This window comes from Schistosoma haematobium, chromosome ZW (genome assembly GCF_000699445.3).
Source record: "Schistosoma haematobium chromosome ZW, whole genome shotgun sequence".
NCBI classification, from domain to species: Eukaryota; Metazoa; Platyhelminthes; class Trematoda; order Strigeidida; family Schistosomatidae; genus Schistosoma; species Schistosoma haematobium.
In genome coordinates, this window is record NC_067195.1 from 49,983,592 (window position 1) to 50,034,060 (window position 50,469).

At 32.5% G+C, this 50,469-nt stretch overlaps 1 protein-coding gene across 1 annotated transcript; it reads right to left on the reverse strand.

The window, feature by feature from the left end:
• Nucleotides 1-860: 860 nt before the first annotated feature.
• MS3_00010414 (uncharacterized protein) lies at nt 861-50,142 on the reverse strand (the record flags this gene model as incomplete). Its single annotated transcript, XM_012938735.2, has 9 exons — nt 50,042-50,142; nt 33,948-34,150; nt 31,741-31,956; nt 19,620-19,778; nt 17,126-17,336; nt 7,243-7,471; nt 5,307-5,472; nt 2,307-2,465; nt 861-908 (listed from the first exon to the last, which is right to left on the reverse strand). Exons 1-9 carry the CDS (start codon nt 50,130-50,132, stop codon nt 861-863), a joined length of 1,482 nt encoding a protein of 493 aa, XP_012794189.2. The 5' UTR covers nt 50,133-50,142.
• Nucleotides 50,143-50,469: the final 327 nt, after the last annotated feature.

A 50,469-nucleotide genomic window follows, 5' to 3' on the forward strand; every position in this document is an offset into this window, starting at 1 on the left:
AGCTAGACCACCATGGAAAACGTGGGAGCACTGAACGAACGTTTCGTCCTAGTATGGCACTCCTCAGCAGTGCGCATCCACGATTCCGCATCTCGCGAGATTAGAATCCAGGACCTATGATTCTCGCACCAGGCGCTTAACCAACTAGACCACTGAGCCGGCATCCAACGGATGTCACAAAAGACCTGGTTGAACTCCACTGGTCACTGCTTCTCACTAGAACTCCAGGAGTATAAACAATTTCTAACGTTTATCATCTATTTATTCTCGTTCATATAAAACAATAAAGATTTTATCTGATAAAAATTTCTAAACTTATTACGTCATCATAGAAAATCAAAAAGAGTAAAGTTTTCTTTTCGATATTATTTCTTAAAATTATATAATTACATTTATGCTTATTTCACATAGAATAGTATATATTAAATCACTAATTTATTATTACGTCATTAACAAGTTTAACAAAATTTAGTTAAACATTTCAAATGTCGAATAATAATCACACATAGATTAACTAAATATTAATACAATACGAATTAAATGAAAATCACACCAAAAAAATGAAAAATATTGTTGTTGCCTAGGTGATTATATGTAAAAATGATTTTTTTAAAAAAAGGGTTACACTAAATTATACTCTTAAAATAATCTTGTTTATAGAAATAAAAACTAGTATGTATTCTGAAGATATAAAGGGTATGAAATGATAAGAATTCATTTCCTTTCATAATGTTTTGTTGTTGTTCTTTTTACTGCATCAACAAAACTAAATAACAATCAGTGTTAGAATGTCATTTATTAAGGATAATTCACATGTATTGTATAGATAATAATCTGATTTCGGAACTAATTAAACCTCTTCAACATGTAACATGATCAAACATTATTTTTTCCTCCTCTTTAAATAGCTAATTAAAACAAACATGAAATAAAATTTTCTTCCCCTAAAGATGTTATCAGTTTTTTTTTATAATTGAAAACTGAAACAACAAACTTATGATTAATAGCAGTATACTTATTAGGTATTTTGTTAATTAATAGGTGATATGAATGTTTTTACGTTATGAATGTTATGATGTTTGTGTTTTGATGAATAACTCCGATAAATTTTATACTTCTTTTTTTTCTTAACAATACATAATTATAAATGATAAGGAAGAATGAAATCGTTGAATAAGTTGAATATCACCATGCTGATGGACAGAATGGTCTATAACTATGTGAAAATATGAACCTTAGGAATATTCTATATTCGATAACGTTAGTTACTAATGTTATTGGCGGCCTGCTTGAATATCTAGGCTACCTGTTCCTACCACCTGGATATTTCAACAAGTTATCTCTTTTCTTGTTTGTTTTAACATATCATTATGCTTTTTGGTCGCACAACCTATTCAGGTGTGTTTGTGAAAAGTTCATGACATTTCACTGTACAAATTACAAAAGAGCTCAATCAGAGATACCGTAGTTGCTGGCAATATGCATAGAAAAGAATATACATTATTCAGATGTCGATTCCTGAACTGGTAACATGTAACTGGTAACCACTCGTAAGGGTCGACCAAGAACTAAGGAAACGTGTTGGAATACTTTGTGCTGACAATTATATATTGTACCGAAAATATAATAACAATATTTATTGTTATTTTACATTGACAATAGAAATAAATGATAATTACTTTCATTAGAATGAGGATTCGTGAAGATTGTGGTGATCATTAACAAAGCAAAAATTAGTATGTCGATCATATTCATTGGAAACCGAATTACTATAACCACATCGGTCACTGCTTCTCACTAAAACTCTAGTAAATTCATTTTGAAGCTAGTTTAATCCGTGTCATGTGGTGACAGTTATCCACTTCAGTTAATTGACGAAGGGTCGCATAAGACCGTGGATCGACTGAAGCTAGACATTGATACCACTGAATGCCGATTCAACGGTCTAGATGTTGAGTATTCGCTAGCGATACCGAATATCCTTAGTTCCAGTTTGGTGTGCGCGATCGCGGATGCGCACTGTTGAGAAGTCCCATACTTGGACGAAACTTCAGTCGACTGCTTCCGTTTTCCGTGGTAGTCCAACTTAGATCGACTCATTAGTTCAACTACTAAGATGATCGATTTGTTAATCAACAACTAAGGATTTTTTTCAAAAATTTAATTGAGTGACGGGTATAAAATTTACGTCAAGATCAAAAACATATGGAAAATATGAACAAAAGAAAAGAACATATAATAAGAGTCCCAACAAATCATAGTACAGTAATATTGCATGAGAGATTAATGGCATTTTAAATGATTACCTTTATGTTGTCTTCTAAATCAACTGCATTTTCAATAATGTCTACCATTTCTTTGATTATTTGAGATTTCATACATGATGGATGATTTTCACAAAAACGCTTTATACTTGAACTGACATAATAAACTGTATGATTGTATAAATCATCTGTTAACAAGCTCTAAGAACAAAAGATATATGAAATGAATTCAATAGTCATCCTGAATAATATTAATGTATAAAAGTATTATCGAAATAAATATTTAATTGTTAATTATTTATAGAAGTACAATAAGGTTAGATGAATGGAGGTTACATGTAATCAACAAATATACATAGTTACATATAGAAAGACTAGGGTTTACTTCCATCGGAATCAAATAATATTAATTACAAGTTGAAATCGTATTGTATGGTTATAATTACCGTTGACACACGTTTACTCTGTATAACAAATCAATCTGTGTTTTAATAAAATTACTGGCTCAAGAAGTTGGGTAGTTCAATAAACACAGAAATTATTTGAGTTATATAAATAAGCTTTGAGAATAGATCCAAGAAACTAATTGTTTCGGATTAAGAAAATGATAAATGTGTGCATATGCGCTGTAGCTAACGGTTTTTACTGAATATGAATGACATTGTACTTGGTGTTTTGGTACTGAATACGTGCTTACTATTTGAAAGTAACGGCTAAATATCGTCGAATTTTTAAATATTTTCCAGTTTTTTATAGTGTGTTTGACTCTTCATTGATATACCCAACGTTACCTTATTAATGCGTAGTATTAATTTCAGCACACCGCCTTAGGTTACATCAGTTATTGCAAAAATAGATAAATCCTAATCTAGGAAACTTTGACAATGTTCCATATTTGTATCACCAACATATTAAAATATTTAAAACCATCTTTCTTTAATAGTTTTCCACGCATTTTATAGTCATACAGTAGTCAAATTGGCTATTGACAATTCTGATGGCATGTACTCGATGATAATATCAAAATGTCCACTCCACAATTATGTAACACGCCTATTCATTACAAAACCTCGAATAGTTCTGTTTAATAACATCAATACCAGTATTGCTTAGAGTATTTACGCATTATTATACAAATGAATTGACTTCTAACTACCTTTTAGTAGAAGGTGACTTGTCAAAATCCTACTTTCTAAATCAACAAAATATATATTTTACAGCTGACACACGAAACGCCCACCTCAATCTTCATGTAGCTAAACCCAGTATTTGGACAAAATGCAAGGAACAAAGTGTCACACGGTTGTACCCAAACTTTTTATAAGTTGAATTCGCAAAATATAACTTCTTATCACTTTTCCGATGGACATGATGGACTACTAGGTTACGTACCATTAACTCAACATCAACAGGCAGGTAACGTTCTTAACCATCCACTAACTCAATTTCAGCAAATATGTTCACGTTACCTAAAAAAAAAATAAAAATTAAAAATCTCTCGTCCCTTTTTTAAAAAAGTTTTTTTAAAAAAAAAAAAAAAAAAAAAAAAAAAAAAAAAAAAAAAAATTTAGTCACCTCTAAAATACATAACATCGATAACAAAGTTCTCGTTGTGTACACTCCATATTTCCTTTTTAAACTAATTGCTTATCAATTACCGTTCACTCATAAATAAGATTTCAGCCTTATGAACCTTAGCTTTACTATCCAAACCTTTTTTCATACTTTTCACTGAAACGTGGTGCTCTCCCTCAATGTTTGATTCGGAATTAAATATCCAGAACTACCAGTTCTATCTCTGTAATAGAGAAATTAAACTTTTGGGTGGCTGTCTTATATATGCCTTGGATTCCCCGACAACTAGTAAGGTTGATAATGGTGTCTTGGAAAGTTTATTTGAATCGGTCTAAATATCAGTCAACACTCCGAATCACAATCTTCTCCTGGGATGTACATACAGAGTCACGGATACTTTGGACAATGTGAATGATCTTAATGTTGATGCCTTTATACATGCAGCTGATCTAAACTTCAATGCTGAGGTTAATAAAGAAGATTTCAGTTACATTGAAATACCAGTAGTTGTCAGTCATGTAATGATGAGTTCTTACCAACAATTAACATGCACTCCTGGTCACAGTAAGTTCGCAACCCGACAATGCATGATAACACAAGTGATTTAATATTTTTTAGAGTTATCATGCCACTATCTATACATGAATGTAATGAAATTGAAGGCTTTGTCCATAAACTAGCAATTGGTGCCCTCTGTATCTGTCCCTCTTATAACCATCCCATTCAATAAACCAGTCAACATAGAGACTATAAGCATGCTACCTAGAACCTCCTAAACTGCCTGGTGAAAGTTTCAGAGTGGGATTCCTCATCCCCAAGTAATAGTCTAGTGAATGCCATCCATACATTCTATCTGATCACTAACTCCTGTTTAGATTCCTGTACAACTCCGAAAACTTACAGGTTAAGAAAGCCTAATGAAATATTTGTACCAGTTAAATATCGTAATAAATTAAATGTGCTTGAACTTGTAAGTATATTCTATTCCACAAGTGAGATTAAACGAACTTCAAAGGTCCGATAGTTTTTATTGATGAATCCGCTAAGTGAACCTCTCTGCCTTCTGTTACATTACACTTACACCGTCCCTAGCAACCTTAACTAATTTGAGATAGTAACTTATTTATGACAATGGTGGATGTGTCGCTCAATTTCGTAAATTAGTTGAAGTTAGATATTAACACCGTTTGTTGCGTGGCTCAGTGGTCTAGTTGGTTAAGCACCTAGCGCGAGATTGATAGGTCCTGGGTTCGAATTCAGTAGCCAGTACTTATTCAGTTCCTATAATTAAGCATAGTTAGTGCATAATAATTTGAGAATGGATTATCAGTCCATCATTTTTAACCATAACGCACAGAGATCTTCCAGTATGATTATGATAACTGAAATGTGTTTGATGTTTAAAAGTATTTGTACAGACTATTTTAATATAGTTTAATTTAGAATTAACAAACAAGTAAAATTTACCTTGATCTCTTTCATAAACTCAATGGTTGGTTTCTTTACTATACTAAGATAGTTAATCCATTTAAGTTGTTTATATTCATTTTTTGCGTTAACAATAAAATGATTTATGATAAAGATTATCGATGATTCAGTTTGAACCTCCAACATAACATTTTCAAGAAAATTTCTGTAAAATAAACCAGAATTCACATAAATAAAAATATATTGACACTGTATTCTGTACCCATGTAGAACATAAAGTATTTTCTTCTAACAAGTTTTGTATTTGAACAGTCTCATGAATTACGGTTCAAAGAGAAGTAAAATACAAAAAATTATTGATAAACAAGAATGGTTTGGACATATTATTATTACGAAATTAATAGTCGTTTACCTTGATTAATTTATCACTGAAACACTATTATCTAGTGAATAAAATAGATTAATCCATCGGTTTATCGATATATTTAGAAAATGATCAGTCTAAACGATATATGTTTCCATGGTTTAATACTAATACTAATACTAACACTAATACTACTACTAATAATAATACAATATTAAAATTTCACTAACAACATATACTTTGTAGTTACTAAATATATCAGATGAAATAAAATTATTGTCTCAAAATAAATTTCAGAGATTATAATAGATTAGAAATCTCGACATTCTTCAGTTAGTCATATACAACTTCATTCTGACTATCACGTTTATAAACAAACTATAAGCTTCAATACTTATAACAATCACTGATGTATCTTACAGTTGAACTAAACTAGAAATATTTAAATTTAATTGTCTTAAAAGTGAATTTTTATTTTCTAAAGTTTCATTTAGTTGATGCTCTTGTTACAACGATTTTAAATTTCTGAAGAAAAGTTTGACAGTTAAAGTTCTTGTAGTATATGTGTAATATATATTGATCATTGTATGTAATAGAAAATGTGTGCCATGATTCTTGTAACTATGTTGTTAATGTAAATTGTAAAACCTATTTTGTTAATGACCATACATAATTTATCCATTCCTATGCTTTTTTTGTGGTCGTTAAACTGGTGTTCATTAGTGAATAGTACTGTCTTTAGTGGATTTTTCATTTACTAATATACTTCATAACATTAACGTCACCTTATAACTTAGTTTTATTCTAATTAGGTAACATGATATGTGTTATCCTTGTTTGTAATCCACGTGTTAGTTAATATTTTGTGACAAGACAACCAAGCGCTACAGTGTATGTTTTCTTAACGATTTTATTATCATCATAATAGTAGCACGTAACCAGGTCAATTGTCGAGACCTAAGAAATATAATGTGTATTGAAAGAACCATAACATATGAACAGGCACAAATAAATGTGACAATCTGTTAACTAAAGTAATCGGCAAGTACTAAATTAAGATACATATTTGTCACGAAACGAATAAACAAGGACAAAATTTATATTATAATAATATTCATACAAAGCTATAATAAAAAAAATTGAAAACAAATATTTCTTGAAAAGGTCGAAGTAAGAAATTAACATAGTTGGATGCGGCGCAGAGGTCACCACTGATGACAATAGTGAATGTGTCGCTCAGTTTCATGAATTAGTTGAAGTTAGACATTGACACCGTTGGATGCGGGCCGGCTCAGTGGTCTAGAGGTTAAGCGTTCGCTCGCGATAACGACAGGTCCTGTGTTGGAATCTGTCGGGGCGGGTTCGTGAATGCGCACTGCTGAGGAATCTCATACTAGGACGACATGGTCGTCCAGTGCTTCCAGGTTTCCCATGTTGTGTATCTTTAATTGATTCATGATCTCAACTCTTGAGATTGCTATAATATCCACAATAACCTTCTTTTGATATTAAATATTTCTTCGTTTTTTTTGTTTGTTTTATCGAATGTCTGAATAAGAACTTTTACATTTAAATATTCATTTATTTGTATTAACAAAGAAATGTACTCACCTAATTTCTCTCGTTTGAATACTTTCTTCCCATGAATTGTATACTATTTTCCATTGTTCATATGTTAAACACTTTAATTGTTCAATAAAATAACTGAATTTCTCAGGTGTGTTCATTATCATATTAATATAATTATGATTTGTGATATTATTTTCTATAAGTAAATTATTAACCAATAATGTGTGATTTTTATCGGGTACTTCAAAATCCGTTTCAGATATTCCATCAACTAAAAAATTAAGGTATAAACCGATGACCAAATAAAGTCTCATTTGTTTAGAAGTGATCAATTGTTCGAAATTAGGATCTTAAGATCTTTGATCTGAGTTTTTTAAAGAATTTTTTAAATACAAATGTACTGGTAGTCTCTATGTTTTTATTGCTTCGGATATCATTTTAGTCGTATTCAGTAATAATCCTTCATCTAAAGTGTCAAATGTTCACCTTAATTTTGTTGTTGTTTGAATCTTCCTGTTAATAATTAAAACTAAATGATCAGTCTCCTTTCGGAATATAAACAATATTAGCATGTTTCCTCGATATTGACAGATGCAGTCACACTGCGTCTAAAATTACTTGGGAGGGATTAGCAATACCATCGCAATCCTTACATGATGTACATATGTCAAAAGAGACTGATTAACTGCTGTTTATAATATTATCGACAAGGTTCAAATAACGATTTAAAATAAATTAGAATTCACTACGTTGTATAAGCCAGTGGATGTTTGGATATGTCCCGTATTACTTTGAAAAGAAAGATATTGATATCAAGTTTCAATATGAACATCGATACTGAGACTCGAGTACATTCAGCTGACAATCTTAAAACAAGGAGCAAAAGCTGTTTTGGATTCCCCTGTTACCCATTATTTAAGTTTACCACATTTACTTTATAACTCCATCCTTATAATTTAGGTATAACACTGATTAGGATTTTATGAAACTATTTGAATAAACGAATCTATTATAAATAATAAAAAGATTCACATAGAAAAAGTTGATTTCGTCAAAATATAATTACATTATCAATTATTTTAATAAGTTGTGGGAAAAGTATTTCACAAACAATACTCTTATAATTTACTTTATTTATAATCTACTGAAACACTAGATTAATTAAGCCTACCTTTAAACGATTCCTCACTTTTAAAAACTGATGTGTTCTACAACAAGAGTGATTGAAAAAATATGTATTTCATTTTCGCTGTTACTAGTGCTTTTAGTCTTTTTTCTTAATGTACTTACACCTGTGATCCCTAGTGGAGCATAGGCTACCGACCAGTATTCTCCAACCTACTCTGTCCTGGGCCTTCTTTTCTAGTTCCATCCAATTCTTGTTCATTTCTCTCATGTCTATCTCCATTTTCCGGCTTAATGTGTTGTTTGGTCTTCTTCCTCCCCTTTGGACTTGAGGATTCCATGTGAGGGCTTGTCTTGTGACGCAGTTCGGTGCTTCCCTCAGTGTGTGTCCTATCCACTTCCAGCGCTTCTTCCTGATTTCTTCCTCCGCTGGGATCTGGTTTGTTCTCTCGCACAGTAGGTTGTTGCTAATAGTGTCTGGCTAACGGATCCGAAGTATTTTGCGTACACAACTGTTGATAAACACTTGTATCCTCTGGATGATTGCTTTCGTAGTTCGCCAAATTTCTGTCCGATACAATAGAACTGTCAAGACATTGATGTTGGTTGACAGTTATTTTGTATACTTCTCTATTGATCCATTTAAGTTGTTTGTATTTCTACTTTCATGAGAAGTGAATGTTTTAAATTATGTTTATTAGTAATATAGTAATTTGAAGTTTGTTCTGATCTTTTGATAATCTATTACTTTGATATATAATAAAGATGAACAATAACAGAATCTGGCTTTCAATCTAATGGAATTCTATGATATAAAACTTCGTCCATGAGAATTAGTTTGATACGTCCTAACAATAGCTGAATATATTATTAATATATTTACTTTTTTCAATATTAAAATTTACTCTTGTTTTTTCATCGTTAGAAATAATGGATACAACCTTTTGTTTCGATATTAATCATTAATGTATGAATAGACTTTTTAACTTCTCCTACGTTTATTCAGCTCACGTTTTTACATCAATGTAGCAAAAAGAATACAGTCGAAAACAGTAACACCATGTTTTAATTGATATTATTTTCTATAATTGATGTTTTAAGTATTAGTTATTGGGAAAATAAAATATTTGCAAGTGATGTCTATCAGTAATTGAACTCTGTTAGTTTTGCAAAAACAAAAGATCTTGGACAATTATTTCGTCGTAGCATTGAATTCCATAGATGTTGACTATCAAGATATTTCTGCGAAACGTTTTCGATTTGAATTATTTCAAGTTTGAAAATCATGTGTTACTTTATTGAACAAGAACACGAGGGGTGACCACCAAATATATTTCAGCATAAAATTACAGAACATCTCATTAAAATCTCAGAACCATATAGTAAATAGTTAATTTGCAAAATGTCAATCAATCGTCTCAAACTTCACTGTTCCTTTGCAAATATCAGTCCATTGTCTCAGATTTCATTGTTCATGCATTTTCATACAAATCGCGTCCCGTTTTTGTTCTTTCCTTATCGATCTTCTGCTGAAATACATTCTATGCCTGACAACCGTTATATACTACTTATATGGATATATGTATCCCACACCACATTACTACTTAAAACCACTGAAAAACAAAAAATTGTTTACTGATTCGAAATTTCTCAACAGTAATTTCAATTAATTTACAAAGTCATAAAACTTCGTTTTTTTTAGTGATCCATTATCTGACTACACTTTGATCGTTTCTGACTGCTATCGAAATGCATATGTCGCCAATCCTCGTATATATTATTATCGACTTATTCCGCTTTAGTGTATGACGGAATTAAATAAGCCAAACACAAGAATGAAGTTTTGAGTACGTATATTTTGTACACTCATTGATCTGGACAGACAATTAGAGGAACGAAGCGAATGAACCAAAGAGAAAAGAGCAAAGTGAAATGACGTGCGGTGGAGATGGCATGTGAGCCAACTCAACCGAGTGTTAATATTTATAGTCACACAAAAATAAGCTACAGACATATGATGAGTAGGATAAAATGTACACACACATATGCGCACATATAAAAACAGTCAGGGTTGATAAATGAATAATTACCAAGGTTGAAACGTGAATCAAGAAGAATAAATAGATTGGCGTGTCCAGAAGCTAGAATAAGTTACATGGGCTTAACATAGTAACCGACACTACAATTTTGCTTTCAAAGTAAACTTTTGAATTGCATGTCTAATTTCATTTTTACGATTTAAGTAAGTAAAGTGAAATTTACTACAAATATTTAACAATAATATGTTAAAGTGTGAAATAATCAAGTATTAATGGGTTTATATTTCGTTTAAATTGTCGAAATATAGTACAATGAAAAACAATTCAAAAGATACATAAGTTGTGCGACACGTTTTTTAGAAAGATTATTAAACATTTGGAATAAATTCACTTATGTAGAAAAAGATTAGTTCAATATTCAACTGATAGACCAATTAAAAAATAAGGTAGCTGTTCATGAGTTTCTCCTAGAACAAACAAACACTGATGGATAGGTTACGTTTTACCAAACTTTAAGTAACATCTACAAATACATAGTTACAAAATTACCTGAAATTCATAAACATGCAAACACTCGAGAATAAGAGACATGTATTTCAAATTATCCTAGAAGCTTCAAATATTTCAAATCAATAACCAAATTTTGTAAAATAACCCACATTATGAAAATTGAAGCGTGCAACAACATCTTGACTTTATTCAAAACATCAGCATGTATTCTCTTAATATCTTTAGCATCACTTAAAGTTCACTTATATATTCCCAAGTATAATTAGTCGTGCGATTAAGTATTTTTTTTGAACAGTTACAATGTATTTTTACACTCTAACCAAAACTCTTACATTAAACCTTAACTCCCAACCCTAAGTCATCATTCAAAATTCTAACATTAATCATTTATTTCTATAACCTATATTCTGACCAGGTAAAAATTGATTTCACCTTTCAAAGTCTTCTAACGAGTACACGATAGTCTTCAGCAAAGTATATCTTTACTGCTCACTTAGTGAATTATATATAAATATAAATATATATATATAAATATATATATATATATATATATGTATATATAAGCGTATTTGTATTTGATATATTACATGAAATATACTCATGTAAATTTAGTTTCTTAGGGATATTGAAAAGATCTAAGCTTGTTAGATACATTTTTATTGCATACAACGATTGTTTGTCTTTTTTTGAGAAATTTCTAAAACAAAATTGGTACTCTGACGTATATAATGCAAGAAAAATGCTAATAAATAAACTGAATGAGATGGTGGTTTTTTTTCTTTGTCTTTAATTGAATGCATGAGTTAAGCAACAACAACAACAAAAACCAACAAGAAGAAGAAAGAAATGAACTAGACATTTTGTTAACGTCTACTTATAATTTTATTGTCTATTGTTGATTGAAAAACAAAGAACTTATTATATGAATAAATTGATATCCGACTAAATATCAGTATGAAATTCAACTACATACAATGTTATCATAACTGCGTAAATATGTTCTATTTCTAGAAGTCTATAATATTATGTAACTTTGATTAAATGAATGGGACATTGTTAGTGTGGACCATAAAGTTTCATCATTATACAATTACTAATAATATATTTTTTGCTTGTTTCAAAACCAAGATAAAACAAATGCATAAGAACCCTACTCGCGGGATCGTGGATGTGCATTGCTAGGGAAGTACCACAATAGGACGAAATGGTTGTCCAGTGATTTCAGGTGGTTCAACATCAGTCGGTTCATGATCTCAATCAAAAACATAAGAATATTAATATTAAAACAACAATCTATTGTGAATAATTAGTTTTTGTGATGTTACTATCAGACAAACAATCAATGCCAATGCATTTAGTCAATTTTCTATATAATGAACTACTTATGAACAAATTAAATATGATGTGATGGTTAGGATTTTTTCCATACAATTATTGGGTAATACTATTTTTGTAAATACATCTAGATAATTAACTAAAGTAAACTAAATAGTCACTTGTATAACATCATGTTTTGAAGGTGGATTTTTTTCAAAAACCAATGTCCACCAAAGAAGAAATGTAAATTAATAAATAGTGTAAAGTTTATACTTTTATAAAGACAGTTAGTTTCGTGGATTGGTTGAAGTTAGACATTAACACAGTTGGATGCCAGATCAGTGGTCTAATTGTTAAGCGCTCGCGAGCGAGACTGATAAGTCCTGTATTCAGATCTGACGAGGCGGGATCGTGGATGGGCACTGCTAAGGAGTCGCACAATAGGACGAAACGGCCGTTCAGTGCTTCCAGGTTTTCCATGGTGGTCTAGCTTCAATTGACTCATGATTTCAAACAATAGATAATAGCCGATAGATTTAAGATTGATAATTATAGTGAATAAGGTATTTCATAAAGATAAAAAAACTCTTGGAAATTCAAAGCAATTAAGTCCGATTGATAAATTTCGATAGTGTAATAAGATAACGAAGATTATCAGAATTATGTGTTAGGTTGGCACAATACATTTCGAACAATCTGATCACACGTAATATACTTGTTAAGAACATTTATATATAAAAATAAAAGGTCAACTAGACTAGAAATGGGTGTGGGGTAAGAGGAGATAAGGATAATAAAGAACATGATGTGAAAAGAATGTGAAACTCCATCACCATGGATAATAAGTTAATATTACGAGGGTAGGTCCTGATAATATTTTTCTTCTTATTACACTATCGAAAGTCTCGAAAATATTTGAAAAAATTATTTCAGGCTATGACATAAATAAAAATTACTATGGATTACAGTGAGTTTCCTTAAATCCGAAAATGTATGCAACATTTTGCCGCTTTATTCTAAAGGTCACTGAGCCAAATAAAATCAATAAAGCAACTATTATCAAACGTTGCTAAAACAAATATGTTGGAGTCAACAACTTAATGACTTCTAGTTTCAGGGTAATTATGTTTTAGATAACTGAAATCGATTCACAGGGAGTCTTTATTGTTATATATCATCTAATCTAATCTGTATTTAAAAGAGCAATAATGTTTCCTGAAAGTGAATAACATTGTCTAAGAAAGTAATACTGACACTTGTTAACAAGACGTACCACAATATAACGCGTTAATCAAACAAATGACAAAATAATAAGTATGGCAGACATAATTTGATCTATAATAACAATATGGTAACTTCATGTTGTTTACTTATTAGTAACCGAATAATTCAAGCAACTATTTTTAGATTTTTAAAAATGTGCTGTCAAACTATTCGTTCAAATATTGACAAATATTCGTATATATAATGTATATTTGTAATTATTACGCTGTCTAATCAATATCTGACATAATTATCTAAACTGACAAAAAATCTGAAAGTTTTCATAATTGAAATATTGAAGGAAATAAAATAAATTCTGATATCTACTTATAACATCTTCTTTTTGATAAATGCTCACAATGCAATCTACAACTCGGTTAACAAGAGTTAACTAAATAACATTATTTCGATAGTGTAGTAAGAAAACGAAGATTAACAGAACTATATGATATGATCGTGCAGTACATTTCGAAAAATCTGATGACACGTAATATACTTGTTAAGAACATTTATATATAAAAATAAAAAGTCAATATAGGGAGAAGTAATCGTGATCTCGAAATTAGGGTATGTAAACATGTACCTAAATGGTTTCAGAAACAAATTAAATTAAATGACCCAATAAGAGCACAGGATAAACAGCCATCATCTGTTGCTAAACATACAATCGAAACAGGCCATAAAATTGATCTTAACTCGACTTTTGTGATGTACAAAAGTGTAAAAGGGGGTATACTAAAGTTTATTAAAGCCTTTTCCATACGGAAATTCAAACCCACTTTGTGTATTCAAAAATAGTTTATTCTTACCTTAAAACTTCCCTGACCGTTTCGTTCTAGTATGGAACTACTCAGCATTACGCATCCACGATCCCGCCCGCCAGATTCAAACCTTACGATCTCACGCACGAACGCTTAACATCTAGACCTTGTGTCCTCTTAATTCCCATCCATTTCTAGTCTAGTTTACCTTTTATTCTTATATATAAATGTTCTTAACAAGTATATTACGTGTGATCAGATTGTTAGAAATATATTGCGCTAATCTAACACATAATTCTGATAATCTTCGTTATCTTATTACACTATCGAAATTTATCAATGGGAATTAATTACTTTAGATAACAATATCATAATTTTCATTTTCAACAAGTACTGATAAATATAATACCGCATGAATATGTCAATTCTGGTGATGTTTTGTTCTCCAGCTCAGAGAACAAAACGCCACCAAAATCATCCACCTGAGCTACAAATCTTCTCCACCATCTCAAAATCATATGTCAATTCTACAAAAACATTTTATTTATGTTAACTTTTTGAAAAAATGTTTTCTCTGTTCATTTCATGTTCATTTTCATTAAAAATATTTTTATCAATATCTACATTCTTATTACTTCAAATAGAATTAAAAATGTTTAACCGATTTTTTTTGTTGAAAAATAACTAGTCATAGGAACAACAAAAAAAGCATGTCAATGAAACAAATTCTAAAAAATTCACATGAAATAAATTATTTGTAAAACATTTTTTGTCGGAAAAGGTTTTGTGGAGATTTCGAATCTGGCGATACGGGATCGTGGATGCATACTGCTGAGGAGTCTCGCAATATGACGAAACGGCCGTCCCGTGTTTCCAGGTTTTCCATGGTGGTCTAGATTCAATTGATTCATGATCTAAACTATTGAAATAATTTTTATTTTATTTTATTTCTGGTTATTAAAGGAAATTTTTATGAATCCCTTAATAAACATGTTATATTGATTAGGATCTCTATACATAAAATGCATTAAATTGATAGATTCAACCAACACTGAGAACTTATCAAGACGACACTGGTTACAACATATTAACCGATTGATATCTATCATATGAATACAATAGAGTCTCTGATAAAACAAATAAAGTCTCACTTCAGACATCCTGTCACTGCAAGCAATCACCTAAAAATGTTTTTCACCGTTGTTTATTCACTTGAAATATATAGTTTTAAGAAAATTGGCGAGACTATAATTTATGGATGAACTAATCAGGTATAAGATAACACGTCTCGGATTTTGGGGTGAAATTCACTCATCCATTTGGCTAAATAGAGTTTTAGAATTATAACCGATGTCAGTTCATGATGAAAATCCTAAATGTAATTCCTAACCTTAACCATCAACCGTATATCATAATTCCAATTCCTCACATTGGTTTACAACCTTCATTTAGTCCAAGTTATTAGGTGGACACTCTCAAAGTCACTTTGGCTTCACTCAAAGGTCATCCATAAATTATAGTCTCACCAGAAAATCTTTTGTTTATTTAGACAATACGAAATACTAATGTGTCCTTGATACAACTGAAATGCAAAAGAATAACAAAATAATGAGTATATCTATACTTTAGATTCTTTTAAGAAAATTTATTACAGATTTTGTCACAGAATCCATATATATTCCGATTTCTTTCTAATTAATTCAGTATCATTGAATACAAGGAATTAAATGGTAAATGTTTCAACTAACCTACACTTATCACTACAGAGTCCGTCTTCGTTTATTTTTAGAGAAATAGTTTTTTTCCACTCTCTTCCTATAAATAGTTATGCTTTAGGAAAAGAACATTCATGATAAAATATTTTACTGAGCTAAAACAAAAAAAGTACTTTCAATTATCAATTTCACCAAGCAACAAACCTTTCGATTAAAATCTTCATTTACAATTTCTGTAGAAATGAAAATAAACTACCTTTAAGATATTAAAAAGGAAGAATATATTTGTAAAATCTTAGCGAATGAATTCGAAGTAAATTTAACGTTGTACCTCGAAATTCTTTCTTTCCCCTTCATGTTTCATATCAACTTGACGCCCAAATATTGTGAAACTATTCCATCAAATTTAGACACATTTTCTTATTAATTAAATTTCCTGTTTTTCATAAATATCATGAACCGATTGATGTTAGACCAACGTTGGAAACCTGGAAGCACTGAACGAGTGTTTCGTTCTACTGTGTGACTCCTCAGTAATGCGCATCCATGATCTCGCTCGCGGGATTCGAACCAAGGACCTTCAGTCTCGCGCGCGAACGCCTAACCAACTGGATCACTGAACCGACATCCAGTGGTGTTAGTATCTAACATCAACCAATCAATGAAATCGCGCTACTATCTTTCTCCACCCGACACAGATTAGCTCCACTGGTCACGGCTTCTCACTAGAACTCCGAGAATTCCCTCACAAATATAGTCACTGGTGAGCACATGTTAATTATCAGTATGGGTTAATGTTAGACACTAACATCATTGGATGCCGGCCCAGTGGTCCAGTAGTTTAAGTGTTCGCGCGTGAGGCTGAAGGTCCCGGGTTCGAATCCCACGAACGGGGTCGTGGATGAGCACTGCTGAGTGAATAATTCATATGAAATTAAAGTTATACATTGGAAATCTTAAAAAATCACTCATTCAATTATCTTCTTGAAAATGTTTATTTAAATCAATAAGAGTATCATTTATGTTTGTGTGATACCACTATTAATCAATTTTATCGTCATATCATCTCAACGAATCTAAATGAAGGCCGGGAAAAAATGTCCAGTTGTGAGTGATAAAAATCAGATTTAAATATTAGTCATAAAAGAGTATAGGAAGTATATAATATTTAATAATAAACAAAGGTTCAACTTACATTTTATAAATTCACCATTATATTCAGTTTCTTCAGTAAAATTTATTTGCATATTTACATTAAGAGTTAAGGTGTTTATAGAAAATAATGGAAACCATTGTTGTTGAGTAATTGAAGTTTCTTGACAGTTGACATTTATTATTGGTCCATTTAGTTTATGTGTCAATTCACATATTAAATCACTTTGTAAATATAAAGGTCGATTATTTATCTACAAGAAATAATTAATAAGATATGGATTACCTTTTTTGTTGTAAAAATTATTGTAAACCTCCTTAATAGAACATAATTATTAGAAATAGACACCTTGGTAACTTTCCAAAGAAAACAAACATTGAAAAACTGTGAAATCACTTGATAGGAATTATCTGTCATCAAAGTTTGTACTAAACTTCCTACCTAAGAGATTTGAAAATGAAGATTCGAATTTTAATTGTTTACTCATATTTGTTAGTGTTTCAACACCCCTTCAGGAGACCAGGAATAATGTTCTGCGTACTCTAATCGTTTGCCCTAGTGATGCGAGGTGATAAAGGGACGTGAGAAGGATTATTCGTGAAGATAAGAGATTTATTTGGAGGTGTTCGAGGGATTTGAATGTGACTAACTTTGCCTCGTGTGCTGTTACGGGTGTGAGGGCTGATATCACTTCACGGCTGCCCACACCGTGGAAAGGTATTTCTTGAGGAACCTGAAAAGGAAGTCGGATGAGTGTTGGCCTTAACGACCTGGGAGCGTGACCGCAGAGTCCAGTGGACAATTACTTGAGGCCGGTCGCGCACGGTTTTTTTGTGGGAGGTTTATAATGTGTTAGCTCCGTTCTTCAAAGGGCCTTACCTCTGGAGACGGAAATCCGTGAGGTAAGGTGAGGTGTGACATTTCCAGGGTGCATCCACTCTTTGTGTTCTCCCAAATTCTAATCTTCTGAATTCTTCATATCCCTTTCTTTTTTCTCTTCCCAAATTTATTTCACTGGATTGTACTCTTTGAATAACATCTTCAAACCCTAATGTTTCCGATTACTGCTAATACTCATACTACCTCTACCGCTACAGGATTTGAGTCGACAATTGTAACTGTGTGCTAATGCGGTATAGCAACTCGAACTGATGAACAAAGTTCTACGTTGTTATTGACTGATTGACTGACTGACAACACCCCTTCAACACATCATTCTTGAAAATGGATGCAACAATAATGACATAGAAAGTTATTTTCTCTGAAATATCTCATTTGATTACTTTTAATAAAAAAACAACCATTAAAATTTCATAGCGGCTGTTATTCTTCACATGTTATCAACAACAAATTAGTCAAACATTATTGATATATCTAATAAATAAACAAATTTGTCTTAAATGAAAGCAAAATAAAAACTATTTTCATAGCTTATTTGAAAGGTAGAATTTAGTGTATTTTCGTTTATATCATGTGTACAGTCATCGATAAATTCAGCATTGTAAATTAGTATTGTGGAAATCCTCAATGAACAATAAAGACAAATTGTAATTTTTCATTGAATACCGCATTGTTTATTTTACAGACTGTTCTTGTGAAATGTTTTTCTTCAACATGAATTATATTTTTATATCTGCTTAAAACGATATTTACTCCATATACCAATCTCATTTTGCATTGTGAAGTATACGATAGAAATCTCACAATAATAAACACATTTTAACTAGTAACTTATTTTGTTTTAGTTATAAACTTGATAAGCTATAAACAATTTATGAGGATTACAATAAAGAATAAACAAATAATGCATAAATATCCTAAGCAATACAAACATTTCCCATTTTTATTTTTATTTTTTGGTGGAACATTTTACTTGTTCCCTTTAAAAGCTAAAAATAAATAATCATTCATTGTAAGATTTCGTTTATCATGAATTCATTACATTTTTCAGACATTATAACATTTTGATGGAGTTTCGTTTTCTGAGCTCGGTGGTTTAGTCATAGAGCTTTCATCGTTTTTTTTCAACGACATCATCAGAACGAACTTTAGGTAGAAGTCTTTATCTCCCATTGAGAGATACAACCAAAACAAAGAAGTAGACAATGACAGGTTTAAAATCAACAGGAACCAATCAACATTGAGGTCTACAAGACAAGCTGTGAACCACATGTTGAGAAATTCGAATACTCCACTTCTATCTGATGTCTGTGCTGATGATGTTGTTCAGAAGAACGATGAAAGCTCCACGACTAAACTATCCAGCTCGGAGAACAAAACTCCATCAAAATCATCCATCTGAGCTACAAATCTTCTCCACTATTCCATTTTTTCATCACTAACTAAAAGATATCTATGTTTAATTTTTCGATATAACTATGTGGGTTTCAAATTTATGTTATGTTTTGTAGCTACTTTCTTATTTGTCAAATCTATTCGGTATTAAAATGTGATGTTAAATAAATAAACACTAGTGTTATAATTAATCATTTTTAGTAAATATTCCTATTATTTGTTTTACAAATTACAAACTTACTATGAAATGTTGATCATTTAGTTTTGAATTATCTGTTATAAAGAATGGTTGATATCCATCATCACAAAACATTGAATTTCGTTTCTTGATCATAGTCACTGAATGCGAATTGATAGTTTTAGGAATATATTCTGTTTGACATGAGCCCAAGTGATCTATCTAATAAAAACAATTGATTATATAAAATTATATATTTCTATGAGAGCTGTAATTTTAAAAAAATGATTCAAATATGTTTTGAATATTATTCTTCTAGTAAATGATTTCAAGCAACCATAAGTTGAATAGAGGATCTTTAGTTTTGACTTTATTTTTCTAAAGAAAACATACAAACTACTAGGATACTGGTTTATTACTATAAATGTCATTTTTTAGTCATTTGCTATACAAACTACATGGCAGTTGGAAGTAAAGGAATCTAGCTCATGATGCGACATGCTAATCTATATATACATGTAAACATCAAGATTGAATTCTACTAATCAACTTTGAAGTAGATCAGAACCGAAGCTTACGTAGAGATAACAGTGACTACTAACTACTCAGTGATTGTTCAATACCGAAATTTCTTGTAATAATTGTTATATGCTTGTGGTCTGTTAATTATCATGTGATACGGCCGCCAATTGGAACATCGACTTATTGACCAGACCGGTGATGCATAAACCTGTGCAAGCGCCCTAGAGTAAACTCTCAATTCTTATTGGTCCATCGAGAGAGCAGCTTCTCACCTAACCCAGCTGGCTTAGTCCAGATTACCAGTATCAGCCTTCACGATATTAATCCGGTATTTCAGATATAATTGTTTTATACCATAAAGTAGAAAATAACAATTATACAAGATCAAACTAAAAGTGGCTGGGAGTATAGGAGACCGTGAATAATAGATTGGGAATAAATTAAGAATGGTAGAACGTATAACACCAGTCAGTAGGTCAAATGGAAGTTTATAATAAAATGAATTTGAATGTACATATAATATAATTGTTTAATGGTTATACAGTAAGAATATATATAATAACAGTCCATAAATAGAACCTAGCAGTTACTATTCACTTATTCTTCGTCCAGATATAACATAATTGGAGAAAGATTACTTTTTTCGAAAACCTTTAGCGAATGGTGAGAATATATATTTTTATTATTTGTTGAAATAAAGTGAAGAAATAATTTACCGACAAAGTCCCCTAAGACTCCTGGAATTCCAAGTAATATTCCAAACGCAATGATGATTGGATTAAAATTTATTAAAAGTCTAATAGAAACTACTGATATTTAGTTACTAAGACATTTGAAATTGATAAAAATGGAGAAGCGAAAGAATGAGGAGTAGGATTTCTTAAATTTTAAAAGCATCCCGAAGGTTCTTGATATTTAAAACCAAAAAACTATTGTAAGCAAAGATGAATTAAGGCAATATCCAGGTAATACGTACAGTATGCACATATACTGATCAATTGAAGTCCTAAACATCAATGAAAAGTTCCAAACAAACAGTACCCAGTGAATTCAAACAACTACGAGCCCGATTATTCACCTATATTGCTACTAATGATTTATATACTGCAGTTTTAATCAGAAAATTATCATGTAAATTTGGATTCAGCGATATACAGACCGTAAAAGTACAAATTTGTGTTAGATAATTTTCTTTAAAAACACATGGTAATTTTAAAACAATTCAATAATTCCAATAATACCAAACATAAGCACTTGTTCACATGATTAATTTTTTTAAATGGTCTTTTATACTTTAACTTTCTACCTTTAGTTTTCTTGGAAACAATTGCATATGCATTCTTCAACTGACTGACCTTTAACCGGTTGAACTGGACTACATATTCGTGTATGGTTTGTGTAAATAAACAATACGGTTTGAAGTATATGATTTTTAGTGGCCCGAAATCTGACTCCCATAATATCGTATGATTGATCGCTGTCGAAATGTATATATCATCAATCTTCATATAAAATTATCGACTTAATCCGCTTTAGTGAATAACGGAATTAAATAAGCCAAATACGAGAATGGATTTTGAATATGTGTATTTCGTACAATTGTTGATCGAGATAAACGATCGAAGAAATGAAGCGAAATGACGCTCAGTGGAGAAGACATGTGAGCCGGTTCCATTTAATCATGCGCTAATCGATACTTATAGTCACACAAAAACAAGCTACAGATGTGTGGTGAGTAGGATAAGATGTACACTCATATAAAAACAAACAGGTTTGATAGGTGAAAAATTAACGACGTCAAAATATGACACAAGAAGAATGAATAAACTGGCCTGTCCAGAAGCTACAATACGCTGTGTGAACAGAACATATCAACGGACACTACAGATTTGTATCACTGAAGTATTTCTATTTATGTTAATGACGAAGTACGTTTCGGTTTCAGTTAAATGTCATCATTTTTGAAATTTTTTGAACTGAACAAACATTGTCTACACACATTCAAAGTTCTGTACATCTGTCCACGGTCGTATGAAAAAGTAATTTGTACTTGTAATTCCAAATTTTATTAGAATGACAATGAATGAGAATAAGAATTGGAATAACTAATATTCAGGAAACATAACTATGCGGAAAGCAAATAGAAACTCAATAATTAATCTAAAAGTTTACATAAAGGTCAATATAGTTAGGGTCTCAATAACTTATTCCAGTTAGACAAGTACTGAAAACCAAAATAAACTGGACATTTATTTCTTCCCAGCATAACAGTGCTCCTTAGTACACATTCACAATTCTTCTGCTACGGATCGAATCCAAACCCTAAACATTTAGAACACTGAATCGGTATTCATCAGCTTACATATCCAACATCAGCCGATTCATGATATGATGCAATCAACTTCTCTGATAGAATTGTCTTGTGTATATTGCTCAAAAATATCATACTAAGAAATAAAAGTTGTCTAATATTTCATGATTTCCATTGATATTCCTAAGAATGTAAATGGTATAAATCAATAATCACTCCTAAAGAACGAAAACACACCTACCATTAAACATAAAATGATGTAACATACATAGCTATTGAACTTTCGTACTACATAAATATAAATGTAAATATATTTTATACTTATTGATCAATTCAATTTAGAGAGTGATAAATGCAAATAGACGCAGTTTCGTGAGACGTTTTTAATAAAAGGGATATATATTGGCATCAAAAATCAAATGTTTATCTATTTTTTGTATTTAGGATTAAGAAGGCATATATCGAATATAATTTCTTTTTTAATGCTAGAAAATTCTGTTCAAATTTATCTGCGTCGGTTACAATCATTATTGAAATATTCATAGAACCGAATAAACTTTTAAGATTATATAAATGAGTACACGAAATCTAACAGTAACTCTATAAAGTATATTATTAATTAAGACAGTCATTTAAGTATATTCGTATATATGTTTAAAATGTTTTCACAATATATTGAGAATATCAGAAAGGGTGTTTGTGGAAATTATTAGTAATTTCAATGTTTGAGATCAAGAGTCAATTGAATATAGACCATCATAGAAAACATGTAAGCATTGGACGGTCATTTCGTCCTATTTTGGGACTCCTCAGCAGTGCGCACCTACGATCCCGCCTCACGGGATGCGAACCAGGGACCTGTCAGTTTCGTGCGTGAACGTTTAACCACTAGACCAATCAAAAAGACAGTTACCTAATTTTGTCTAGTTTTTAACTGAATCTTCGCTTGGCATTAGTTGCTAGTGAAACGTTTTCTCAACAGTTAATCTCCTGTTTACGATACACCAGCTACTATAGGAAAATCACACTACTTCCTTATTTTTATTAAAATGTTCATTTATGCTTTGTCGAAGATTCAATCAAATTTAACCTTTAAATTGTAACTGTGAAACTGAAAAATCAGCCATCGTCTAAGTGTCCAAGATTCTTACACTCACATCACATCTGGTGATATCCTTGGTCAGTAACTGTTTTTTTTGGGAAAGGATGTTTCAAATGAATGGAAAGTCCGCTACCTAGATAGCTATATGATATCATACAAAAGAATTTCTTGTTTTTTATTTATATTTTTCATCTAAAAATTTGTTTGTATCATTTGTGGGAGACCAATGTTACAATAAAATCAGTCATATTTTTGGAGATCAAGTACAATGTAGAAACTTTGTATCCAAATTTTTTAATCAATGAATCCCAATTTATTTACCTCGTAAAAAGAAACATATTCTACTATAAATAGATAGTCGTATCTGCTACCCGGTTACTCAACATGTAGCAAACAAATTTAATAAAAACTGGTGTGAAATTATAATAGGTCTTTCAAGATGAACCGTTTTAGTCTGTGATGTATGATATTATGCCTCACAAAATGACAACACAAAGTAGCCCATAAATTAGTGTAAATAATTGTCATATCGAACGACGTTATTTTATTATAGCAAGATGTATGATGGTTTTTGTATACGTTTATGTCTGAAGACAAGACATATGGATCGCTGTACTGGGATACTGCACATTTGTATCAGAAGGGATTTTGTGGAGATCTTAGTAATTTCAGTTGTTGAGATCATGAGTCAATTGAAGCTAGACCAGTAGGTTCTGGGTTCGAATCCCGTGAGGCGGGGTCGTGGATTAGCACTGCTGAGGAGTCCCACAATAGGACGAAACGACCATTCAGCCCTTTCATGATGGCCTAGCTTCAACTGACTCATGATCTCAACTATTGAAACAACTAAAATCTCCACAAAACCCCTCCTGATGCTTATCAATATATGCTCAATAGTGACTGGTTTCAAGATGTATATCCTGGAGTTCTAGTTAGAAGCAGTGATCAGTGCAGTTCAACTAGGTCAGTTGTGAGATAGTAACTCATTGATGACAATGGTGGATGTGTCGCTCAGTTTCGTGGATTAATTGAAGTTAGATATTAACACCGCTTGGTGCAGGCTGGCTCAGTGGTCTAGCTGGTTAAGGGCCTGGCGCCAGACTGATAGGCGCAGGGTTCGAATCACGCGAGGCGGAGTTGTGGATGCGAACTTCTGAGGGGTCCCATAATAGGACAAAACGACAGTCCAGTACTTCCAGGTTATCCATGGTAGTTCACATTTGTCTGTAAAGTCAGTCTACGATTTCAAAAAAATTGGTTTACGCAATGAAAAATTTAAATCTTTACGAAACATTGTCACACTCAGATACGATTCCATCGATATTATCGAATCATAATTCACCTTTTGCAAAGACAAATTACACATTTCAATCAGTCACTGAATAATTATTTGTGTTAAAGACTTGAGAAACATAAAGCTGAATAACATTCAATAATTAGGAATATTTTGTTTATGCTAATACAGTATACTTCTGTGTTTGCAGTTCAAATAATGAATAATAAACAAATAAAGTGTATAACATAAACAAAAACAAATGATAGTTCTGTAACAAACTTGCGTCAACTGGATTCATTAGGAATAAATTGTGATTATTTTAGACTTATTTAATGCTTCATCTGCTTTGAAAATTTGTCAATAAAAGAATATGTAATACTTTTGATGCCTTCGTTAAAGTTTTCCTGAATGGTCCATTTGATTATTTTGATGTTCATTTTTATTTTGAAAAAAATTTTCATGACAAAATGATGCAGATAAAAAACAACCGGACACTTTTCGATTTTGTGTGGAACTATTCAACGGTTTGAATGCATGGTCTCATATTGGAACAAATCAAAACGGATGAAGTCTATAAATAAATAATTCTAAATCCATCAAAGTCCTTTTTACCTTCAAAGATTTTGTTAATTACTTGTTACGTCTCTTAACCCTCGTGAGTGAACATAGACCGCCCACCGCCATTGTCCTTCAAAATCTGTTCTCGGACAATCTTTTCAAGACTTATCCATTCGCTAACCATTTTTATGATGTCTATTTCAAATTCTCGACGCAATGTGTTCCTTAGTCTTCTTCTTTTCCGTTTCCCTTCAAGATTTCAAGTTAGCGCTTGCCTCGTGATGTAGTTTGATGATTTTTGTAATGTATGTCCTATTCACCTGCAATGTCGTCTCTTAATTTCCTCTTCAACTAGAAGTTGGTTTGTTCTTCCTAACAGTGGGCTATTGTTGATGGTAGCTGGCCAACGGACATTGAGTATCTTGTGTAGACCATTGTTTAGAGATATTTGTACATTTTTGATAATGGTTGTTATAGTTCTCCAAGCTTCTATTTTGACGTTGGCATTAACTATTCTGACTTTGATGTCGGTTGACATTTATTTTGCCTTTCATATATTCTTCAACTGTAAGAATGTTGTCCTTGCTCCACCAATCCTTGCCTTTAAGCCTGCACTGAATCCTCCTTGTTCATCGATGGTGCTCTCCAGGTACGCGAAACTCTCCACCTCTTCGACAAATCCAACAAGTGGGATTGGGTTGGTGTTCTCTATGATGATGATCTTACTATTCCCCGTGTATATGTTGAGACTTACTGCTTTAGAGTCTGTTGCTACACTGGTTGTCTTCATTCACACTTATTTGTGTGTATGGAATAGAAGAGCTTGATCATCTGCGAAGTTCAGGACATCCAACTTTATGCAAGCTGTCCATTGTATTGCGAACTTCCCCTCAAATATCGAGGTCTTCATAATTCAGTTGACCACTAGAAGAAAGAGGTCTACCTTGAACTGACTCATGATCTCAACTACGGAAATTACCAAAATCTCCACAAAACTCCTTTTGATATTGTTATTTAGTTGGATTATTGTAATTCTTGTTGAAGTTTTCTCAACAATCAATCATACTCTTAACGAATGATAAAATTGATTATCTTTTGTTTCTATGGGTAAATCATTGTTTAACTTAAACTATTTTTTAAATTAAACTATTGGAGTATATTTAGTTGATAACAAAATATATTTTATAATAATTTTTTTTAAAACCATATCATTCATCAGAAAGATGATTTCCCTATGGATTAAATTGACATTGTTTTTGAATAAATACACTCTACCATGAATAAGTTCATTATTGATAAAAATACAAATCTTATTCAAAGTAATGAAAAATTTAATTGAACTATAACTTATAAATAGAATCAATGGATTATTTAATGGTAAATAATTTTACTACAAATCGATAGATTTATTAAGTTTAGGGGTAGTGGAGATTGGTAAGTTTTTGATTGAGATCATAAACCGATTGATGTTAGATCACCATTGAAAACCTGGAGGCACTGGACGGCCGTTTCGTCCTATTTTGGGACTCCTCAGCAGTGCGCATCCACGATCCCGCTCGCGGGATTCAAACCCAGGATCTTCTGTTTCGTGCGCAAACGCTTAAACTACTGGACCACTGAGCCGGCATCCAATGGTGTTATTGTCTAACCTCAACTAATACACGAAGAAATAAATGTTTGTTTGTTAGTTTTATTTTTAAGTTGTTAGGGTATAAGCCAATGTCAACGATGAAATATACCGCTGTGTCGGATAAAATAAAACTTAATAATTCATCAATTACTATTAGAATAAAGCTGTAGACAGAATTCGCATATCCAATATGACTTCATTAGAATATGTTGAAACTAAATAGATTATAGATTCAACTGTATTGTTTACATGAATCTTCCTATTGATGTTTAGGACTGTAATTAATCAATCTCTTTTTGGCATACGTGCATACTATGCATATTTCTTCGATATTGTCTTAATTCACAAGCATTATATACAAAGATGGATAGTAAACAATACCAAATGAATTTACACTTCACCCTGATTGCACAATCAAGTGGATATCAGGACTCAGTAGTTAAGTGAATAACGTGATGGTGTTTGAATTGAACGGCATTGTGTTCGAGTTCTAGAGTGAACATGAACTCTGAGATGTAGGTACATTTAGTTGACGTGTCCCAGATATGACGAAACGCGCTTCTTGGATTCCACTGTTAGCCACTATTCATGCTAGGTTATAAATAGGCTATAGTTTAAATAGAAACCCATAATCACAATTAATTGATCACTAGGTGGTGATCAGTGTCATGTGTGCCAAGTCCTTCTTAGTGCAAACCGAATGCTATCGACCATGTTGCAATGTGGCCATCAGTCTAGGTGACTCGACACTGAGTGCACCATGTTGAGATTAGATGGTGGTTGGAGGTAGTCGTCAGGAAACCCTTCACCCGTGTTTCATGCTACTTGGCATTCGTCAGCAAGGTCTACCTGTAATCTTGAGGGAACTGGTGCTCTCTGACGGATTCGATCCCGTGTCACCCAGCTTCACAGTCAGAGACATTATCACTGAGCTATCCGGGCCGCGACCGACCTCCTGTAGGACTGAGATGTAATCACAATTGATTGATCACTGGTTGGTGATCAATGTCATGTGTGTCAAGTCCTTCTTAGTGCAGATCGACCCATAAACCTGTTGTTAGGTTTTCTGTCTTAAAATTGAATAAATTTTTACGAATACATATTTGTTCTAACTGTAAATCTTAATGTAGGATGATTTTTTTTTAAATTTCAAGTTTTGAAAATAAACATTTCTCGTAAACTTCTATAAATGCAGAACATGGAACAATTTCAAATTAATCAATCTTATCATTGTATTCTACTTTTAATATTAAATGATTATCTCTATTAACATCATAGTAACATTCTAAACAAATAATAATATTTATATATATTCAATTAAAATGAGAATATTTGATCAAATATAATACAATTTTTAGTTCAAATAATAAATTCAATTGACAATGTATACAACAATTTACTTAACATTTGTCGTTTATTTAATTACCGGAAGAAATGAACTAAAATTTTATTATATAAATAAATGTCATAAAATTTATTCACAATCGTTAATGATCAATGAAAATAAGTTGGAATATGAAAAAAGAAGTGACAAATGTTACGAGTAATTAATATTAGTGATAAATTATAACAATCTTTGTAATTTTAAATGTTACTGGGGTTACAATAAAAATGAATTCAAATTTAAGAATTAAATTTCTCTTATATGTATATAATGAATATCAATAGGGGTTTTGTGGAGATTGTAGTAATTTTATTAGTTGAAATTATGAATCCATTGAAGGTAGACATTCATGAAAAATCTGGAAGCACTGGATGGCCATTTCGCCCTATTGTAGGACTCCTCAGGAGTTCGTATCCATAACCACACCTCGCGGGATTAGAACCAAGGACCTTTCAGTTTTGTGCGCGAGTGCCTAACTACCAGAACACTGACCCGGCATCCAAAGGTGTGAATGTCTAACTTCAATCAATCCACGAAATTGGGCGATATATCCACATTGTCATCCGTGAGTTACTATCTCACAACTGACCTGGCGGGGTCGTGGATGATCACTGCTGAGAAGACTCACAATAAGACGAAACGGCCGTCCAGTGCTCCTAAGTTTTCCATAGTGGTCTAGCTTCAATTGACTCATGAATTTAACTATTAAATTACCATAATATCCACAAAAACCCTTCTGATATTATTCATCATATGCTTACTATAGACTGACTTCAAGAGCTATTTCCTGGATTTCTAGTAAGAAGCAGTGACCAGTGGAGTTCAACTGGGTCCATTGTGAGATAGTAACTCACTGAAGAAAATGGTGGACGGTGACTCAATTTCATGTATTGGTTTAAGTCAGACATTAACACCGTTAGATGAAGGCCAGCTCACTTGTCTAGAGGTGGAGCGTTTGTACACGAAACCAATAGGTCCTGTGTTCGAATCTGGCTGAGTGGGATCGTGGATGTGCACTGTTGAGGAGTCCCACACTGGGACGAAACAGACATCTAGTGATTGCAGATTTTTCATGACCGTTTAATTTCAACTGAATCATGAATTCAACCATAAAATTACTAAAATCTAATTGTATTCATATCAGAAAACTATGCTCTATTACTAAAATGACATAAAATTATCGAACTACTTATAATTTATTAAATTTCATTGCTGTTAATAAAATCTTGGAAAATATGTTTTAATTTATTCGCACTTAATAATAAATAAATTAAATTTTAATCAATTTTTTAAGACAAAATATGTCAAAATATGGTAATGAATTCTGTTGATAAACAATTTTTTTAATAATTGAACATTGACATGTTTGAATTTTAAAAACACTTCGTAATTTTAAATTGTTAAAAATAGTGTTTTGATTTCTTTTTTCTTTATTCAAAGAAGAAAGAATAAATTGTTGTATTCTGAGCAAAGATGGATAGTGGCTAGAAGTGAGATTCATGACGAGAGTTTCATCCTATTTAGGACATGTCAGCGAAATGTACCTACATCTTAGAGTTCATGTTCACTCTAGAACTCGAACACAATGCCGTTCAATTCAAACACCATCACGTTATTCACTTAACTACTGAGTCCTGATATCCACTTGATTGTGCAATCAGGTTGAAGTTTAAATTCACTTGGTATTGTTTACTTGAATCTTCTCATTGATATTTAGAACTGTATTTGATCATTCTTTTATTGGCAACAAGGACTCAGTAGCTAAGTAAATAATACGATGGCATTTAAAGTGAACGGTACTGGGTTCCAGTCCTGGAGTTAACACCAACTATGAGATGCCAGTACATTTAACTGACGAGTCCTGAATAGGACGAAACTTGCTTCACAGTGGATTGCACTGCTAGCCACCATCAATCTTTGTATGCAATGCTTGTGAATTAAGGCTATATCGAGGCAATACGCATAGTATGCACGTATGCCAATAAGAGATTGATCAATTGCAGTCTTAAACAACAATAGGAAGATTCAAGTAAATAACATCATATAAATTTATCGTTTTGTTTTGAACCTGCTCTTCTTGTACTAAATATTTATATTTATAGATATGCATATCAATAGTATTAGACAAATAAAACACTGTGTTTTGATGAGTACCAAATCATGATGTGGGCAATATAATCAAATATAAATAAAGAAGAGCTTAATATTATCAATAAAGGATATGAAGTTCAAAAAGCTAAACAATTTATATCCACTTATCATGTTTACCAGATATATTTTAAAAACGTTTGATCTTGTTTCTCGGTTGGCAAACATGATAACGGATTTAAGCCAACAACTCTAATTGTTGTATTCTTTAATCAGTTATCCTATCATTATCTTATATCTAAATTAAGGGATTTTGTAATTGTTTTACAAATCCATACATGTTAGTCTTTACTGTTAAAAAACTTCATAATTATCTTTGAATGTTTGAATTGTGTTTTCATGTGACCACATGATATTTATTGCTTTCATAAATGCTATTGCTGTAGTAAACGAGAACACAAATGGGGACAACGAAATGCATTTTAATACAACATTTCAGAATATCTTGGTATAATCTGAAAACCATACAGTAAATACGTCATTCGCAAAATATCCATCCGTTGTTTCAGACGTTGTTGTTCCTTCGTTTCCTTACCAACCACTCTTTGTGTTTGTTCTTTTCTCTTCGATTTTCTCAATCTTCCACCGTCAGGCATTCTACCTGCGATTGGTGATACATACTACCTATATTTGTCGATATTAATAGCACTCACCACACGACCACTGCCTATACTACTGTCATTTCTAATACAATTATCATCATTCCATCAAACTTAACTTCGCTTTTATTAGTATTCCCTACACAACTCACACTAGTATTACTATTACATCACGAAATATATTGATAACATTGCGGTTGTTTTCATGTATATTTACAAATTAAGAAGCAAACTACAGTCAAATGTAATGAGTATTTAATGAATATATATATATATATATTATATGTACATTCATAATGAAAATCTTTTTCTCCCTTTAAACCGACAAATGTTACTAACTAGTCAACATATTCATTTGCATAGTTTAGTTTTATTGGAATTCAAATATTATTCTAACTTTATTTTACTATAATTCCTTAAAATATATCAGTATTTGTAAGATTTTTGATGTACATATATATTAACTTAAGTTCATTCATTATATTCAGTTCGAACAATCAAAGTTACATTTTGACAACTCTAAATGAATTGTCAACTTAAACTATTTGCAATTTCTGATCTAAATTTTTCTATATTGACCACTGTAACCAAATGAAGTAAATGCAATGTGATGTTTAACAATTCTTTTATGTCTATTACATAGACTGTACTTACTTCAACAGTATAAAATTGTTGTCCATATGTTTGTGAAGACATTTGCAATTGAAGTAATAAGGCTTTTTTTATTCTAACAGAAGATATTTCATCTTCCCATAAATATTCAAATGATAAAAGTTTGCCATTATTGAGACAAAATTTTATTGGATATTTTTCATGATAAGTTAAATCTCCAGTTGTTTGAACTTCTCCAATTTCTTCTACTTGTTGAAGCTGAACAAACCGATTTATAATTATGTATATAAATAAAAAGATTATTATCATCAATAGAATAAAATGAATAAGCACAGATTAAACAACGTCAAAAAATTAAATAACTGTCCATTTCCAAACTTATCATTTGGCTAGAAGGTCTGTGCTGAAAAACTGTGTATATTATTATAAGTAAAGTTGGATAATGGCTAGAAGTTGAATTTAGGAAGCGTGTTTCGTCATATCTGGGACACGTCAACTAAATGTACCTACATCTCAGAGTTCATGTTCACTCTAGAACTCGAACACAATGCCGTTCAATTCAAACACCATCACGTTATTCACTTAACTACTGAGTCCTGATATCCACTTGATTGTGCAATCAGGGTGAAGTGTAAATTCATTTGGTATTGTTTACTATCCATCTTTGTATATAATGCTTGTGAATTAAGACAATATCGAAGAAATATGCATAGTATGCACGTATGCCAAAAAGAGATTGATCAATTGCAGTCTTAAACAATAATCGGAAGATTCAAGTAAACAATACTAAGTGAATTTGTGTATATCATTTTTTCAGTAAAATTCTATCTTCCGTTAAATATCAATATATAGATTTGAAAAGGGATGTTTATTGATAGTTTTTATTAAATATACTTTAGGTGTACGAATATATTTTTTTAACATATATATATGTAGACGACTTGAACAACTGCCTAAAATAATGGTCACTTTTGCAGTAAAACGCCATTGCTTTAAGAAGTTATCATAACTTCCAATATTTTGAAATAAAACTTTTTCGTAATGTCAATGTAGGAAGCCATCAATTGAAACATAAACATAGTATGAAACAAAAACAAAATGTCTTTAAAAAAGGTGATATAAAAGAAATTAAATGACATAGGGTTAAACAAATGAATCAATAAGAAGAGACTCATTAATTTGAAAATGCTTTATCTCAATAGTATTTTATAGAGGTCTAAACTTAGATAGAAATAAATTTTTTTGACATTTATTCAAGTAGTGTTTGCAGTGGATCAAAATTGCTTTTTATTCCAAATGTAATGATAATCTTAGTCATTGCCATGGTAACCAAGTAGTTGATACATCTAATTTCAACTTTTAGAGAAATATTATAAACAATCCATGTCATTCCATCAACCAGTAACCTTATGTCATCAACTCAAATCGGAAGAAATCGCAATAAGATTGAATGGTGTAAATCACATACTTTGGTTTAAATAATCATAACAAAAGAAACTTTGAAAACAACTAAAAATTTCTTAGAGATTATTTATGTCATTTAAATTATTATCATTTTTTTCTCAAGTATAAGTATCATTATTACTACTTATTAGAGCTAATTATTTCTACTGATCAGATTCATTTAATTGTGTCGATAAACTAATCTATTCATTAAAGCGTTGAAAATTCGAAACAATTTATAGCAGCTCATGTGCAATTGGGTTTATACACATTTAATGCGGTTAATCCCTTTTTTTAATTTATTTAACGGATAGAGTTATTCGTACACTAACAACTTATTTACATCATTGTACATTTATTATTGTTGTACATGTATGAATATGTATGCTTGAGCATTGCTTACTTACTGTCTACGCATATATTCAGCCTGCTAGCTTTACTATTCATCGCTTAATTGGTTCAATAATTAATTCATTTCATTATGTATATATATGTACATTTTAATCCTGTTCACTAACTTGTTCATTCGACTCGCACGCTCACTCGCTTACCTGATTACTTTTCGGCACTACTCTTTCATGCTTGCTTAGCGTACTTGTAATTATGATAATCTGTGTTTGGTGCAATAATAAACCCAATCAACACTTGATATTCACCTTCTGATGAATACACCGTTGGAGTGTTATCTAGTGACGGTTATCAGGAAGAAGTGTATACAAAGTTTATAGAATATATTGAATACTGACCATCACAATTTACAAAATGCAAATGATGCATTTAAACAAAAAATGTATACAATCACTTACAGATAATCGCATATCACAATTTGGTCCAGTGATAATCTTTGCTAATCCTTCTATAACATAACTTTGATTATTTATTTTATTATTTCTAATAGTTTCATTAATGAGTTTATAGGAATTATCCATTTGATGAATAATTCTCCATTTATACATATATTGATAGCCAATTTTAAACTGACTTACAATGATTCCATTTATGTATAAATCTTAACAAAAAATAAAACATACAGGGTATGTATAAATTAATTTTATTAATTAAAAATAATGATATTTATCAACTACTCAATAGCAAAGAATCTTGTATTGTACATTATAATAAAAGAATAAGAAATCCTTATAAGGACAAGTTATGTAAAGTGTTATTTCAAAATTGTTCTGAAATCTTGAACGGAAAAGGAAAAGTGGGAGGCTGATGAACACATTACGTCGGAAAATAGAAGCAGATACGAAGAAGATGAATAACAAGTGGAAAGAGCTGGAAAGGATTGTCCAGGACAGGGTTGGATGGAGAGTGCTGGTAGGCAACCTATACTCCTCCAAGAGGAGTAACAGGCGTAAGTAAGTCTTGATTCAACTGAAGCTAGATCACCATGGAAAATCTGGAAGTACTGTACGGCCGTTTCGTTTTGATGTGAGACTCTTCAGCACTGCCCAGCTGCGATCCCACCCTATGAACTTCGAACACAGGACCTATCAGTCTCGCGCGCGTGAGCTTAACCATTTCTGGAATTCACATTATTCCACCCTATTCAGTATAAAAATGAATGTTTTAAATGAAATTTCTTTACGTAAATCCGCTCCTCTTTTCCATTCTCATAAACCTAATTTATAACTACTAAAAGATAAAATTAAAAAACACTAATTCATTTTTAAACAATCACATAATGAAACTATCCGTAATTGCACTATTTATATCACTAAAACCTTTATACGTTATAAATGGACCTATTGTTTGAAGTTAATCCAATGACTAATGAAAACGAAATATTTACAATTCAGCTAATTAAATCTATCAGACATTTTTAAATATATAGAAATGTATCATTATAAATAAAAAAATTAAATTGCTTTATGGAATTTCATAACATACAATTTATTCTACAATATGAATTATCATTAGACACTTCAAGCAATATACACTATAAAGTAATGGTTACTATGAACAATAACATAGATGATTTTTAAAGCGATGTTATTAATTAATGAATAGACAGAAATCATGTGACAAAAGTAAAGCCATTGAAATTAATTATATAATAACTATCATTCATTTAATAATAAAACATTTCCCGGACTTTTGAGAAAAAACTTTGCTGTATTGCAGAGAGTGCTGAAGGCAGTTAACCAGGTGTGTGGTGAATCTTTCGAGGTCATAATTAATATGGTTGTGGATAGACATCTAAAGTCATGCAAACTTCTGGCAGGTGTTATCTTATCAGATACTAACCATCCACTTCATTCAAATCTTTCTCCTTGTATATCTTCTGGTAGAATGAGACGTAATTACATTAAAATCCACGCACGTAAGCAAAAGTATAAAAGTTCTATAATACCTTACCTAGCAAATATACTCTGGGAAGAACAAGTTGTTTGAGTTAACCTAGTTATTAACCTGAATTCCTAACATGTCTTTAAATTGGAAAGTTGTACAGTTTTTCACATTCTTTCTTTCAACAGTTTTTTCCTTTGTTTTTTGTCCTTGTTCTTTTTTAGTAAAAGAGACTTGTCGAAATACCTTGTGCTGAGAATTCTATATTGTACCAAAAATATAATATTGAATAAAGCTATTAACAGTAATAATAATAATAGTAATAAACTTCATAATGGTCTCATATCATTTTATTCTAATTATTAAATATAATTTATGATAGATTAAAATAAAGTCAAAGTAATAATCGTTACATAAAGCTAATTGTAAGTAGTTCTATATAGTTATATGTCTCATTTGAAATGTTATTATTTCTGATGTATAAAAACTTTAAATGACCGCTGTTCATGTGTAATCTTTTTTTCAAAAGAATGTTAATCTTGAATATTTACAAGAAGTTACCATCTGAACATTTAGACGTCTCAGTAGTTAAACAGAGTTATTCAAAAATTTATTAGGAATTATTATTTTATTTGAGAAATCGGCAAGAGATAATATTCTATTTGTCTAATATTGATTACTTCTATTGTAAACGAGAACACATATGGAGATAATAAATTGTAACTATATACAATATTACAGAATCTCTTAGCAAAAGATGAGAATCATATATATTGAATACTTCCTATGTAAAATTTCATTATTTGTTCTTCAAATTCTACTTGATTCTTTGAAGTCACAATTAATTTCTATTTTCGTTCCTGTTTTTTTTTCAAGTCAATCTTTATACCCTTCTGCCGCATCGGTTTTCCAATTCCGACTGGTATTACATACTACTTATGTCTGTTGATATATGTAGCATACATCACACATATAATATTTATTATGATCACTAGTGTAAGTGATAATATATCATGTTCACTGTTTTGATGATATAAAGATGGAAATAAATCCTAGAAAATTATATTCTTAGGTTTAAGACTGCTTGATGTTTAGCAACAAAGCCCATGTTAAATTTCGAAGGACTCAGTTTAAACGCTTTAGTTGTAATTTTTCTCTAACTGTAAGATTGTTGTTCATAGCAGTGAGAGACAATAGGGTTGTGTAATTTGGTGTCGCATTTTTCACAGTTTATTGTCATGTGTCTAAATCACTTTCGGTTTTGTTGATTTTATTTATTATTATTTAATTACATTATGAAGAGTTTGTTGAAGTACTAGCAAATACATATCAAATTTCGAACCTACTAAAAATCTCAAACAATCAATTAAATTATCAACTCTTGAAGCAAACTGATACAGTAGACTCAAAAATGCCAAACAATTGCACATTATTTTTAGTTTAGACATAGTGAACTGAAACGTAACCTAATTGTAATATCCTAATTTCGTTGGTTAGTCAGATAACTACACCTTATCTTCTTACAAACAATTATGTTTTAAACAATTTTTATTTATCAAAAGAGGGTTTTGTGGAGATTTTAGTAATTTAATAGTTAAATTCATGAGTCAATTGAAGCTAGACGTTTCAGGGGAGGCATTCTGGATGCACACTGTTGAAGAGTCCCGTACTAGAACGAAACGGCCATCTAGAATTTCCAGGTTTCTCATGGTGATCTAGCTTCAACTGACTCATGAATTCTACTATTAAATTTTTAATTACGCAGTTGATTATGTTGAGTATTTCGTATACATGCGTACCCTATTTACTAAAGAAAATACAGCTTTTAGCTGTATAGTTTTTCTATTTTCTAAAATCAGTTCATTTGAGTTTATGACATTCATGATTATCATTTGGTCATTAGTCACATAAGCTAAAGAAAAAAAAAGGATTATGTCACCACAAATATATACAATATTTTGTTCATTTAATAGATTTCACTTCAGTATTAGATTCTATTTTCAAATGAGCTAAAACAACAATATGTGAATACTTCCTTCTTCTTTTTTTCTAAACTGGGTTAATCCTTCTACGGTTATGTGTACATGCTACAGAATTTATTTATAAAAAAAACACAAGTTATATTGACATTAGTGGGTAACCGAGAAGTTTAGCTAATATTAAGCTTAGTTACTAGTTGTCTTCTAAATGCACTGACATATAATGTTGACCGTTTGTTTAATTATTAGATATTTGTTAAACTATTCAATTACCACATTATGTTTAATATATTTGTAAAAAATTTCATAAACCATAACATTATTATATTTGACAACTATTGTGTTTTGTGGGAATTATTAAAACAAAACAGAATTTTCTATGTAAAGACGGCTAGCAGTAAAATCCAGGACGAGTGTTTCATTTTATTTATGACTCGTCAGCTGGATGTACCTGCATCTCAGAGTTAATGTTCACTCTTGGACTCGAACTCAATACCGCTCGCTTTAAACGCTGTCGCGTTATTCACTTAGCTACTGAGTCCCAAATAGGATGAAACGGACGTCCTGGATTCCACATCTAGCCATTGAATGAAACAACTACTTAGTTACACTTAGAATTTACAGTCTTCTAGGTAAAGTCAGTCCATGATTTAAATGAACAAAGGCACTTACATTAATCCCCATAGTAAAAGTCACACTGGTCGGTCTTTAATTATATTCCACATGAAAGCCCAAGACAGAACGATGGTATAGTTTAATTACGATTTTGTAAATAGTTAACTTAAATTATCTGTTATCAAACTTTAAGGGAATGCTTATGATCTTGTTTAACATTAAGACTATTGCAATCTGTTAGTAAAGCCATTCTAAATAAAGTGAGGACAATACTCATAAATCAATTAGTAAAAATTAAGTGTTTCATTATCTTAACTTCAGTCAGTGTGTAAACTTTGTACTCTACCACTATTTGATTCCTAACTACTCTTCATTTGATAGTTTTCATTAAAAGATGGTATCTTCAAATATTGGTTTAACCATGGACTAAGATGGCTTGTTAAATCAGTGTAATTCATAGCTGTCATAATATAGTACTAAGAGTTCCTATAGTACCGATAAAATAATAATTAATTATTTAATAAACAGTAATTATTTAGTTTTTATTGCTCAATTTTATTATTCGCCTACAAAAAACAAACATTTTTATTACTCCTTTACATGCATTCTAAAAAATGAATGAAAATATTCAAAGTAATTGTACATTAATGATATTTTTGACTTGTGGAACGTCTGATAACCTTCACCTTCTATTGATAAATCTTCATAAAAGTGATGTTGATATGATTTATCACACGAATATAAACAACATTAGTAAACAATGATCAATAAATTTCTCAGCATTGTGCATCCACGATCATTAGTGAGCAGATGGTAATTATCAGTATAGGGTTGTGGAGATCGCCGATGAGTCCCATAATAGGACTAAACGGACATCCAGTGCTTCCAGGTTTTCGATGGTGGTCCAATATCAATCGCTTCATGATCTCAATCATAAACTTAATAATGTCCATAACCCTATACTGACAATAAATTTCTACAAACTACATGTGATGAAGCGTTCTATGATAACTAGCCAATTTATCAGAGAAATTTTCCTATTCAAAGAATTCAATGAAATTAATATTTGACAATAATTTTTCGAATTTATTAAAAAATAATTTCATCATTATTTAACATCAGCCTAATGATATTTTACCTTACTATCTAGTAAAAATGTATTACCTGTGAAGTAGATTGACTGAAACTGAGTTAGTTAATTAAGTTGAAAATTATATAAGAAACAAACGAAATCGTAGATTGATTGAATTTGAATACATAGATTAAATGTTTATGCAAATTTTAGTGCTTGCTACGATGTCTCAGATTTACTGTGGTGTGGATTTGAACAACCATATTTTAAAGTTAGCGAACTGAGATGAAACATTTGTTTAACGCTCATTTGTTTAGGATTGTTTCTATTTCTATTCAAAATATACAGTAGTTTTCACATACTTCTTAACAGCATACTTATACTTAATAATATTGAAGTAAACGAGAACACCAGTGGGGATAATCAAATGTACATGAACACAAAATTACAGAAAATCTTAGTAAAATCTGAGAACCGTACAGAGTATTGTCAAGATACGTAAATTACTAGTTAAGGAAAATTTGACTTATTATGAAATAAAAGAAATGTTGTCTAAAAATGTGACATAATCATTACAATATCGAACTCCACCTGTAGCTAATCCATGATTAATGCCAGTCCTCAACCTGTGTAAAGGAGAAGGGTTGGGCATAAAGTTTGCCACCCCATACCGTAGAAAACAACCTTGCAAAAAAACGCTAACCAGAATAAGGAAATTAAACCATTTACGCACTGCCATCTGGGCTGAGGGAACTTAATTCAAAAGACGTAAGACGCTTCATGATGAAAGCTGAGATTCTTTGGAAGTCAAAAGGCCGATGCCCTTTCTAACGACCACAGCAAAAGCTAATATCGGTACATGGAATGTGTGAACAATGTGAGAGACCTGATGAACCAGTCAAATATTTGCGGAAATCAGGAGAAACAACTTGGCGAAGCTCACAATAAATGAAACCCATTGTATCCAAGCTGGACAAAAATGGTTAAATTTGAGTCACGAAGAAGATAATGCTCCCCATATACAGGGAATTGCTCTGATGTTGTTCAAAGAAGCGCGTAAGCACTTATAGAATGGAAATCTCATGAATACAGAATCATAAAAGCATCCTTCAAAACAAAGAAGGGGGGGGATCACAATGAATTTTATCTAGTGTTGTGCACCCACCAATGATAGCAATGAAGACGATAAAGATCAGTCATACGAGAGGCTGCAATCGGTCATAGGGAAGTGCTCAGAAAAGGACCTGATCATCTTGATGGGATAGAATAAACAACACCGGGTACGAAGATATCATGGGACGGCATGGACAGAGCGAAATAAATGAAAACTCTGAGTGAATCGCAAATTTCTGTACATTCAACAAAATGGATAAAGGTGGCACAATATTCCCCACAAACGCATGAACGGAGCTACATAGGTCTCACCTGACGTAAAGATGACGTAAAGGTGAGGACTGGCAAAGCACGGGCCGCATTGCAACAAATGAAGAACATATGGGATGCTAAGCAACTATCAACCAACATCAAAGTCAGAATATTCAATACGAACGTCAAGACAGTTCTACTGTACGGAGCTGAAGCTTGGATAACTACCAAAACCATTATCAAAAATGTACAAGTATCTCTAAAAATCGTCTACACAAGATACTCAATGTCCGTTGGCCAGCTACCATCAACAATATCCCAATGTAGGGGAGAACGAACCAACTTCTAGTTGAAGAGGAAATTAAGAGAAGACGTTGGAAGTGGATAGGATACACATTATGAAATCACTAAACTACATCACGAGGTAAGCGCTAACTTGGAATCTTAAAGAGAAACGGAAAAGGGAAGACCAAAAAACACACTGCGTCGGGAATTAGAAGTATACATAAAAAGTATACATAGCAAGTGAAAACAACTGGAAAGGATTGTCCAATAACAGACTTTGAAATAGAATGTTGGTGTGTGGCCTATGCTCCTCCACGAGGATTAATAGGCATAAGTAAATACGTACTGCAATTTCTATTATTTTTTCATATTAATTTTTGACTCAACTGTTTTCGAAAGTGTCAAAAACAAGTTCGGATCTAATGGTTTGAAAAAATTGGATCGTTCAGTAAATAATATTCACTATTATTACAAATTTGTATTTTCTAATAAATGAAGAACCATTGTAAAATTGCTGTAACTCGAATTTTATTATTTGAGGCTAAAAGCTTTAACGACAAACTAGAACCTAAAAACCTCAGCTTATATATGTTGCTTAAGCAAAGTTCTTCTATATGAAGTAATTTCGCTCATTCTAGAGAATGACTCGATAAAGATAATAGCTAGGTGTTGGTCATTAGATCTGAGAACTGTGTAAGTTCTAAATTCATCATGTGTTAATGTGATGAAACTTTTCTTAATCACATTTGTTTTGAGAGTGTTAGTTTAAGAGAGGAGCTTGTTGCATTGGAATTAAATTTTGTCCTAAGCCTTCAATTTTATTTTATGTGAAATATTTCTCCCGTGAAACGTTTTTTGTGACTTTTGTGACCTTTCCTGAAAGACTTCAATATTGTCAAATAAAATCTTGTGGCCGAATTTTACGGAGTGTAAACATATAGCTGAAGCTTTTGCACGTTCTTCGAGTTATGTTTGGTTCCTCAATGGTCAAAAAGGATCTCTACAATATTTATTTGTTCTGACCTCGACTTTTCGAGAAGTCTGCCTGATGTGTATTGCATCATAGTGTGAATATCTTATTTTGTAAATGGTATTTGATTGTGAATCTTTTGTTATTTTATATTTCACATTAATCGAGTATTTTTAGTGTCTGATGTTCTAAATAAATACTCTGATGGTGGACTTATTGAGTCCTGTGTGGTGTATGCTACTTATGTTGACAGATATAAGTAGTATGGAACACCAATTAAAAGTGGAATGCCTGGCAGCAAATGGTTGAGAAGATCGAATCAAACAGAACGGGGACAGAAAGCAATTGTAATAGTTATGAACGAAAGACGAAATTTGAGACCATTGACGGAAGATTCGCAAAACGAAATATTTAATATGTGGTTTTCACATTTTACCAATGAACTCTGTAATGTTATTTTAAAGAATAAATTGGTTGTCCTCATCTGAGTTCTCGTTCATTACACTGCAATCTTATTATTACTTGTCATAATTCAACTGAGTTAATTAATTATTCCAAGTCTTTCAATTTTAGACAGATGTTAACAAATAATATTGGCATTAACTCCGCCTGGGGTCCCTCCGGGGCCCAAGCCCGGATAAAGGAGGAGGGTTGGACATGGGGTTAGTGACCCCATCCCGTAGAAAACTAACTCGCTAAAAACACGCTAACCAGAAAAATTATTCAAATCTTTTAAACTCTGACGTGGGAGTCAGAAGGTCTTCATTTAGAAGAACTATGACGCCTCATGATGAAAGCCGGGTTCCTTCGGAAGTCACGAGGCCGATGCCCCTTCTGACAACCAAGACAACCATTTATTTAGGTACATGGAATACTCGTGCAATGTGGGAGACCAGAAGAGTCTTCCAAATTGCTTCAGAAATGAGGAGATACAACCTAGAGGTGCTTGTGATCAATGAAACACATTGGACGCAAGTTGGACAACAACGACTAGCTTCAGGAGAGCATCTATTGTACTCTGGCCATGAAGAAAAAATGCACCACATACACAAGAAGTTGCATTGATGCTGTCCAAACGAGCACAAAATCCACTTATAGGATGGGAATCTCATGGATCAAGGATCATCAAAGCTTCCTTTAAAACAAAGAAAGATGGCATTGCAATGAACATCATCCAATGCTACCAACAACCACAATGAAGACGCTAAAGATCAATTCTACAATAAGCTGCAGTCAATCATCGAGAAGTGCCCAACAAAGGACTTGATTATTCTGATGAAAGATTTAAATGCCAAGGTTGGGATGGACAACACCGGATATGAAGACACCATGGGACGACACGGACTGGGAGAAAGGAACGAAAATGGTGAGAGATTTGGAAACCTATGTGCCTTCAATAAACTGGTCATAGGCGGAACTATATTCCCACAAAAACGCATGCACAAAGTCACATGAACCTCACCGGATCACAATACGCAGAACCAAATCGACCATATCTGCATCAACAAAACGTTCAGGAGGACTATAGAGGACGTGAGAACCAAGAGAGGAGCTGATATAGCCTCAGACCATCACTTGCTGGTCGCCAAGATGAAATTGAAACTCAAGAAGCACTGGACAATGAGGCGGACAATATCACAAAAGTTCCATACGGCCTTTCTTCAGGATACTGACAAACTCAACAAATTCAAGATAGCCCTCAGCAATAAGTTCCAGGCCTTTCATGACCTACTCAATGGAGAAGGAACTACTATGGAGAGCAACTGGAAGGGGATCAAAGAAGCTATCACTTCAACATGCCATGAAGTCCTGAGTCACAAGAAGCACCATCACAAGGAATGCATCACTGTTGATACACTGGGTACGATTCAAGAAAGGGGGAACAAGAAGGCAGCAATCAATACCAGTCGAACAAGAGCAGAAAAAGCCAAGGCACAAGCTGAATACACAGAAGCAAACAAACGGGTGAAGAGGAGCATCAGAACGACAAACGTAAATATGTGGATGATTTAGCAACGACGGCGGAAAAGGCTGCAAGAGAAGGGAACATGAGACAATTGTATGACATAATAAAGAAACTCTCTGGAAATCAACGTAAACCAGAACGACCAGTGAAAAGCTAGGAAGGCGAGGTAATAACCAACATTGAAGAGCAACAAAACAGGTGGGTAGAAAACTTCAAAAAAATCTTGAATCGACCAGCTCCACTGAACCCACCCAACATCGAAGCAGCACCCACGGTCCTCTCAATCAATGTTGGCTCACCAACAATTGAAGAAATCAGCATGACCATCAGACAAATCAAGAGTGGCAAAGCAGCAGGACCAGACAACATTCCAGAAGAGGTACTAAAAGCAGACGTAGCGGCAACTGCAAGGATACTCCACATTCTCTTCAGCAAGATTCGGGGTGAGGAACAAGTACCAACAGACTGGAAAGAAGGACTTATGGTCAAAATACCGAAGAAAGACGATCTCAGCAACTGTGATAACTACAGGGGTACCACTCTTCTCTCAATACTGGGAGAAGTCCTCAACAGGGTATTGTTAAACAGAATGAAGGACTCGGTAAACGCCCAACTTCGAGACCAACAGGCAGGATTCCGTAAGGATAGATCGTGTACAGACCAAATCGCAACTCTACGGATCATTGTGGAACAATCAATTGAATGGAATTCATCACTCTACATCAACTTCATCGACTACGAAAAGGCATTTGATAGTGTGGATAGGACAACACTATGGAAGCTACAGTGTGCTTGAAGAGATAGTCAATATCATGCAGAATTCATATGATGGATCACACTGCAATATCGTGCATGGAGGACAGTTGACAAAGTCGTTCGAAATAAAGACCGGCGTCAGGCAAGGTTGCTTATTCTCATACTTTCTCTTTCTCCTGGTGACCGACTGGATCATGAAGACATCAACATCTGAAGGGAAGCACAGGATACAGTGGACATCTAGAATGCAGCTGGACGACCTAGACTTCGCAGATGATCTGGCCCTCCTATCGCAAACGCAACAACAAATGCAGGAGAAGACTACCAATGTGGCAGCAGCCTCAGCAGCAGTACGTCTCAATGTAAACGAAGGGCAAAGCAAGATTCTCCGATACAGCACAGCATGCACCAATCCAATCAAAATTGACGGAGACGATTTGGAAGATGCAAAAACCTTTACATATCTGGCCAGTATCATTGATGAACAGGATGGATCTGATGCAGATGAGAAAGCGCGGATCCGCGAAGCAAGAGCAGCATATTTACAACTGCGGAACATCTGGAACTCAAAGCATCTGTCAACCAACACCAAGGTCAGGATTTTCAATACAAATGTCAAGACAGTTCTACTGTATGGGGCAGAAACCTGGAGAACTACGAAAGCAATCATCCAGAAAATACAGGTGTTTATTAACAGTTGTCTACGCAAAATACTTCGGATCTGTTGGCCAGACACTATTAGCAACAACGTACTGTGGGAGAGAACAAACCAGATCCCAGCGGAGGAAGAAATCAGGAAGTGGATAGGACACACATTGAGGAAAGCACCCAACTGAGTCACAAGCCCTCACATGGCATCTTCAAGGCCAAAAGAAAAGGGGAAAACCAAAGAACACATTACCCCGGGAAATGGAGATAGACATGAGAGAAATGAACAAGAATTGGATGGAACTAGAAAAGAAGGCCCAGGACAGAGTGGGTTGGTGAATGCTGGTCGGTGGCCTATGCTTCATTAGGAGTAACAGGCGTAAGTAAGTAACATTGGCATTAACTTGTAGCCAACTAGTATTAGACTACCGAAGTTTTGAGTTTTCTTGTTTCTTCTTGTCCAGTAATGTTAGATCTTTTTAACATAAATTTGAGTTAAACTGCGAGGATTCTTATCTAAATTGAGATATTTTGTGGCAATTTTGTAATCCTGATGGTGTCGTACAAAAGCTTTGTACAAACTGATGATCACTCTGTTATCTTGATGAACTATTTAAGTTTATGTATCTTAAAAGACTTCTTTCAATATTTTAAGTAGGTGCAGAATTGTAATGGTCCAGTGTTTAACTTGTTTGATTGCGAACGTCATCACGAGTGTACTTTGACCGATTCGGTAACTTCGAACGGACTGACAGCCCTAATAATTTAATAGCTAACTAATTTGTTTGTTCTCATTTAGATCCCAAGAGCTGTTATCTGAACGTTTAAAAAGTGAGTTCCTGGTAGATCGATATAATTTTAGTCGAACCCATTTCTCCATATTTACCAAGAGAGAATCTTCGTTCTGTCCTGTAAATTGGGACACTAAGTGATCGAGAACGGTCAAACAGAATTACATCCGATTCCTAGATCCTAGCTGCGATCTGTCACTCCAAGTGCTAAGACCAGACCACCATCCCTAAAGATATCTGGAGCTAGACTAATAGGACGTGCTGCTCTCCATCGCCCTGAATCAGATATAGCCTTCCCAAGCTCACTAAGAGTTATGGAACGTGTCGATTTCCCGTTCACACTGTTTCAAGATGTAGTGTAGCTAGAGATCAATTAAAACATTCTCCATAGTATTATGCTCACTTTACAAATTTCCCGGACCAGTAATTATTATGAAAACTTTTTCAGGAATAGTCTCACTGATACACAAATTTTAATTCCCTGTTTCTTTGATAAGACTGAAAGTATTTAGCTTTCCCTGACCAGTACTGTTGAGGATTTTCCTAGTTCTGATTGTGTTTTAAGCTTGATGGGTTGAATTTCGTAACATCAGTCAGTTCAGTAGATGCTAAAGAAATCCAAATAATTTTCTTATTCTTTTAGTTTAAATCATTAGTAGATCTCACTGCTGATAAACTATCATGCCAACCTACACTGAGACGAAGATAATTTCGACGACTGACGAACTACCTCCGTAACTGTTCTTAAGATATGCTTTTGACTTTCACGTCTCTAGATTGAACTTTGAGGGACCTTCTTGTCTATAGAATTTGTGCGTCCATTGAGATCGAAACAAAGCATGATCAGTCTGAAATTGTGTTTCAGAATGAATGACAGTCTTTTATTGAGCCTCACTAAGTACGGCCGGTGGGAATATAGTATATTTGAGTCAATCTTGGTGGTCACTATGTCAAATGATGTCTCTTTTTTATTAAAGTTGGTACTCGTCAAGTATAAGTGGTTATCTGATCATAGTTGTAGCAGTTTATCGCCGTTGTGTGTTATCTGAGCTGGAATACTGTAAGACCCTATCTAAGTGTCTTTCGTCTAGGTTTAGACTACGTTCTTGGGTATTAAAATACCCTTCTACGATTATGACTGACCGTTTGACTTTTCGAAGGAGAACAGGAAACCTTCTGTAAAACTCACCCTCTAAGTTGCTCGGACTACAGTCGACAGGAAAGTAGGTAGAGACGACAAAGAAACATCAGTGTGTGTACCTATCTCTCTATCTTCGTATTTCCCGTTTAGTTAAAGAGCACACAGGCTACTGTCTGTTCGAATCCAGTCAAAGAGCCTGTTCTAATCTTGAACTTGCTAACGTCTCGATGCTATCGAGCTACTAGATAACCAGCGGCCAAACCTCGCAAAACTTCTACATTGATTAAGTAAGGTCAAGTCAGTGATTAAACCTGGATCCTGTATGCTTGATTCATAGACACAGCATGGATATTCTAGAGCCCTAGCTAAGGAAGCTTGTTGTTCAGTTTGACTTGGGTTACAGACACTGTAAGCTACAACACCTACTTTAGAGACCAGAAATAACATTTCACGAACCCCAATAATCAGTGATGGCAGCGCGTGACAATAAAGATTAAGTTGTAGAAGAATGGTTAATAGTGATAATAGGAATATTAATGAGTTATAATGAAGTTCGACCATGAAGAACGGGATCTTCAGTGCTGTTATAGGACGGTAGCCACTCTCTGGTCCCCCACACAACGGAAGGAAACTTCGCATTGAAGAACCTGAAAGGGAAACTTGATTAGCAATGGTCTTGGAGACCTGGGGCCATGGCACCAGAGCCCAAAGGACGAATGTTTGAGGCGGGTTATTTAAATCCATTAGTTCTGCGTCTTAAAATTCTTACTGGTTACTGTGGTATCAAATCATCTAATGAGAGTATTACATCTTTTTAGTATGGTGAAAATTGCAATTAAGAACTAGAGCAAAGATAATAAATATTTCTTCGTTTTAGGTCTTTTTTACTTAAAATACCGCCTCCAAGGTGAATCAAATACATTTTTTGTTAGTAAATTTAATTGATCAACCATCATGCACCCTCAGTCAACTTTATTCAGCCGATTCCTTCTGGTATACCGGATCGTAGAAGAATGATAAAACAGATCTATACATGTTAAAAACAGTAATTAAACTTCACATAAAATTACCTAATCATGAGTTGCTGATGAAATCTCATGCATTGACTTTAATATACACATATCTATGTAACAAATAACTGATTTACCACTTATGCCGAGAGGGATGTTTATACATTACAACAGAAAGCAATACAAATCTTTTATCAAAGATTCTGTACTGTTTATTATTTTTAAGTAGTATGCATGATAAAAATTAATTGTCACATTTCATAACTTGGACTGGACATTCAGTCGATCCTCACTTGATGTTATTTATATCAAGGAACTACTTTATCAAAACTTTGTGGAAACGATAAGCATCCAGAAGCTAGAAATATCAGATAATATATGATCATCTATTCATTTTTTGTACTTATTCCATACACACATTCCTCATATTACAAATAAGTTGACGACTTTAACATTATTTTAGAAATTCAATCTTTGAAAGTTTGAATATTCAGTTCTTAAACTCAAGACAAATTTAACAAGAACTTCTTAACAATCTGACTTAATTTGAAGACAGGTTTCAGTGCCCATCAGTGTTCATTGACAGAAAACAGAACGAGCTATTTGCAGCTTTAGATTCTATGCATTCCATCATTTTATGAATAAAAGACTTGGAAACACTGAATACATTAGCAACCAGAAAACTTTAAGAATAAAAAAAATAAGACGTGACATAGTATATATTGTGAAGATGCATAGAAGCCTATTGATTTAGGAACATTCATAAACGTTTCATTAATTTAAAAACCATTCCAATAACTGGACAAAATTCAAAGTCACAACGAATTTCAGGTTGATACACAATTGCGTCTTCAACACTAGTTAGCAAACGGATTTTAATTTCTTGACAAATGAAACACTTGTCTTACTGTTTACTAAATGTATCGTAGATTTGTCTCTTTAGACAACTGCATTTAGTATAAGTGTGTGCAGTGTCTTTCGAGAATAATAGTTTCCGAAGGATTTACCATCAGTTTGCCCAAATATTTGCTAATCTACTTCAATCACATATTCAGTATTGAAAGTTTAGGCGTAAATGATACCTTATGTACAGTTTCTTGCTCAGCCTTCCACATTCACAATGAATATCGGTTGAGAACATATTTATGAAACATTTTATAAGAGTTGACCACGTTGAAAATGCATGAATTTATAAATCCACTAACCAGATAATAAAAATTCATAAGGACGTTTTTATGATGATTAGGAATATTTGAATTATATTATGAACTAAAAATCCCGGGAATAACGTAATCGGATCAAGAAGTACTAGATAAGCACGAACGAATGTACTGTATTCGGAATTCGAAATCAAGCATTCAACAAGTACAAAGGAATCATTAGTTCCTTCACACACTACAGTTTGTCAGTTATTTTCCATGATAATATATCTCCTAGTAGCAATCAGTATCATGTTGTTCAGGCTTTAGTGTTACGTTTAGTACTTCACCTTCAACAAGGGTTCAAATCCTACACGGAGTATTAACTACCTCAAGATTATAAACATATCTTGAGGACTTAAGCCTAAATGTGAAACTTCCTATTGGTTGTCTCTTTTCGCTAAACATATCTTTATGCGATACAGAACCCTTTCAATAAGAAGTATTGAGATCTAAAACCTCAAATACTTGGCAAGAAAACGAATGATTTCAATGAACTTTTTTTATATATTTACGGCTATCTGTAAAACCATCCAATGGAAGATGAGCAAATTTTACATCGAAACTCATAAAATGAATATTGCTTCACCGAAACGATTGAAGAAAAGAACTTATCGTGAGGAGACTAGCTGATAGATCTGTTAAAGGGAACCTATTTAATCAGTATTAGTGAATTTTCACACTATATTTTTAGATCTTATTAGTCGGAAAACATTGATTTACAGGAATAAAATAGATGTAAAGCATAAGGGCAACTCCGGATAAATTTTTAAGTTATATATGATATGAATCGAATGTGAAATTTGCTTACCATTAGCATTAATCAGAAAAGTTAGATGATTAATAATATTCCAAAATATTATTAAAATTTGCAAATCGCTAAAACGTTGAGGGTATAACATGATTTGATTTGAAAAACTAAGTAAATTCAGCCATATATATATATATATATATATATATATATATATATATATATATAATAACCCTACAACTACATGACATAATTCTAATGGTAGACTATTCAATATTTGTATATAAACATATACTTTGATAACGATGAACTTACCTATAAAATCAGTCTGTTTATTTTTCATATATGAAATTATAAACTTTATTCATTAGAAATATGCAGTTAACAACAGTTTAGATAAACATATTTTATAAAGATTTAAATGTTAGCGAAGTATTCATGCACTCATTATTTGCCTTACGTTAATTTTCATGGTGGAGATATGATAT